The sequence below is a fragment of the Hipposideros armiger genome, unplaced genomic scaffold (assembly GCF_001890085.2).
Source record: "Hipposideros armiger isolate ML-2016 unplaced genomic scaffold, ASM189008v1 scaffold_580, whole genome shotgun sequence".
Classification (NCBI taxonomy): Eukaryota; Metazoa; Chordata; class Mammalia; order Chiroptera; family Hipposideridae; genus Hipposideros; species Hipposideros armiger.
Window position 1 is genome coordinate 220,314 of NW_017731930.1, and position 72,089 is coordinate 292,402.

The following is a 72,089-nucleotide window of genomic DNA, read 5'->3' on the forward strand; positions in this document are numbered from 1 at the left end:
AAGGAGCATCGTACCCAAAATACCTGGTGAGCTTGGAGGAGGGCCTGGAGCCCCCTGGGAGACAAGAGGAGAGGCCACCCTCACGGCAGGTCTACCCCTGGCCCCACCTGGGTGAAACTTCAGAGACTGCACTGTTGTTGTTCCTGGAACCCTTGTCCCCACCCCTGCTCTTTTCTTCCATGTTTGTGGGGTGTGCACGCCGTTTTTACTGAAGTATGAGGTTCTTCCAAATCTTGCTCCAGAAAGATGTCTCAGACACTCCGTTTTGCATGTCCCTGCACAGAGCTTGGGCTGTGCATCCTCCAGGTTGAGAAGCGTGTAGCGATGTAGTGCTTGGACTTAATCAGAACAACTAATAGGAAAATGACTGAAGACAATGATTACAGCAACTCCCAATAGCAACGAACGTGGCTCCAAAGGGAACAGGCTGTGAGCCATACTGCAAGGCAGAAAGGGAGAAATTGTGTGTTACCTTCCTACACTCACATTGCCTAATGTTTTCAGAAGGACCGAGGGGGACTTTGGGTCCTGTGGCCTGTGTTCATTAGGACTAAGAGGGCCGCTATAGGAGAGCAAAGTCCCATGAACCAGCCTGTGTGGTGTGTCAGAGAAGTGACTGTGGTGTGGGCCCCAAAGCAGCTTACGGGCCACTGAGCTGTGCAGCTGAGTTTCCTGACTATAAGTCAGGAGTCGGGCCTTCCTGTTTCCCCATCAGGATAGGACCCCAATGCGCAGGTTTGACAGTGAAATGGAGAAGAGGCACGGGGGCAGGAGGAAGCTGGAGTGTTAGGTGCATACAGGACAGAGGTGGGGGGCGAGGATGGGAAAGGGGGATTGGACCAGCACCCCTTGTTTCCAGGACCACCCCCACTGGTGCATTTTGCTCTGCATCTGCAAACTTAAGCATCCCCCAGCTCAGGGCCTGGACAGCAGTCAGCTCTGATGACAACACTCTACTCAGGAGCCTCTCCTTCTGTGAGCTCTGGCCTTGCCTGGCTGGCCCAGTGGCTGCCTCTGATCTCCCTCATTAGTCCCAGCTCAGTGCCACAGAAGGGGCTTTGGTTTTGTTCTGAAGAGCAGGGGATCCCGAGCGGGCAGGCACATGATCAACTGCCATTGGACAAGACGTCTCAGGCTGCTTGGGCACAGTGGGCTCGGGGTGGGAGAGAGAGAGCCTAAGAGTCAGGAACGGAGTCCCATCGGCGACTTGCCAGCCAATCTGCTGAAAATCATTCACTGGCCCATGATTTTGAGCTGCTTCCTGAATTAAAAATTACCTAATGCAATTTTCTGGTGGACAATCTCTCATAAAGCATGAACTCAGCATAGAAAGCGGTGGGTGGTAGGAGGGAACATTAAAAGGTGTGTGACAGAGACATCCAGGTGGCTCCCAATGACCTCGCCCTCTTCTCTCTCAGGCAACCTGTCACCCGACTTAGAGCTGGGAACGTGGCCACCCAGCACGACAGAATTCCCAGCCTCTTCTGCAGCTAGGCTGGGAGCGTGACCAGGCTCTCCCTCCAGGATGGGAAGGGAAGCAACCTGTACAGCTTCTAGGATGCTTCCTAAGAGAGAGAAGCAGGCCTTAAGAGAGAGAAGCAGGTGCTTCCTTCTGCTTCTCCCTCTGCCCTGCTGCTGGGGACTCGAGCTCTGAGGCTAGAGCTCCATTCTGGCCTGTGTGAATGAGGGCAACTCCCTTATGACGACAGGGCATCAAGGAGAGGAGCTTCCTGGAGCAGCACTGGACTTTCTGTCTCCAGAGTGAGTGAGAGAGAGATGCAAACTTCTGTCTGCCACTCTCACGTGGGAACCTTTGTTAGAGAAACTGAGCCCTTGCTAACTAGGGCAGTAGTCTTGGAGGGGATTTTTCTGTGTAGTTCCCTTGGGTCAGTTAGCTCCAAGAACCACAGCTGTCTGAAATTGTCAGCTCCCCTTTCCATGGGGTGACAGACAATCTCAGCTTCAGCCCATTTTCCTGTCTGGTGCTTCTTGGGAATCTAACCTGTGAAGATGGATGCTCCCAACTAAATGCGTCTGGAGTGAACCCTTCCAGGGATGTCCTCTTGTTGTATCCACCCACACTAATGCACCCACTCTCTCCCAAAGACTCAGCTGCTTTTGAAACATATTGTGCTGACTCTTTTTCTGCTAACTTCTGCAGATATTAAAGAAGGAACAGGCTGTCTCACACCTGCTATAACTTGATTATTGCTAGAAATATGAATTTGGAATGGACAAGTACCCCGCTAAGTGGACAAGTTTAAAAGCCTAATTTCAAAAACCAACCAAAGTTCACTCACGGTGTGAAGGCAGGAAGTGGACTCGGTCAAGCCTTGGCCAAAGCTCAGTCCGGGGAGATAGGTATTTGGGACTCCCCAAGTGTCGTGTCTTGTCCATATCATTTCCTATGTGCATTCCATTCTCATGGAGCCTGCAATTTTATGGGGAAAAGGAATTCTAATATATATTAAATCATTAAAGTTGTTGAGGACATCGTACAAAGAAAGGTATACAGTTCCTTGTTCTTCATATGTTTACTCTAAGCATTTGCAAAGTGTCTTGTAGGGCTGGTTTCAAATAGAATGTATTCATAAAAAACCTGAGGTTCAGTAATGCCGACAGATCAGGAAATGGCTGCCAATGAACAGGTAGTTTGTTATTCACAGTTCCCAGAGGAGAGAAAATGCCACACCCTTCAGGGCCACACAGAGAAGCACCAGGACTGCTCAGGAGGCAGAGGGAGCAGAGGGATCTGTGAGAGATTTACCCTCCTGAAAAGAAAGAGATGGGCAGGGAAGGAGGTGCCCCCTTGCTTTCAGCTTAGCACTAACTATGCAGATGTGATGGCTGGAGTGGAGGCAGCCATCCTGCAACCATGAGAGCGACACCAACATTCCATGAATGGTGAAATGCAGAGGTGGTGGCATCTGTCACTGATGACATTTTTGTGCCACCAGACCACCTCTGGACCTCCCATATCTCACATCTTTCAACATTAGATACGAGATGCCTTTGTAGTTTAAGCAACTCTTGGCAGGGTTTCTTGTTACTTCAGACAAACACATATCTGAATGATACAGCCTTCAAGTCTCAATGAAAAATCCTGTCTTTAACTAGTTCCCCAGCAGACTTGAGTCTCTGCCGCTGTCCCCACACCCTTCACCCATGAAAGCAGCTCATGAGCTATGGTGCTCTGGCTTGCTGGCTGGCTGCTGGCTTGTTAGTCTTTGGTCTGTGAACACCCCTGGGCAAGCTTCTGCCTTTTCTGCTCTGTGCACTCTGAGCCTACACACAATGGGCCTTCAGGACACCTGAGGGACATCACTACTCACACCCCAATATGGCCAGAAGCCTTCAGCCATCAAAAAGCCTGTTGATTCACTGCGGCTCAAGCACTGCTCCTGGACCCCAGGGGCTTTCGCAGCCTCTTCCGTGTGAAGTGTGGGGTCCCAGCTGTCAAATATCACCTCACATGCGCCTTCAAGTACTGAGCTGGTGATTTATTGTCAGCTCGTCTCTCCTGTGGCAGCCACAGGAGTCCACGGTGCCGAGAAAGAAGTACATGAGCTGAATTTCAAGCAAGCCGTGCAAAGGGCAGTGACGGATACATCCCGTTCCATACTGACTGAGGCTTCTGCATTTTCTGCAAAAGACTGCTGGTGTTCAGTGGGCTTTCCCATTATGAAAACAGGTAGGTTCCAAGGCCTAAAGGAAGGAGCTGTCCCCAGGTACGGTGGGGACAAAAGCTCTGGTAGGAGCCCCAGGTGTTGGCCTGTGAATGGGGGACTGCCCGTGTGGTGACATGAGCATGACCCTGTAATTGCCAAGCAAAGCAAGAGAAAGGGATGCCAGGTGTCGGGGAGCTGGGAGGCCGTGGTGGTGCTGGTGAAGGAAGATCTCCTTCCTCCTTTTAGTTTGAATTGTTTGGAAGGCCACGTGGCACTTACCAATCCTTAGGCTCTTCCCCTGGGCATGGGGCTGGCAGCACGTTGGTAAGACATATCACGTGGCTTCTCAGAGTACGAGCAGCAGAATCTGGGGTGCAGTCTGGCTCCACACATCCTCACCATTGCCCAGTTATGTCCCTTCTCTGAGCCTTAGTCTTGTCCTCTAAAATGGGGACATCGGTTGTTACATTAACAGGGTTAATCCCACGAGGATTAATTTGGGTAACGCAAGTGGTCCAGCCTGTAGCTGGACCTCATACACACTGCTTGAATCCATTTGGATTCCTCTTTAGACCGGAGTCTTACAGTGTTATCTGAAAGTTCTTCCTTGAATCTAGCCTAAATCCAAATGCAGGGTGCTCCATTCAGCCAGCTGGGATGAGCAATCAGATTTTTTTTGATAGCCAGTGACAGGAATCCCAAAGTGGCTTAAACAAGCAAACAATCAAAGCAGGAGGAAATAATTTACGTAACCAGAAAGTCAAAAGGCTGAGAGCTTCAGACAGGGCTTTACCTGGGTGCTCGATGATGTCAGCAGGAACCATCTCTCTCCTTCCCTACTGGCTTTGCTTCCTTTCCTCTGTGCTGGTGTCATTCTCAGGTGGGCTTTCTCTTTATGGAAGCAACATGGCTTCCAACAGTCACCGGATGATGTCCTATCCCCTCAGGACCCCAATGGAAATTGAGCTTCACTGCTTCTACGATTCCAACATGAACGGCTGACCCCAAGGACCTGATTGGTCACGTGCCCAGCCCTGAGCCAATCACTGTGGCTGTGGAGGATGGATGATGCTGATTGGCCAGATGACGGTCATGGGACTACCTTCTCCAAGGATACCTGCGAGCTGTTCCCTCTGTTTCTAAGGTGGGAGAGGGTGGGATGCCTGAGACAGCAGTGTTGAGTGTCCAGCCCTGTGTTCCTCTGAGCTTAATTTCTAGGATATACCTGCTCATATCCTCTTTTCACACCCCACTGTCTTCTGTTTACAAAACAATTCATGGCAGCACCTCTTCTCTCTTCAAGGCCCCTTTCACCCAGACCAAAAAGAAGAGAGACTTCTTGTTGAAAGGCGGGATTTGGGGTCCACTCCCAGCTTCAAGGCCTGCTCTTGGCATCCCATCATATCATTCATTCAGTCCACCAAGATCACTGAGCACCGACAGTGTGCTACTGTGAGTTTCGGGACTGCAAATTAGTCTGAGAGTGGCCATCACCTGGGAGAAAGTGAGTTTTGTGTGAGCAAGCACCTGGAGGCAGATTCCAGTCCTACTCTTTCACTCACTGCGTGGCCCTGAGAGAATTCCTTCCTCTCTCTGGGCTTCTGCTCTCTCACCTGCAAAACGAGACACTGGGGAAAATGAAATCCTGGAACCCCTCAGCTCTGGCATACTGTGGTTGGGCCTTGAACGTGTCTCTCCAGCGAGCTGTGAGTCAGCCCAGGACAGAGCAGGACCTGGGGCTTTCTGTATGTGTGAGGACCCTAGACCCTAGGTTCCTGGGAGGTGTCCTGATGCTGCTACTGCTGCTACAGGAATTCTCTTTTGGGGTGTTTGTGAATCCTACACACTCCCACCACTGAAAGTCAAGTTTGGGACTCTGAAAGGGAAGTTTAGGCAGGCCACATGGAGGGGAGGAGAGGATGATGTAGAGCTTCCACAGAGCCCATCCATCCTTCACCTTCTTCTCCTTCCCACCCCCCTTTCTCTGTTGCAGCTGAAATTGGTCCTGACTCCCTGGAAGAACAGACACCCCTGATGTTGGGAGGGGAGAGAGGGATCCCTCTGAGGCATGCCCAGTGGGGAGCCTTTCTTTTTCTTCTGGTTCAGTCCTGTTTCTCTTCACTCTTTGAACATTTCAGGACATGAATTGATCGCCCTGGTCACTCTGTCACTCCTTTGTCAGTTCACTCAGCCGCTTATCACCTTATTAACCTATTTGTTCTCTCTTTCGCTTAGTCGTGACTATTTTTCTAAAGCAAGAGGGGAGACAAAGCCAAGAGGCATGGAGGAAACCCAAGAAAAATCAGAGACTAGAGAAGCTGGACTCTCAAAAGACTGGAGCCAGCAACTGGTAAGACCTGAGAAACTGAGTCTGCTGCATCCCTTCCACCATGAGGGGCTACAGAGTCACTCATCTATGCTCCTCTTTGCACATCCCTACACCGTCCTCTTTTAAACTCATTGTTTTCTTCCATTCCCACTGCCATGATCATAGACTAAAGCACTCTTTTTTTTACCCCTGGAAAACTGAAATGGCTTCCTAATTTTTCTCCCTACATCTACTCTTTCCCATTTCCTGTCTGTTCTCCTCCCTACAGCCAGAGTGATTTAGAGTTTTAATTTTTGAAGTGCCAGAAAATAATTATAGGAAGTAAAGATTCCAGGATATTGCTGCCAAGGAAACCCATGTGTTTCCCCAAATCACCACATGCTCGGTGAAGTGCTGGTTTAGGCGCAGATGAAAGACTCTAGGACACCCTCTTGGGCATCTCCCTCTCTGAGCTCACATGCCCTCAGAAGCTCTTATAAAGGTCATCCTGGGCACACTGCCCCTGCCTGCTGTGCCTGATGAAGCTCCCCTGATCACGGTCCCCGCCTATAATAAGTCCCCTCCAAGACTACTGCCCTAGTTAGCAAGGGCTCAGTTTCTCTAACAAAGGTTCCCACGTGAGAGTGGCAGACAGAAGTTTGCATCTCTCTCTCACTCACTCTGGAGACAGAAAGTCCAGTGCTGCTCCAGGAAGCTCCTCTCCTTGATGCCCTGTCGTCATAAGGGAGTTGCCCTCATTCACACAGGCCAGAATGGAGCTCTAGCCTCAGAGCTCGAGTCCCCAGCAGCAGGGCAGAGGGAGAAGCAGAAGGAAGCACCTGCTTCTCTCTCTTAAGGCCTGCTTCTCTCTCTTAGGAAGCATCCTAGAAGCTGTACAGGTTGCTTCCCTTCCCATCCTGGAGGGAGAGCCTGGTCACGCTCCCAGCCTAGCTGCAGAAGAGGCTGGGAATTCTGTCGTGCTGGGTGGCCACGTTCCCAGCTCTAAGTCGGGTGACAGGTTGCCTGAGAGAGAAGAGGGCGAGGTCATTGGGAGCCACCTGGATGTCTCTGTCACACACCTTTTAATGTTCCCTCCTACCACCCACCGCTTTCTATGCTGAGTTCATGCTTTATGAGAGATTGTCCACCAGAAAATTGCATTAGGTAATTTTTAATTCAGGAAGCAGCTCAAAATCATGGGCCAGTGAATGATTTTCAGCAGATTGGCTGGCAAGTCGCCGATGGGACTCCGTTCCTGACTCTTAGGCTCTCTCTCTCCCACCCCGAGCCCACTGTGCCCAAGCAGCCTGAGACGTCTTGTCCAATGGCAGTTGATCATGTGCCTGCCCGCTCGGGATCCCCTGCTCTTCAGAACAAAACCAAAGCCCCTTCTGTGGCACTGAGCTGGGACTAATGAGGGAGATCAGAGGCAGCCACTGGGCCAGCCAGGCAAGGCCAGAGCTCACAGAAGGAGAGGCTCCTGAGTAGAGTGTTGTCATCAGAGCTGACTGCTGTCCAGGCCCTGAGCTGGGGGATGCTTAAGTTTGCAGATGCAGAGCAAAATGCACCAGTGGGGGTGGTCCTGGAAACAAGGGGTGCTGGTCCAATCCCCCTTTCCCATCCTCGCCCCCCACCTCTGTCCTGTATGCACCTAACACTCCAGCTTCCTCCTGCCCCCGTGCCTCTTCTCCATTTCACTGTCAAACCTGCGCATTGGGGTCCTATCCTGATGGGGAAACAGGAAGGCCCGACTCCTGACTTATAGTCAGGAAACTCAGCTGCACAGCTCAGTGGCCCGTAAGCTGCTTTGGGGCCCACACCACAGTCACTTCTCTGACACACCACACAGGCTGGTTCATGGGACTTTGCTCTCCTATAGCGGCCCTCTTAGTCCTAATGAACACAGGCCACAGGACCCAAAGTCCCCCTCGGTCCTTCTGAAAACATTAGGCAATGTGAGTGTAGGAAGGTAACACACAATTTCTCCCTTTCTGCCTTGCAGTATGGCTCACAGCCTGTTCCCTTTGGAGCCACGTTCGTTGCTATTGGGAGTTGCTGTAATCATTGTCTTCAGTCATTTTCCTATTAGTTGTTCTGATTAAGTCCAAGCACTACATCGCTACACGCTTCTCAACCTGGAGGATGCACAGCCCAAGCTCTGTGCAGGGACATGCAAAACGGAGTGTCTGAGACATCTTTCTGGAGCAAGATTTGGAAGAACCTCATACTTCAGTAAAAACGGCGTGCACACCCCACAAACATGGAAGAAAAGAGCAGGGGTGGGGACAAGGGTTCCAGGAACAACAACAGTGCAGTCTCTGAAGTTTCACCCAGGTGGGGCCAGGGGTAGACCTGCCGTGAGGGTGGCCTCTCCTCTTGTCTCCCAGGGGGCTCCAGGCCCTCCTCCAAGCTCACCAGGTATTTTGGGTACGATGCTCCTTAAGGCCAGAGACATGCTGGGTACCATCCTGATTTGAATCCTGTGTAGAGAACGCTGGGGCAGTTTGCACTCCTCCGTCATCCGCCGGAACCAGTCCTTCACACACAGCGTGCATGTCTTGCCCTGCTCCCAGCCACAGTGGTTCAACTTTTAAAAACATGTATTTTGTGCATTACACACACACACACACACACACACACACACAGCTTAAGCATTGATACACACTGTAAGGATTTCCCTTCAACAGCTATTGAAGCAATAGGTATGAAAAGGTTTGTGCTTGGCCTAGAGTAGAGTCAGCAAGGGAGAAGACATGAGTGTGACATTCAAAGGAAGGAGGCAGGACTTGGTGACCTATTGAGTATGGAGGATCTGGTAGGTGAAGGAATCATATAATGCTTTCAGAAACCAACCTGAGGTGACAGGGACATTAAAGATAGGGGTGCTCTATTGCTGTGTAAAAAAAAATACCCCAAAACATAGTGGCTTAAAACAGCAATAACCATTATAGCCATTTATTTTCTCTCATGTTTTTTGTGGATCATGAATTCAGACAAGGCACAGGAGGGACGGCTAATCTCTGATCCATGATGTCTGAGTGCTCAGCCAGAAGGGTTGAAGGCTCGGGACTGGAATCATCTGAGGACTTTTTATCCATATTTCTGGCTGGACCTGGCCTCAAAGTCACATAACCTCACTTGTGCCATACTCCATTGTTGGAGGCAGTCAGGAGTCCCTACCCAGATTCAAGGGGAGAGAACACCGACCCCAGCTGTGGTTGGAGAAGTATGAGTCATATTGAAAGAAGAGCTTGTGGAGTGGGCTATAGGTTGTGGCCATTTTGAAAAATACAATCTCCCATAGCTGCCAACAAAATGTAATAAGTTAAACAAAACATAAGTAAGGCAGTGCTTTACTTTAGGAAAAACATGGGTTTGGCTTAGAGTAAGTTGAGTTGAAGTGTTCATTTTGTATGCTGTCACTCATTTTATCTTCTATGTGACAATGTAAAGGAAAATAATGTTACAAAGTCACAAAGATTTGCTGTCTCCAAAGTGAAGTTATAGGTTCCCAAAATGTGAAAATGATCATCACTAGCACATCATTCTCTGGGAAAAGCACAGGAAAGCAGTGCAATATAATGATATCAGTTCAGGCCCCAGCTCTCCCACTTTCTGTGCAATCATGGACAAAAAGTTAACTTCTTTGTACTTTAGTTATTGTGGGAGTTCAGAGATAGTCATCCGGGTTCAGGAGAAACTTCTGCGTCTCTCTTGTACCTGGAAGAACCTGAATTAGCTCTCTCTATGGGAGATTATCAGAGATAACCTCTTTTGACCTGCCTGTAGGGCAGGACAAACTCTATTTACTAAACATATGCTCTTATCCTGCAACGACCCTTTAAAGACCCCAAAGCACCTTACCTCATCCCTAGCTCAGAATGTTATACATACACTTTCCTTTCTCTCTGAACCTATTCTGTATGTGGGGGCTCTGACTCTCATGTATGCGGGGTTCCCATACATATATATATGTATTAAATTTGGTTATTTTCTTCTGCTAATCTGTCTCATGTCTATTTGATTATTAGGCCACCCAGGAGAACCTTGAGGGTAGAGAAAGTTTCTTTCTCCCCAACATTAACTCATTAGTTAAGGGGTGGATAATAATAGCGTGTAATTCATAATTTTTTTGTGAAGATTAATCCTTATTAATTGTTTAGTAAAGTTAGCTATTAATGTGTATTCTATTCCTCTTCTACGGAAATACAATTGGAAAACTATCTCAAAAGTTAAAAGCTAATTGGGTTGCTAAAAAATATTTTCATGAATTTCCTTTGTGCTTTACACACTCAGTGAAACGGAAAGTCCCACGTTACAGTAAGTAAATCACTGGCTTGGGAAGGTCAAAAGTGGTGTGCCCAGGAACAAACAGCTTGTCAAGTGTTTGTTGGCTGGCTTCTGTGCCAGCGCCTCAAACCACGTGCGTTACTTATCAGCCTGTCACAGACCCGGGCTACTCGGTATCAGGATGTTAAGCTCCGCCCGCCCTTCGGCTGCCGGCCAATAGCTGCGGGTCCGGGCGGGCCGAGGCTGCTATTGGAGGAGGATGGATCCGGGTGCCGAGCCTGGTCACCTAGTGATGGGTGGAGCTCAGTCGGGAACTTGCAGCGCTGCAGGCCGAGTCTCCGCCCTTGACGTCTCTGCTCCGCGCCCTCTAGGCGACCATGGCTGTGCTGGCGGTCCTTTTGCGCAGCGGTGCCCGCGGGCGCAGCCCCCTGCTTCGGAGGCAGATGCAGGTGAGAGGGGCTGGGACCCGGGATTCGGCGTGCGGGTTCCCCGCCTGGGAAGGTTCCCGCCTGCGACCCCGCAGCGGAGCCCTAAGTGTCGGCCTCAAAAGAGGCCCTCGGCTGGTCCCACGCCCAGAAAGCCGCCTGCCCCACGCCACCAGTGCCCGACAACGCTTAGGGCCTCGGTAGTGTTACAAAGAGCGTCTTCATTTCCGGGATTTCTTCTGTAATCATAATAATTGCTTACCGGTGTGTGTTATGGGGCACATATTTTAGCAGGTGGAAAGGCCTAGGATTGGTTTTGGCCTTGCCTGATGGTAACAAAGTCCCATAATACTATTTCTGAGTTTTTGTTTAAAACATGCCTACGATCGTTATTGTCAAGAGATTTTGCTTTCATGCAGTAGGTCATCATTGGGCTTACAAGGCGTGAGGCACTATGTGGTACTAAGATATACTTACTCTGGGCAAATACTATTATACTACTCATAATACGCATAATCAATTACACAGTTGTCCCTTGGTAGCCACGGGGGATTGGTTCCAGGACCCTGATGCTGAAGCCCCTCATATGAAATGGAATAGTGTTTGCATTAAGCATTTTAGGCTTTACTACATAGTCCACATCTGCAACAATGTAACTTTTTTTTTCAAATATTTTCTGTCAGTGGTTGGTTGACTCCACAGATGCGGAACCCTTGGTTATGGAGGGACGACTGTACTTGCTTGATAAATGAATAAAGCTGAAGTGTCCAGAGGTGTGTTTCTCCTCTGGCTGTTGTGTGTAGGGAACACAGGAACAAGAGCCTTGAAAGAAAGAGTTTATTTCCCACATATCAAAGTAGGGGAGTTTGCTGCAGAGTTAGGGTCTGGCAAAATCTAAGGAGTAGGTAGAGAACTTCAGGGTGTGGTTGAAGAGCATGAGTTTTCATTTGGTTGGGGTAATACACTTGGAAATCCAGTCATGTTGTAAGAGTTTGGATTTGACCCAAGTCAGTGGAGATTGTAGATATATTTGTTTTTGTCATAGTCAGAGGCCAGGGAGGTTTGAAGTGGAGAGAAAACTGTTGTCTGTCAGGATGTGAAGTAACTTGAACTAGTATACTGGCAATAGGTGAAGGTGCAGCATTATGCAAGAGATTGTGGAAAACAAACAAAAAACTTCACAAATATAGAGTGAGGATGCAGAGCCAAGGGAAGACGAAGAGTCCAAATTTCATCCAGAGTGACTGACATAATGGAAAAGTCAGGAGGAGTAAGTTTCCGGGAAAGATGAGTTCCTAGTCATTATTATTTATTGGTTTCATGGAATAACTTGGGAACTCACAAAAATGTAACTAAGTTAACCTGGGTTTCAACCAGTGTCGACCAGGTGAATTAGGTACTCTATGTAAAAAAAAAAAAAAAAAAAGGCAAGTGCAGAAACTTCTTAATTTATAGCTTTATTAAGAGTTTACAGTCAAACACAAATGTTGCTGATAAGAAAAATGAAGTTGTAGGTTATATAGCATGTGACTTCTGGTGTTTATTTTATTGAACTCTAGGAATTAGTTGTACAGGCATACCTTGGAGATATTGCAGGTTCAGTTTCAGACCACTGTAATAAAGCGAGTTACAATCTTTTTGTTGGTAGAGGGTCCTGCCTTCAGTTTGTAAACAACACATCTGTGAAGCGCAATATAAAGTGAGGCACAATAAAATGAGGTTTGACTGTATTGGTTACTTGAATTAAGCGGTTATTTACTTAACCAGGGCTATCTTTTACTATAACAGGATTTTCAGTACACAGTGCCATTTTGTGGAATGGAATGTGACCTCTCACCCATTGCACTGGCCCTTTCCCCTTTGTCTTCAAATACACTAAGGTCTCCTTTATGGTCAACAAACCTTTATGGACTTTACTGGAATTTGTTGTCTTTCCAAGTCTAATCACTTTTTTCTTATGGTCAAGGTAGCAGGCTTACTCATCACCTCCATTTACTTCCATTTCCCTTTAAGCTTCAGTTGTGCCACTCAGCTGAAGAATACCAGTGATTTTCTTTCTTTTTTCTTCTTGACTTTTAAACTGTATTTGACACTATTGACCCTCCCCTCCTAGTAACTCCCATTTGCTGTTTTGAACCAAAATGATTCTTTTAATACTCAGAATTTTTAAAAATCTGCCCTGTGCCTGGTCCTGGGCGTATTTGCTCCCAGATTCATTTCTCTGCTCTTCTCTTTGTCCTCTGTCTGTTCTGCTGGGAGGCTGACCCTTGCATATGCCAACCTCATGGTCTCCAGCAGCTGGGTGCAGACACTTGTGGAAGATTGGGAGATGGGAAAGGAGAAACCACCATAATTTCTCTCCCCACCTCTTCCTCCCCCTCTTCCTCCCCCCCCCCCCCATATGTTGTTTCTGACAATGTCTGTGACACCTTTGGGTCTTGCTTCTGCCAGGTAACCCTACTACTTTGTCCTAACAACCGAAGTGTGCTAGTGCCTTCCTGTTGCTAAGTTCTGTACTGCCTGTCTCCTGTCGTTCTCAGCTGTTCTGTCATCTGTGTATTTAATTCTCTGCATTAAATTCTCTGTTTCAATTGTGTGTGTCTCTGTTCAAATTTTCCCCTTTTTTAAGAACATCAGTCATATTGGATTAGGGCCCACCCTAGTGATCTCATTTTAACTTGATTACCTCTCTTTTTGGGAAGATACAAATTCACTCCAATACCTGAAGCTTCAACAGTAAATATTTCATACAGCAGAGGGGTTATGTGAGATTTTAACAGAAGAATTATAGAAATGAAATACATACAATGAACATATACATAAAATGGAAAGCACTGATTGAAATTAGCATGACTATTTAATACTTGGAGAGCTTTATGAAGGTGTGAAGAAATACAGATGTGGGATATTACAGTATTATGTAAGGGGATTTTGCTTTCCTTATACAGAAAATAATGTATTATAATACAGGGTATTTTGAGTACTAACTGCTAAGCCCTCTAGACTAAGAAGTTGAAAACTTTAAGTTATTTAATCAGTTTTCAAAAAAATATTTGCTTGATATTGTCTCAATTTCTAATTCATTTGACTGACCTTTACAGTTATTTTGGCATATAGATGTTTCATGTGAATTTTTTTGTTTCCTATGGTTCCACCTAGATCGACAACAGAATTATGGAAAATCAGCATTACTGACATACTTAGTACACAGTGTGAGAGGTGCTTTGAAGGAAGTAAATATGTTGAAATGAGAGAGGCCAACTTGAAATAGAGTAGCCTAGGGAGAACCACTCTGGGGATGTTTTTTGAGCTGAGACCTGAGGAATAAAAACAAACCAGCCATGGAGAGCAGGAGAGACTTACTGGTAGAGGCACATTGCAAAGATCTTGAGTTGGGAACGGGTTCAGATCAAAGAGGAGGCTGATGTGACTGGCATAGAACAAGAGTGATGTGAGTTTGGAAAGTAAAGCAGGAACCAGATCATGCAAGGCCTTGTGGGATAAGACGAAGAGTTTGGCTATTATTCTAAGAGCAATGGAAAGCCGTCAAAGGGTTTTAATCAGGAGTGATGTGATCTGATTTACATTTTAAAAACTGGATGGACTGTGGAAGGGAAGTAGGGGAAACAGGAAATGAGATAGAAGGCTATTAATAGTAGCAAGAGATGGCTGGGACCAGGAGGCAGTAGTGGAGATGAAGCAAAGTGGAAGAATTTAGGTAGATTTTAGACACAGTATTGATAGTATCTGTGACAGAGTATCTGCGTTTTAAGAAAAGATGAAGGATGAGTCCTAAGGTTTTGACTTGAGCACCCTGGTAAATTGTGATGCTATGTCCTGAGGCGGGAAATCCTGGGAAGAAACGAGTTTCCTGGGGGTGGAAATTGAGAGCCATGATTTGGACATTAAATTGAAGCTATTCAGTCAGCACTTGGATCGACAAATGTGGAGGTCGATCCACAAAAAAAGGCTGGAGATAGAAATTTGGAGCTCATCAGGACATATATGCTGTTTAAAGCAATGGGACTAGAAATAATTAAGGAGACAGTGAAGTTGGAAAGTTAACAGGATCTTGGAACAAAGGCCCTGGGACATTCCAGCACTTAGAGGTTGGGAGGGGAGGATGAGACAACAAAGGAGACAGAAAAATAGGTAGTAAGGTAGGAGGGAAACCTCAAGATTGCGTTAAAATGGAAGCCAAGGAAAGCGGTTTGTGTAGTGGTTTACACATGTTACCTCATTTCATTCTCACAGCAACCCATGAAGGGTATTTGAGAAAACTAAGGTACAGGGAGTCTAAGTAACTTGCTCAAGAATACTCAGCTAGTAAGCTCAGGCTCTTAACTACCGTGCGTAGACCAGAAAGAAGAAAAGTGAGGGCCGGCCGAGTGGCGCGTTGGTTAAGAGCTGGCTTGGGATGCCAGAGGGCCCCGGTTCGGATCCCACATTTGAGGGCCAGTGACACTGCCCTCCACAGCTAAGATGCTGAACAACAGCTCAACCTGGAGCTGGGCTGCCATGAGTCGCCGGCGACGGCGTAGGCTGCAGTCCCTGTGGCAGTGGGTTGCCATGGACTACCGTGTGTAGCCAGCAGCCAGCGTGAGCGGCCAGCAGCCGCCGTGAGCGGCCGTCCAGAAGCTGGCGACTGATCTGCCTCACCCAGGAAGAGCGCAATGATGGTGCCAACTTGGGCCAGTGAAGCAACGTCCTCCACAACTAGACTGAAGAACAAAATGACAGCAACTTGTCTGTTCCCCTTCCCCCAATTCCCCAGTACTGTTCCCATTCCCCCAATTCCCCAATAAAAAATCAAAAAAAAAAAAAAAAAAGAAGAAAAGTGAGTCCAATGTTGCCGAGACGGTGAGATTATAGTGAAGTGTTTATTGCATTTTGCTACACAGACATTTTTGACCTTGCTTAGAGCCAATAATAGTATAGATAAGAGTCAGAATGGAGAGAGTTGAACAGTAAACAGGAGGTGAGGTCAAGGAAACAAATTTTAAGTGACTTCTTGGAGAACTGTTGTACAAGGAAACTAAATGAGGTGAAATCTCAGTGGGAATGTGTTTTTAATTTGCTTTTTAGGTGGGAGGAACCAGAGCCTGTGTGTATGCTTATGGAATGATCCAGAAGTAAAGGGGATGAACGATGTATGGGAGAGGGAAGGGCTAACTAAGATGTGGCATCTTTGAAAAGGGAAGTGCAGATGGGATCCAGGGCACAGTGGAGAGACCAGGGAACTTTCAGAAACTTTAAAGAAGTGGCTTAAAAGGCCCTTCGATGGCCAGGAACAGCATCATGTTCCAAACTAGCTAAGTGGAAAGGGGCATTTTTGAAAATATACAGCAAGCGAGCTCTTGGACATCCAGGATAGAAAATAAAGTGTAGCCGGCCTTGCTGAAATCCTAACCAGAAAATCATTAACTAAAGAATCTTTTTTTGTCTCTTGTAGTGTACCATGGTCAATATTTCCCTCCTTTTCTCTGAGTTTCCATGTTCCCGTCCTTTGTTTGTTTACTCATGGCTTTTCTCTTTGCTGTAATCTTTGCTTTCCCATGAGACTGGCTGGCCATGCTGCTGATGAAGCTCTGGCCCCTGTGACCTTTCAGTTCAAGTGCCCATCAGTATCCAGTTGAACCAGTGTGTCAGGGTGCCAGTGTACATCAGAGTCCATTCCAGTTTTGGTCCTGTACACTCTGGCCATTGGGAGGAGGCTGGGTCACCTTGTAGGTGCTCAGGGCTGTCCCCTCCACACCCTTTTGAGAAAGGAATATAGCTGGCAAGCAATGACTGGCACATTTACTACAAGGAGGGACTTTTAACTCAAAGTTGGCTCACAGATAATGTTAAAATCCTCTATGATAAGTCGGTTATATAAGCAGCAGCCCAAATGATATGACATGTTAGGATGCACTTGTTCTTTTTGTACAGCTGATACCGAGGGGTAGATCCATTAACCAGATGTACTTGGGCTTTGCCTACTGAGCAGACATGTGTGCTGGCTTGGACCAGGACGTATTGTCACTTGTGTGGACATGTGAAGCTCAGGAGAGTAAAAATACCAAAGTTGCTAATCTAATGACGCAGCTTTCAGAGGTACAAATACAGAGATGGCAAACAAGTTTTACTTCAAGTTCTGTATAGACAGGTAACCTGATAGTAACAACATGTTCATGATTTATTTACATTGGATGTATTCAAAAGATGAATTTAAACAATGTTTGTAGAACTGCCTGAAGCATTTAAATGGAATCCCATATTTGATGACCATTGCATGGCACCAAGTAATCTTTCTCCTCTGAACCGTGGGGATGGCTTGCTTACCATGCCTCTCTTACAGTTCTTACTAAATTCTTGCATAGAAATAAGTACAGATAACTTTAACATTTTTCCCTTCTAAGATTATAATGCTGCTTGAGTATAGGGACCATATTTTACAGATTTCAAATTCCCTATAATGCCTTCTGTAAGGTAAGTGATTTCAACATGTTTACTGAGCAAGTGAAGGAACAAATAGTATTGTGTGTTAGTTATCTCTCCCTCATAAAGACTGTAAAGGCATCTTCAGAATAGGGGCTTCACTGAATATAGTGATGACATTTTTAAATCAAATCTGGACTAAATGAGGGGTTTTTTTAAAAGATTTTTATTGGGGAATTGGGGAAGGAGAACAGACAAGTTGCTGTCCTTTTGTTCTTCAGGCTAGTTGTGGAGGACGTTGCTTCACTGGCCCAAGTTGGCACCGTCATTGCGCTCTTCCCGGGCGAGGCAGATCAGTCGCCGGCTTCTGGACGGTCGTTCACGCTGGCTGCCGGCTACACACGGTAGCCCATGGCAACCCACTGCAGCAGGGGCTGCAGCCTATGCCGTTGCCGGCGACTCAGGGCAGCCCAGCTCCAGGTTGAGCTGTTGTTCATCATCTTAGCTGTAGAGGGCAGTGTCACTGGCCCTCATATGTGGGATCCAAACCGGGGCCCTCTGGCGTCCCAAGCCAGCTCTTAACCAACGCGCCACTTGGCCGGCCCAGGTTGTTTCTTACAGCAAAGTTGTTAGTATGAACTTTCTACATAAAAGTAACTTTTTCCATCCTATTAACATTGGAAAAATGATTACTTGAAGTTATATTCTGTTCTTCCATTGCCTAGGAAAACATTCTCTCTTTAAGCTGCCATTTTCATGTACCTATTCTCATCTAAACACTTTATAAAAATCAATTTTGGGGGGATACCTTGTGGTTATCTCTGCTTATAACTACTATTTGTCAAATATACCTTCTTCTCTGTATTATAAATTGTATGCTTTAGTTGATCATTTGCATCGAGTCAGAACAAAACCTGTTTAATCTGTGAAAACCTAAGTTCTTGGGTCGGTTTAAAGTTTTTTGCAGGCTTTATTACTTTGTGAGATATGTTTGGACATTGTAAATATGAACAAGATTAGGTTCTAAATATAAGTTGTCATGTTTGAATAGTATGCTTTTGGTTAGAGTGCGTGCTCTTAACAAGGTTGCTAGTTTGATTCCCGCAAGAGATGGTGGGCTGCGCCCCTCGCAACTAGATTGAGAACGGCGGCTGGACTTGGATCTGAGCTGCACCCTCCACAACTAAGAGTGAAGGACAACAACTTGACTTGGAGCTGATGGGTCCTTGAAAAACACAATGTTCCCTTCCCCAATTCTCCAACACTGTTCCCTTCCCCAATTCCCCAATAAAATCTTAAAAATAAAAATTTGTTGACCCAAGGAGCAGGATTCAAAGCCATTGGTGCAGGGTGACTGTGAGATAAAAATTGTTCAGCTTCATGGAGCCTGTGGCCTTCTGGTTGAACCCTTTATTCAGTTATTGTTCACCCGGGAGCTAGGCCTGGAAAGAATGCTGTGATTTGATGTCCATAGTCAATAAACATGAATCACAAACTTTAGGGTAATTATCTAAAGCAGGGGGTAAGAGATTTCTGTGATTCAGGTTAAAAACCATCTATTGTTTATGATTAAGAAACTGATTTGAAAAATGATTATAACCAGGGGCTACAGAGCTAAAACACTAGGAAAGTTGGAGTTTCTATAGCGAGAAGCCCTTTTGTTTGGCTCTTATCATCAGGTTGTTGGCTCCAGGGCCCTTTTGAGCCTAGAGAGGTGAGCCCAAGAAGCTATCCCTAATAGTTTGGCTGCTGTGGGGTTGTTAGAATGACTTGATAGGGATCTTCCCATTTGGGATGGAGGGGGTGGGTTTGGTCTGGGAGCGCAGTCAAGCAGACTTGACCCCATCTCCCGGTTCTAGAAGGGTTGCTGGAATTTCCATTCCAGCGTGAGGTTTTTGGAGGAAGGTATCAGCATGGTGGCGGAGGAGGTGCCGGTGAGAGAAAGGGTAGGGAGATAATCACCAAGGAGAGGTGAAGAAGGGGGTGTGTTGCCAAGGAGGAAAGGGCAACCATACGTAAGTTCAAGCGGACTGAGGAAATTAGGAGCGTGGAGCGCGCACGGAGGTGGAAAGGGCGATAGGGAGGAGGGAACTCCAGTCCTGATGGGCTTCTAAGGATGGCGTGGTTAACTGAGATTTGTGGGTCGTAGGAGTTTTGAAGTAGGTAGAAGGTAAGCCCTTTGACCTTTCCAGAAGATTGGGGACAATACAGGTGTGAAGTCGCCATTGACTATCAAGAGAGGTGGCAACTTGTTGGGTGATTTGGGAAGTAAAACTAGGACCGTTGTCTTGCTGGATGGTTGAAAGGAGGCCAAAACGGGGGATAATGTGGTGGAGAAGGGCATAGGCGACCGTGGAGGGTTTTTCAGACGTGGTGGGGAAGGCTTCTAGCCATCCAGAGAAAGCATCCAGGAAGGAGAGGAGATAGTGGTGTCGGTGGATGTGTGGCATATGAGTCAAATCAATTTGTCAGTCTTGGCCAGGGATGTGGCCATGGGCCTGATGGGCTGCGAAGGATGGGGGAGACTGAATGGCCCCTGGGGGTTGGAGAGGCAGCAAATGGAGCAAGCCTGAGTGACGTGGGCTAGAAGGGAAGAAAGATGTGGGTGAGTGATAAAGGGACATAAGAGAGTATGTAGAGGTCTATGTCCAATGTGAAGAGAATTGTGGAAAGCCGTAAGGATGTTTAAAGCCTGCTCACTGGGCTGGATTAGTTTGCCAACAGAGGTAAGCCTGGGGCCCTCCCAGATGGCTCCCTGACTGGTAAAGGAAGTAATTTCATTTGGAGGGTAGGTGGGCTGAAGGTCAGGGATGGCAAGGAGTTGGGTGACAGGCTCTCAAGAGCCAAGGAGGGCAGCCTGACCTGCTTCTCTATCAGCTTTGTTGTTACCAATGGCAATAAGGCCAGAGCCCCTCTGGGAGCCCCTGCAGTGTCTAACAGAAACACGAGCAGAGAGTCAGAGAGCCTCAATAAGCTTGAGGATTAAGGGGCCATGGGCTACAGGGGAACCTTAGGAGGTAAGGAAGCTGCATTCAGCCCAGATTGCAGCATGGGAATGGATAATATGAAAGGCATATTTGGAGTCGGTATAAATGTTGATGGAGCACCCTTTGGCTAGGGTTAGAGCATGGGTAAGGGCAATAAGTTCAGCTTTCTGAACAGAAGTGTTGGAAGAGAGACGGGAAGATTCTATGAGTTCATAGGCAGAGGTAATGACATAGCCTGAACAGCATTCTCTGTTATGAGTGTAACTGGACCCATTAACAAACCAGGTGTACTCGAGATCAGGGAGGGGGTTGTCAGAAAGGTCAGGGTGAAGAAGTCAGGAAGATTCGAGTTTCTCAATGCAGGAATAAGAGACAGAGGTGGAAGTAGGAAGAAGCGTGGAGGGACTGAGCAGGGGACTGGAGAACAATAATGTGGGGAGAGGTCAGAAGAAGTTGATAATGGGTGAGGCGAGAAGAGCTAAGAAAGGAAGGGGCCTTATTATTAATAAGGTTCAGGACCAATTGGGGTGAGAAAACAGTGATAGGTTGAGCGTAAGTAAATTTAGAAGCCTCTAAAGTGAGAAGGTCAGAGGCGGCGAGTACACGGAGGCAGGGGCCAAGCCCCGGGCAGTGGGGTCTAGTTGTTTGGACAGGTAAGCAACAGCTTTGAGATTGAGCCCAATTTCTGACCCAAGAGGCCTAGAGTGAGCCCCCAAGATTCATGGGTGTATAGGAAGAAAGGCTTAGTCAGGTCAGGTAAGGCAAGGGCGGGGGTGGAAAGGAGAACCGTCTGGAGTTGAGAGAAAGCAGAGGTGGTCTGTGAAGTAGACAGGAGAGGTTCCTAGAGGGGGTCGGCGGCCGCCTGGTAAAGGGGTTTGGCAATGAGGCCAAAGTTGGAGATCCAGATGCGAAAGCATCTGACCAAGCCAAGGAAAGAGAGATCCTGCTTAGCGGAAGGGAAGGGGATAGAGCAAATGAGCATTTTGCATTGTGTAGTGATTTCCTGGCAACCTGGGGAAAGGCAAAGCCCTAGGTAGGTGACAGTTGGGCCTTATGGCGGGAGACATGATAACATAGGGAAGCTAGATAATTAAGGAGCAGGCGAGTATGGGAAGTAGAGCTATTATGTGTACGGCTACAAAGGAGATCATCAATGTACTGGAGAATTGTAGAGCCAGGAAGGGAGAGGGAGGTTAGGTCTCGAGCTAAAGCTTGGCCAGAAAGATGGGGACTATCCCTAAAGCCCTGAGGGAGAACTGTCCAGGTTAATTGTTGAGAAAAGTTGGTATTAGGATCAGTCCAGGTAAAGGCGAACAGATGCTGGGAATCGGGGTGTAAAGGAATAGAAAAAAAAGCATCCGTTAGGTCAAGAACAGTAAAATAGTGAGTGTCAGGTGGTATGAGGAATGGAAGGGTATAAGGATTGGGAACTACAGGGTGGAGCAGAATAACCGCCTCGTTGATGATTTGAAAGTCTTGAATGAAGCGGTAAGTCCCATCAGGCTTCTTGACCAAGAGAGTGGGAGTCTTGTAAGGGGAAGAAGTGGGGTGGAGAATCTTCGCTTGGAGGAACTTAGAAATATAAGTTTGAGTCCAAGGAGGCCTTGTCGAGGAATAGGATATTGAGCTTTAGTGGGAAAGTGAGTGGGATCTCTGAGTGAGATAACAAGAGGTGGGTGGTGAGTGGCAATAATGGGTTGGGAGGTATCCCATATTGAAGGATCAATGTCAGGTGGGTTAGAAAGGGAAGGAAGGATGGGTTCTGGGATGAGTCTGCTAGTAAACTGAGAAAAGTGGTATCCGAAGAAGGGGTATATAGAGTACTGGTGGAATGAAATTTGGAGAGGATGTCCCTCCCTAAAATAGGAGTGGGACAGTGGGGCAGGGTTAGGAAGGAACGGGTAAAAGAGTGTGCCTCTAGGGGACATAAAAGGGATGGGGTAGCCATGGGGTTAGGGCAAGAGCGGCTCCAGTGTCCCAGCAGGCCACATTTAAAGCAGGCACCAGTTGATTTGGCTGTGTAGAGGATTGGGGTCCTGGTCCTTTCTTTTGGGGCCGGCCCAGCTTAGTGGCCTGGGAAACTGCTGCGGCAGCCATCTGCAAGGCCTGAGTATGGGCCTGTCTATTCTCCTCGTCTCGATTGTTGAAGACCTTAAAGGCCAGCTCTAAAAGATCTGCTTGTGGGTGTGAGGACCTCTTTCTAGTTTCTGAAGCTTCCTGTGAATATCAGGGGCCGACTAGGAGATGAAATGCATAGCTAAGATGGCCCTGTGATCCAGGGACTCAGGGTTAATGTTAGGTTTGCAGGGCCTCTGAAAGCCGGGAGAGAAAACCAGATGGGCTTTCATGGTGGTCCTGGTAGATTTCCCTAACTTTTTCATAATTAACAGCTTTCTGAAAGGCTGCCTTCATGTCCTGAAGGAGACGATCATATGGTCTCTCCTTAGGTGGTCAGGATGGGGTTGGGGGAGAATCTGGTAATTCCAGTTAGGATCCTGGGTCGGGATGGCCATCTCCCTGGGTGTAGGGTGAGGGGTGGGTGGGCTGTTATTATTTTGGCGATGTATAGAATGTGCTGTTTCCCTAGCCTTCTGAATGATACGATCCTTTTCATCAGAGTTAGTACATGTGGAGAAAATGATATAGATGTCCCGCCAAGTAAGGTCATAGCTAAGGGTGAGGTATTCACACTCTTTAGTCAAGTGGGTGGAATCAGAGGAAAAGGAACCTAGCTTAGATTCCAACTGACTCAGGTCCGTTACCGAGAAAGGGACATGGACCCTAACAGGGCCGTCAGCGCCTGCCACTTCCCTGGGTGGCATCTGGGTGGCTGGGGGCACATCAGGCTGCCCAGATTGGGTATGAGGAGGGGAAGAAAGGTTCAGAGGAGGCGGATCAGCAGAGGAGTTAGAGGGAGTGTCAGACTTTGAGGAGGAGGAGTAACAGGAAGTATCTGGCGGAGATGCAGAGGTAGCGGGTTGATATGGTGGGGGGTTTTGAACTAGCGGAGGTCAGGGAGGAGAAGAAAACTCAGGGGGGTCGAAAGGATCCGGATCAGGATTAGGGGGTGAGGACTCTGGAGCAGGGATGACAGAAGAGGCTGAAGCTAAACCCAAGAGGCGTGGTCTGCCCTTAGGTGGTGGGAAGTGGGATAAATCCTATCGCAGCCCAAAGGGAACCTTGCTGCATTTACCTGCCAGTGGAGGAGGTTGTCTAAATCCTGGAGAGTATCAAGGTCAAGAGCTCTGGTGCATGGCCAGGATTTGCCATTATTAAGCTTACATTGTGGCCAGGCCACAGTTGAAAGAAAATAGGGCATTTAGCCTTTAAATCGGGGTAAATTCCCCTCTTAATGCGGATTACTAAAGGGGAGTTCCTGGGGTTAAGAGGAGCCCATAGTAATGAAGGAGGGGAGGAGGGGGCAGAAAGGAAGTCTAGACCCTCTTTACCCGGAGGACAAGGGAAAGGGGCAGGGCGTCCCACTATCAGTTTCCTAATGTCTGGCAGAGGGGAATGGTGCATACTGGGCCTGGCGTCCCCTCTGACGGATGACCCAGGGGCCTGGCCCCAGGACACAGGCCTAGCGCTAGGTCTTATATTGGACAGCAAATCTGACCGAGTCGGAGGGTGGAAGAGGGTAAGGACCTAAGTCATCTGTCAAAGGGTAGATGAAGGCGGCTCCCTGTGTGGGAAACCCCAACAATTTGGTGGGCCTTATAGGGAGCCGCCTTCATCTATCCTTCGACAGACAGACTACTTAGGTACGTCTTACCCTCTTCCACCCTCCAACTTGGTCAGATTTGCAGTCCAATTAAATAGAAATGTGTTTCTATTCAGCACATTCTGGGTGGTTTCTCCAGACCTAAGGCAGTTTCTGCTCCTTGTCTAACAATTCCTGAGAACAGTGTAGAAAGAATAGAGATGTAGGGGCAAGATATTTACTCTTTTCTTTATTTAAAAATAATTTATCTGGTAACATAGACCATATTTGTATAAGGTGTGTTTGTCCCAAATAAATCAGACATCTGTTAGAAGTGGATGGTGAGAAACAGCAAGTTTTACGTAAATATATGTTTTTAAACAGTGAGGATATTTTCTTGTGATACTCTAAAATTAATTTAGAACTTAAAGATTTAACTTAAAACCTGTATTTTTTTTTTTTTTAAGATTTTACTGGGGAATTGGGGAAGGGGAACAGCCAAACTGTTGTCCTTCAATCTTAGTTGTGGAGAGTGCAGCTAGCTCAGCTCCAAGTCCAGTTGCCATCCAGCCGCCCGTCAGCAGCTTTTGGCTGCTCAGCTCAAGGTGCCTTGTTCAATCTTAGTTGCAGGTGGGTGTAGCCCACTCCCATGCAAGAGTCGAATAGGCAACCTTGTTATTAGGAGCATGTGCTCTTACCAGCTGAGCCATCCTGCCACCTATTGGCAGCTCAGTGGCGGCTCAGTTTGGGCGCAGTTCACTGGCTCATGCTCATGTTGGAATCAAACCCGTGACCCTGTTGCTCAGAGCTCGCGCTCTTAACCAACTGAGCCACTCGGCTGGCCCCAAAACTGTATCTCACAAAGCTTTTACTTAAAAAAGGCTTTGAAATTGTAGATAATAAACTAATCAGACATTAAAGCATACATTTCCAGTGAAGTTAACGTCTTTTGCTATGTATAATGCGCACCCATGTTTTTGGCCCAAACTTTCAGGGGAAAAAAACCAAAAACTTTCATTTTAATTTTTTAGTTCACATTTTTTAATTTTTTAAATTTTTTTATTTTTTAGCTGAGCCATCCTGCCACCTGTTGGCAGCTCAGCTCGGGCCGGACATTGAAACGCTGTTGCTCAGAGCTCTCACGCTTGAGCAAGCTCATAACCAACTGAGCCACTCGGCCGGCCCAAGTTCAAATTTTTATTTGTTTACATTTAGGTACTTGTTTTTTGTATCATAAAGGAATTTTAGCATTTATTTTTTAACATATTATGATACAAGAAATTTTATATAACAAATAATTACAAAACACAAGCACAGATACAAGGTACAGTAATACCTTGGTTTGCGAGCATAATTCGTTCCAGAAACAAACTACTTGTATTGCAAGACATTGTTCATTTACAATGTTAAAATGTATTAGAAATGTTTGCTTGTCTTGCAGAACACTCACAAACCACGATACTTGCAATCCAACGTTTTACTGTACAAGAAATTTTATGTACCGGTAACAAATTTACAATATTTACGCATCATAGAAAGTCAAGAACTCTTCATCATTGCAAGTTCTTTGTAAGTTCAACAAAACCGATTATCGTATTCCAGGATATTTTGCATATGGATATCGTTATTGATTTCTAGAGTTAACACTTTTAATTCATAAGTAAAAGGATTAAAAACATTTATATAGATACAGAATTAGTACTACCCATGTATAATGTGCATCCTTATTTTACCCTCACAAATTTGGGCAAAAAAGTGCACATTATACATGGCAAAATACAGTCATCAGATAAGTATATTACAAAGTAGTAATGTTTTTTTTTCTGATTGTAAGTGATATATGCTAACTGTAGAAAATTTGGAAATAAAGTATGAAGAAGCAGAGAAATCACCATAACTTCATCACTGAGATATATAAAATGACATTTAGTATTTTTTAAATAACATTATAAATATTTATATTACAGGAAATCAGATATGTAGAGCGAAGTTATGTATCCAAACCCACATTGAATGTAAGTATAAATTTAAATTGTGCTTTAAAGAATTGAAAGGAAATGTAGGCAATAAAAAATGCATACTTCTGATTTGTGTATATGTGAGGGTCAGCTTGTGATGATACAATTCTTAAGACTAGATAATAATTGAAATATTAAGATAAACTCCCAAATTACCATAAAAAAATTTCAGTCCAGTATCTTGTGTAATTTCTGCTTTTTCCTCTTTGTCTACTACAAGAGAACCTTCTCTTGGAAACTGGGCAGGATTTCTCCTCATCAGATGATGTGGCACATTGCAGAGGCCACTTGGAAAATACTAGAAGACAAGGACTGAGCCAGGCTGGGTATTAGACAGGAAGGGCCATCACCTGACCCCCCAGTGCATTCTGAGGGAGTCCTCTCTGTTTCATAAGGATCCTTAAAATGACTTAGTAATAGCCTTCAACCAAAATCTAGGAAACAATGCTCTTATTTATGCGTTTAAAATGAGAATGTGGAAGAGAATTGTTATAATAATGTTTTACGTTTAAGAGAGCTTTTATCTACATACAGGTATTGATTTATAACCCCAGAGTTCCCTTCAGTAAGGAAGCCCTTTGGTTAGGGTTGTTTATTATACAGTTAACGAGTCATTTCTTAAATTTTGACTGAGTAAAATTAAAACTTAAGCTTCTGGTTTTCAAACCTTTGGAGAACTGGGCAGGATCCATGCCTATTTTAGAGTTGTTTGTCATAGGTTTCTGTTAGGTCTTAAATTGTAATGTACTGGCATTGAACTGATTAGTTTTACTGCTGTTCAAATACTGAGATTAATCTTTGATAAACAGTCATTCATAAAAAGTCTGCTTTTTAGATAATGTCTTTGAATTGTTTATTTACTAAAAAGATGATTTGGGTAAAATATTTACATTTAATTTTTATCATTGTCTGTCTTACCAGGAAGTGGTCATAGTAAGTGCTACCAGAACACCCATTGGATCCTTTCTAGGCAACCTGTCCTCCCTGCCAGCCACTAAGCTTGGTTCCATTGCAATTCAGGGAGCCATTGAAAAGGCAGGTCAGTAGTTGCTTTGCTTTTTGGTTGAGAGGTCAGTGACTCAATGGAACAAATACCTATTTTGCACTGACTATATACTTAACTCTTAGAAATGACTTGATACCTGCCTTTCTGAATTCCCTTGTAAAGAAATCCTTGTATAATACTACAGAATTAGGAATGAAACTCAAAACTGACAAGAAAAAGAAACCATTCCTGCTATATAATGTCGTGTACTTTATTAGGTAATCACTAATTATTCAATTGACTAAAATAAGGAAATGCCTGCTTGTTTTTTTAAAAAAAGGGATTCCAAAAGAAGAAGTGAAAGAAGCATACATGGGTAATGTTCTACAAGGAGGCGAAGGACAAGCCCCTACTAGGCAAGCGGTCCTGGGTGCAGGTACTAGGAATGCATTTTTGCTTATTTTATACTTAAAATATTTGACATTGCAAAATGGAGGTCATTTCAGCTTAAATAAAATGTTAAATGCATAAGATAACATTTATAGACATATTGGAAGAAGCAATGTTGCGCATTATAGTTTAACATGCTTTATTTTATTAATCTTAATTCTTCAGTTGTGGTTGAAGAGTATCTTTGTTGTTCAAAAGTATGATTTTACTTATATTGGTTTTAGGCTTACCTGTTTCTACTCCATGCACCACTGTAAACAAAGTTTGTGCCTCAGGAATGAAAGCCATCATGATGGCCTCTCAGAATCTTATGTGTGGACATCAGGTAAGAAGCACCTTCTTTTGCAATTTTATAATTAAAATAAGACGCAGTGCTAAAAGACGCCAAAAAATATCTAAGCACATTCATGCTTTAGAAGTGAGATTCCTTCTGATAAGTATAGTTGCTATGTTGTTTCAGACACTCAGGAGTGTCTGGATGTGCTAATTCCTTTTGAAGTAGAGGTTGAAATGGTAGCTAAGTGTCTTGTGTTAAAAAGTTGTTTTCAGCCAAGGTGTTTTAGTCTTTGGATGACTCTTTACCTTTACTTAGTCTTTCCCTGACATTCTCGGTAATTTAAAACATCTTAAGTTTTGTATTTGCCAGAATAAGGGTTTTCATCATAAATCAGAGTAAGGTGCTGACCCTGGGAATCAAATCATTGGTTGAGCCCAGAACTGATAACTAATTTTGTAGTTCCTAATGGCTCAGGTTTAGTTGTTAAACTGTGCAGGCTTTTTATTGACCTTGCTGATTTAGATCTTGTCTTTACCTGAGATCAAGCAAGAGATAGCAATATGTGTGGTAGTGTTAGGAGAATAGACCTAGACTCATAGAATTAAGAGCTCATCAGATCCAAGCCCTTCATTTTTCAGTTGAGGGAAGTGAGTTTGAGATGACCACAGAGTTACAGGGCTGGAATTAGAAAACAGGCATCTCTATCCTTATCTAGTGCATTCCAGCCTATCAGAGCATAACATGCCAGGGTAAAAAAATCAGTTGTTTGCAAATTATTTCTTACATATACAATAACCATAATTATGTGTACCCTTCATATTACTCCCCCTTTGCTTTGTTTCCAGTGATAAAGCAAGCCAAAGAAGAAGAAAAAAGAATAGTGATTTCTGAGCTAATGAATCAGACTTTATTATAAGATATATGCATGTGCTAACAACTGATATGGTATATAAAAGTATAAAATGAAAAATAATTCTTTTTTTGTTCCCATCTGAGTCTGACTTAATTTACCACTTTCTTGTATTTTCTGACACTTAAGAGCAGAGAACTTAGGGCAAGTTGCTTAATTAAACTGTGTCTCACTGAATGTCTTGGAGATCTTTCTATATCAGCACACAAGATAGTATTCCATTGACCTGAACAACTATGATGTATTTTATGGGTTCTTATTGAATGGACATCTAGGCTGTCTCCAGTTTTTCCCTATTTTAAATAATGTTGCAGTGAGTTGCTATATGTATATCATTGTGTACTTCTAATACTTGAATCATCTCCACTGAGACAGCACATTATAGTGGTTAAGAACACAAAGTCTAGAGTGAGATGAATTTTAAATCCTACTTCTATCCCACATTAGCTGAGCACTTGCTATGTGACATTCACTGGATATTGGTGAAGAAAACATTAAAATATCTTGTCATGTGCAAGTCTGTCTGCTGGAAAAATTCCTAAGAGAATTTCTGAGTCAGATTTTAAAATTTTGATATTTTCACATTCTTTCCATAAAAGTTGTACCAGTTACACATTTTCAAAAGGTTGTGAGAGCTTGTTTGCCTGCATACAAGGTAACACCAAACCTTATCAAGCCAGTGGATAAAAATGGTCATGAGATTGTTTAGGTGTTTGAATGACAAGGTAATTTTTTTTTTTTCAAAATTGGGGAATTGGGGGAGGGGAAGTGTTGGGGAATTGGGGAGGGGGACCAGCCAAGTTGTTGTTCTTCAATCACCGGCAGCTCGTGGCCTCTAAACTCAAGGTGCTGTGTTACAATCTTAGTTGCGGGTGGGCGTAGCCACTATCCCATGTGGGAGTCGAACCCGGCAGCCTTGTTAAGAGTGCGCGCTGTATCCACTGAGCCATCGGGTGGCAGCTCAGCTCAAGGTGCCGAGTTTAGTCTTAGTTGCGGGCGGGCATAGCCCACCATTGAACGGCCAGCCTTGTTGTTAGGAGCACGTGCCCTCACCAGCTGAGCCATCCTGCCACCTGTTGGCAGTTCAGCTCAGGCGCAGCGTCACTGGCCCATGTGGGAATTGAACCAGCTGCCCTGTTGCTCACAGCTCGTGCTTTTAAGCTAACTCTTAACCAACTGAGCCACTCGGCCAGCCACAAGGCAATTTTGGTCTCAGTTGATTTATTGTGGTTCTCTAGCAAATGCTATTTGCACTGCATTAAAATGCTTTCAGTATTGTTTGATTCATTTCTGCATGTATACAATTGTCTTGACTTATAGGAATACTAGGAATTGCCTTATTTTGAATATTAATAATTATCTATGATTTTGGAAAATGTCAATTTTATTTTATATTGAAGAATGATCGATACCTCATTTTGTTACTTATTGTCATCATCCCCAGAAAATATTCAATATTTCAGGATAACTGAATAAAACGAGAATTGAAAATCTCTGTATTACAAAATGGGCAAAATAATTAGTTTTGGTGTAGAATTTCTGATTAAAGGCTGTAAGAAAATAGTGGCTTTAATTATAATGTTTATATTAAACTATGTATTTATTTTTATTTAAATTAGTTTCAGGTGGACAACACAGTGCAATAGTTATACTTTTTACCCCTCAAAGTGACAACCCCCTCCCCCAATCCGCCACCCTACTCCTCCCCCCCGCCCGATAGCATAGATATCTATTACAATTCCATTAACTCCACTCCCACACTATACTCCACATCCTGTGACTATATATATATATATTCAATTATAGTTGACATACAATATTATACAACATCAGATTCAGGTGTACAGTGCAGTGATCAAGCCTCTACTCCATCCATGAAGTGGTCTCCCTAACAAGACGTGACCATCTGACACCGACAAAATATTTACAACATTATTGATTATATTCCCCAAACTGTCTTTCATATCCCTGTGGCAATAGTGTAGTTACCAATTTATGCTGTCTAATCCCTTCCCCTTATCCCTCACCCTCACCCTCCTCCCATCTAGCAACCATCAGTTTTTCCTCTATATCTCTGAGACTATTGGTTTACTTTGCTAATTTATTCAGCTTTTTAGATTCCACATATAAGTGAGATCATATGGTATTAGTCTTTCTCTGACTGACTTATTTCACTTAGCATAATGTTCTCTAGGTCCATCCATATCATTGCAAATGGTTCGATTTCCTTCTTCTATATAGTGCAGTAATACTCCACATTGTGTAAATGTATCACAGTTTCTTAATCCAATCGTCTACCGATGGGCATTTCGGTTGTTTCCAAGTCTTGGCTATTGTAAATAGCGCTGCGATAAACAGAGGGGTGCATATATTTTTTTGAATTAGCATCTTGGGTTTCTCTGGATAGATACCCAAGAGTGGAATTGCTGGGTCATATGGTAGTTCCATTTCCAGTTTTTTAGATACCTCCATACTGATTTTCATAATGGCTGCACCAATCTGGAGTCCCACCAACAGTGCACCAGGGTTTCCTTTTGTCCACAACCTCGCCAGCACTGGTTTGTTGACTTATTGATGATAGCCTTTCTGACCAGGGTGAGGTGGTATAAACTATGTTTTTAATTAGCCCTTTAAGTGAATTTATTGATTTATAATAATAGGTTAATATTTATCAAACTTCTCTATACATGCCAGGTACCAAAGACATGAAAATAGATATGACAAGATTTCTGGCCTCAGAGGAGCTTAGTTTATTTTAGTGAGAAGATTCAACATATAAATATAGCTACAATACCGTGTAATGAAAGCATTATACAGCAATTGGAAGCACAAAAGGAGGAAACGAAACTGTTCTAAGAAGGGGTAGAAATAGGTGGTCAGGTAAAGCATGAAGCACTGTGTATTGGTTAGTTGTAAAGGAAATGTAGGTATTTTTACATGTTGGTAGATGGGTCAAAAAGTGCAGAGGTGTGTGTGAATGAGTGTGGTATCTTTGGAGACCTTTAAACTGTTCTGTGTGACCTGAGGTGTAGGTCCAGGCATGAGACTGGAAAGGGAGAGAGAAGTCAGATCGTTAAAGGCCTTGATAATACACTGTGCTGGAGTCGAGTGTGGATGACACCTGGATGGAAGGAAAGGCTGCATGTCAGATGATCAAGTACAAAATAATTTTAGCTGTCTGTTGAGGATCTCAATCAAGGAAGTAGTAGGAGTATTTCCACAAACTGAGATTACTACAAATGTTTTAGAACACATTAAATTTTTAGCAGTGTGAGTAAAATGAAGGGCTGCAAGATAGGAATTTTAGAAGATGGTCTTATATGAAAGATTCCCGGCATTCTTGTTGTCTAACTCTAATTTTAAATATCATTACATATTTTAGACCATTTCCTTTCATCAGGGTTAAGAGGGTACTTCCTGTATTCACTGGGTTGTTTAACCAAGTCCATGTAGAATACTTGTTTTTCTTTTTTCTGGTCAGCTGCTAAGTTTTTTGTTTTGTTTTTTAATTTACTAATCCACCATGTTTTTAATTTACTAACCCACCATCTTTTCTTTATTTACTTACTAATCCACCTCTAGGTGAACTGCCCTAGAATAGTTATTTCTTATAGCTGTGTCAAGGGTATAATGGGTTTGCAACTATTATCTATAGTATTGACATTGGGTTTTTGTGTTGCTGAGCAGGATGTGATGGTGGCAGGTGGGATGGAGAGCATGTCCAACGTTCCCTACGTAATGAGCAGAGGAGTGACACCATATGGTGGGTTAAAGCTTGAAGACCTGATTGTGAAAGATGGACTAACCGACGTCTACAATAAGATTCATATGGTAATTACTGCTTTTTAATGGGGAAATGCCATCTAACATACAATACTGCTTGATTTTTAAAATATGTATTTTACATATTAAACTGAAGGATGGGCTCTATAAGTGTTGATTTTATCCATTCAGCTTAGGAAAATATTTTTCTGTGCTCATTGCAACATCTTGTCTCTATTGTTGAATAAATTGCCCCATGCTTGAATAGGGCATTTTCTGACTTCTAATAATGGATTCTATAACATTATTTGCCTTTAAAATAGCAACTTCTGGGCTACTTCAAGTATTTAAAGATGAGACACGAGTAAAAAGTATAGAAAAGTGTATTTTAAGAAACTAAATTTTAGTGCTAGTGTTTTATGTTATGCAAAGGTAGTTTTTTTTTTTAAAAATTCCAACTTTTATCAGGGGAACTGTGCTGAGAATACTGCAAAGAAGCTGAACATTGCACGGGATGAACAGGATGCTTATGCTATTAACTCCTACACCAGAAGTAGAGCAGCATGGGAAGCTGGAAAATTTGGAAATGAAGTTATTCCTGTCACAATTACAATAAAAGGTAGAGGGATAATGTTCCAAAATAGATTTTAATATTTAGTACACTTTACATGTTGCTAAATTTTTATGTTTAAGTTTTAAATCAGTATACTTTTATCTTTGTTCATTTTAACTGAGGACACTGACACTTCTGCTTATGATTAATTAAGGGAAATGTTGCTAGCTGAGAGATAATATAGTTCAACCCAATTTAATATAAGATTTCAACTGAATTGCAGGTTCCACTAAACATATTATTTTGAGAAATGTATTTATTAGAACTCTAATATAAGTGACAGACAACACATTAGCTTAAATGAAAAAAGGGATTTATTAGAAGGCTACTGGGGGTGCCTCCCAGAACTGAGGGATGTACGGCAATAACCAGGCAGCTTTGGGAACTTCAGGGATTGGAGCTGGATACTCAGTACTATTAAGACATGCTTTTGTGCTTTATTTGCTCAGGCTTCTTCAGTTGCTGACTCCATCTCTACAGAGTCACATCTGTAGGGTTCTCAGTCAAAGAGGAAAGAGGCTTAACCAACTCCAGCAGAATACATCCATAGTAAGGACTCATTAACTTGGTTTAGGTTACATATCCATCTAGAAATGATTACTGTGTTCAGAATGATGGAACACTAGAGCTTATCCAGCTTAGGTTGGATATCTACCCCTGGAGTCACGAGCGTGGGATCTGTGATCACAGAAGGTGGAGAGAGGAGAGAGTGGGATGCAGCTGAAATAGAAGGTTACTTTAAGACACTAACAGAGATGATAGATTCTAGAGTAGAATTTACTTGGGATGGCTTAAGGTATGCAGCAGACATGCAAAGGGAGGCAGAGACTACCAGGCATAGTTTCTTGTATAACAGTTTCTACTGAATGACTAATTGTTGTCTTGACTGGTGATTACTTAACTTAAAAGGTTTTTGTTCTAGGTAAACCGGATGTAGTGGTGAAAGAAGATGAAGAATATAAACGTGTTGATTTTAGTAAAGTTCCAAAACTGAAGACAGTTTTCCAAAAAGAAAATGGTTAGTATTAAGAAATGAAGCATAAGAAAAATATGGGAGTCAGAATACTATTGGGTTGTCAGAAAAGTCATGACGCATGTTTGCGACCGATGGCACTAGTTCATTTTTGCAAGTACGAGAGTCATTCGCATCTATGTTATTGCTATATCATTTGACAGCTGAAAGTTCTAGCTTCATTCTAAAAAAAAATTGAGTGATTTGGTTGAGTTTTGAGATTTTACAAGTTGAAGATGGAAGACCAAACTGTGCATTTTTGCCGTATTTTACTGTTTAACTTCCATAAAGGGAAGAATGCGTGTCAAGCTTGTGAAAAGTTGCATAAAGTTTACGGTGACAATGCTCTACAAGAATGTCAGTGCCAATGATGGTTCACGAAATTCTGTGCTGGTGATTTTGATCTCAACGATGCTCCTCGGTCAGGGAGGCCCACTGAGGTTGATCACGACAAAATAAAGGCACTGATCAAGTCAAACCCACGTTACACAACACGAGAGATTGCGAAAATATTGAACATCCATCATTCAAGCACTTACGACCACCTGAAGAAGCTGTATATGTTAGCAAGCTCGATATTTGCGTTCCGCATGAACTCGACGTTCATTTGACGGTGCGGATAAACATCTGCAATATGCTCATTAAACGTGAGGAAAACGATCCTTTTTTGAAGCGACTGATAACTGATGATGAGAAGTGGATTGTTTACAACAATGTGGTGCGCAAACGGTCTTGGTCCCGATGTGATGATTCGCCTCAAGCGACATCGAAAGCAGACATTCATCAAAGGAAGGTTATGCTCTCAGTGGGATTTTAAAGGCGTCGTGCTTTTCGAGCTCCTAGCAAGGAACCAAACAATCAATTTGAATGTGTACTGTTGGCAATTGGACAGTTTGAACCAATCTATCATCCAGAAACGTCCAGAGCTTGTTTATTGTAAAGGAGTTGTGTTCCATCACGACAACGCGAAACCACACACAAGTTGATCACCCATCAAAAATTACTGGAGCTTGGATGGGATGTGTTGCCACACCCACCATACTCGCCTGACCTTGTACCATCAGACTTCCACTTGTTTCGCTCGTTTCAAAACTCCTTGTGTGGTATAACGTTCAATTCAGATGAGGCTGTAAATCAGCACCTTGTTCTTCGCAAATCAAGACAGGTTCTTCTATGAACAAGGAATTATGAAGCTCACTGAAAGATCGCAAAAGGTTATAGAACAAAATGGGCAATATATCATTGATCTTTGTGCTTTATATAAATAAATGACCTTTGAAAAACATAGACAAAATACGTCATGACTTTTCCAACAACCCAATATATCTAGTCTTGGAATTGCCTAGAGATTTAAAAAAAGTAATTCTAGAAAACATCTAAATGTTATTTAACATTTTCAATATATTAGGCTCAAGTGAAATTAACAAAACATGACATTTATCCAAAGTATATTTAAAATTGCTTAACATTTAATACCTTCAGAAGAGATTGTAGAATGACTATAGAATTGTTTTTTGCATGCAGTTCATCCTGAGAGTTTATTGTAATATAAAAGTCAAGTTTACATATTATGTTAGATATCTATAAGCTTGAGGACTAATATGACAACTGTGTTATTCACTGTGGTATCTCCAGTGCCTGGCATGTAGTAGGTCTTCATAAATAATTATTGAATGTTAGTATAAATGGGATCCCAGTGTTCTTAGTGGTTTTGAAATCCTTTGAGGAAAAAAAATCAGTTCTGCTTTTAAAATTGGCTGTGTACCGTTCTGATAATAACTGAAATTTTCCCGATTGAATTTCTCAAAACCAACTATAGGAATAGATCAGTTTTTTAAAAAACATGTAAAAATCAATGTTGCAAAAGCATATTTTAAAAATTTTAGCAGTCGAGTATAGGTTTTTCATTGATATTTTAAAAAATAGCTTAATTGACATAATTTACACACCATAAAATTCTGTTAAAAAATGTATACTTAAGTGAATTTTAGTATTCACTGACTTTTAACTTCAAGTGATTGTAGAGAAGAAATATCTGATTTAACACTGACTTGAAAATTATTATATAATGAGTGTCTACTCTATGGTGCATAAGCAAAGAGACTGGGAGAAAATATGAATGGGTCCTTATCTTTGAAAACTTGTCAAACAGCGTTTACAGCATCACACATGTGTTTCTGAGCTAGCTTTGAATAAAATGTTACAAAAGATTAACACGAAAAGGCATTCTTACATTAATTGTGTTATAGTTAGCTATGTGTTTCCTAAGGGCAGAAGTTACCTCCATCTACATTTGTAATTTTCCATGTACTTAGCAACCTAGGCAGTACTCTGTAGGAATTTGTTAAACTGGACCAAAGGAATTCAATGTGCAAGAATGTTTTGACTTCATGCTCACTGATGCTTTTAGGTACAGTCACAGCTGCCAACGCCAGCACACTGAATGACGGAGCAGCCGCTGTGGTTCTGATGACTGCAGATGCTGCCAAGAGACTCAATGTTAAACCACTGGCCCGAATAGCAGGTAGAAAATGTTCTGAACTTGTTTATTCCTAAACCTCTATTCCTGGAACTGAGTTTTCTTGTTGGTAATACATTATATTGAAGGTGGCTATTTCTAGCTATAAGTTGTGCTTTGTGACAGAATTTACTACATATTTTAATTGAGATAGAGGCTCCTTTAGTATTTTTATATGATTTGCTTTATATAAGAGTAAGCTTTAAAAATCTTTCCCTATCTTATATGATGAGTGGGTGAATATAGGGTGCATGTTTTACCCAGGCACTGTGGGGAAAGGTAGCCAGGCACAATCCCATATACATAAAAAGAACATGGGGTCAGGAGTCTAGAATATGAAGTCTAGATATTCTGGCGTACCCTCAGTCTCCTTAAGCCTGTTTTTAGCTGTAAAATCTGCCTTGCCTTCTTTATAAGGAGTTAAACATATTTTGTTACTTTATAAAACCTTCTAACTTCATTTTATTCTTAATTCAGATCATGGTGTCTTAACCTCGCACTGCTGACATTTTACAACAAATGGTTCTTTGTTGTGGGGGCTGTTCTGTGCATTGTAGGAATGTTCGGCAGCACCCTTGGCCTCTACCACTAGATGCCACAATAAGTGGCATTCTACCTGTTGCGACAACCAAAAATATCTCTAGATAACACTGATGTTCCTAGGGACAAATTCTCCCTACTTGTGAAAATCAATGGCTTAATTTATAATTTTATAAAGTATAGAATCTTAGAAAAGGAACAAATATATTTACATATATTACAGGGATTAGGAAACTTGCATTTTTTGCATATTATATATAATAGCTGTTAGATATAGCTTTGGGTGTCTATAAAAAAATTTTAATGACTTTTAAAATTTTATTTTATATAAAGCATTTGCTGATGCTGCTGTAGACCCTATTGATTTTCCAATTGCCCCTGCATATGCTGTACCTAAGGTGAGAACATACTCCATTATACCAACTTATGGTTTGCTTATACCAAGGTTGCAGGTTTTAAACATTATTCATCTCCGAAAGCATTGAGATAGCTTGAATTACTTTTAAGTTGCATACCAGTATGGTACCACAATGTAGGAGGTTGGTATGGCAGAGAAAAAGAGGAAGTGCTGAGAGTCCTGGTTCTACAATAGAATTCAAAGCAAATACTACTATTAGAAGGAGAGGTCTCCATCCAGAAAGAGAACTGCTGGGAATCAAGTATTAGAGTAGAAATAGAGATAGAAAGAACCTACACACCCCAAATTGTCAGTCCAAACTTCTGTGGGAGATTGTTAAGAGATCAAAGGAAAAGAGAGCGCTGAGGATGTTTAGGGATCTCAGAAGATTCCAACAAATATTCCCTTTCAGAAAGAGAGGGAAGGCCTCATCCAAGAGAGTTAGTGAACTTCACAGAGCACCACCGAGATTAAAAAAAAGGCAGAAATCAATGGCTCCAGGGTGAGGACTGAAGGGACAGCTGCCATTTTCCCTGTGTTAAGCCCTCCCCCACATGGTCAAAACTGAATCTGCATTGGTCTGGTGAACTCCACTTGTTTCACCCTGGTGACTCCTTGGGACATTACTGCTCCCAACTTGCACACCATGGGAGGCAATTTCCGAGACCTGCAGCCAGTTTCACCCCACCCACTGTAGGAGGCTCCTTCAGCAACAAACAGCTGGCATCAACTTGCAGGCCACCAGGGGTACGTTCACGACCAGCAGCCAGCGGTCTGTGCTATAGTGTTTCTTGAACACTGGCAGGCCCCAGGTGGTCAGCAGCTGGCCCCTGTGTGCTCTGAGCCTTTTGCTGAATAGCTCTAGGCTCAGCACTGGCATCAAACCAGAATCTATATTAACCACCTGCCCTGCCCTGGTGACTCCCTAACACTGTGCTTCACCCAAACTTGCATGCCACAAAAGGGACACTCCTGTAGCATCTGGCTCAAGTGACCATGGACACTGGGTCCAACAGGACACCTACTACATAAGGCCAACCTACCAAGACAGGCAGATGTAACATGCATAGAAACAAACACAGAGTCAGCCAAATGAGGAGACAAAGAAATCTCTCACATGAAAGAATAGGACAAAACAAAAAAAGAACAAAATTGAAACAAGCAATCTATCAGATGCAGAGTTTAAAACACTGATTATAAAGATGGTCAATCAACTTTGGAGAAGAATATATGAACTCCGGGAGAACTTCCATAAAGAGATAAAAACCATAAAAAAGAACCAGTCAGAAATGAAGAATACAAAAACTGAAATGACGAATATATTAAGAGGGAATCAACAGCAGACTGGATGAAGCATAGCATCGAATCAGCAATCTGGCACTTAATTGTAACAGTAAGAAAAAAAGAAAAAAAAATGAGGCTAGTTTAAGACCTCTGGGACAGCATCAAGCATAACATTCACATCCTAGGTAGTTATCAATGGGTGAATGGATAAAGAGGAGGTGGAACACATATACAGTGGGATACTGCTTGCCTGTGGAAGGGAACGGGTCCATCTGTGGTGGCATGGATGGGCCTGGAGGGTATTGTGCTGAGTGGAGAATGTCAGACAGAGAAAGACAGATGCAATGTGATTTCACTTACATATGGAATCTGAAGAAGAAAATAAATGAACAAACAAAACAGAAACAAACTCATAGATACAGAGAACATTTTGAGGGTTGCCAGATGTGAGGGGGGGTTGCGGGGACGTGTGGAAAGGGAAGGGATTAAGGACAAATTGGTAGTTACAAAATAGTCATGGGGATGTAAAGTACAGTATAGAGAATAGTCAGTAATATAGAATATAGTCAGTATTGTAATGCATATGCATGGTGTCTGATGGATACTAGACTTATTGAGTGATCATAAGTTATATAAATATCTAACCACTGTGTTGTTCACCTGTACTAATACAATAGTATGTCACCTGTAATTTGGAGGGGGGAAAAATATATATATTTATTATATATATTTAATATATATATATATATATATATATATATATATATATATATATATGGAAATACAGACCGAAATTGCATAATTTCAAGAAAACAATGAAAAGTTTTTAATGTTAATTATTTGAACATAATCTATATTTTTAAATATTTTAGATTCTTAAAGATGTAGGATTGAAAAAAGAAGATATTACAATGTGGGAAGTAAATGAAGCCTTTAGTCTGGTTGTACTAGCAAACATTAAAATGCTGGAGATTGATCCCCAAAAAGTGAATATCAATGGAGGAGCTGTTTCTCTGGGACATCCAATTGGGTACGTAAAATCATAAAGAAAAATAACTAGGTTATTGGCTACTTTATATTTCTGTCTGAACTTAAACTGCTTCATGTTAATTCCTATTAATCTAGGTTTAACAGTTTTCCTTTCCACCCATCCTTCATAAGGCAAACACCATTTGTGATAGGATCCAACACTGAATACATCTGTCATATTTGTTGCTTAAAAACTTAATATTGTTTTTATGCTGAAGATTTAAGATTAAAGTTTATGCTTGGGCTTTTAAAAACGCTGTTAACCAGATTTAAAGCTTCTGGTCAAGATGGCAGTATAGGTAAAATTTGTACTTGCGTCCTCGCATGACCACATCAAAATTACAACTACAGAGTAACCATCACTGAGAATCACCTGCTAGCTTAACAGAAGTCCTATATCTAAGGATAAACAGAAGACGTCGAGATTGATAGGAGGGGCGAAGATGTGGAACAGGCTGGTCCAACACCCACGTGTAACCATTAAAAATCAAGAGGGTTATCTCAGCTGCAGGGGTCTCCCCTGTGGAGTGAGGGGTCCCCGTCCCACACCATGCTACCAGCCCAGGGTTCCAGTGCCAGGAAGAGGAGTTCCCATAACTTCCAGCTGTGAAATCCAGTGGAAATTGTGGCTGAGTGAGATGGAAGGCAGCTGCAGTCCCAGGCGGTCCTCTGAAAGGGCCCATGAACTGACTTACTTGTTGATGGATTCACTCGCTCTGAGTTGCAGTGCTGTGACAGCAGCTACAAAGGCACCAGGGACTTACAGGGAAGAAGTGAATTGTCTGGCTTCAGAGTGAGGGCTGGAGGGGCAACTTTCTCCCAGACTAAGGAGCTAGCAGAAGCCCTTCTTTTTGTTGAGTCCGTCTTCCCTGTGTGCAGAGGTAGGTAGCCACTATAACTGAGTCCCCATCCACCTAGCTAACACCATTTGTCTGCCCCACTCTGTGATTCCCTGAGACCCCACCCCACCCAATTTATGGGCCAGTCCAAGCCGCTTCCATTGGCTGTTCCATACAGATGGCCGGTCTTGGCTCATTCTGTGGCCCTTCCTAAAATCTCTCAAATGATCACAAAATCCAAATAAGCAGCATGTGGATTGTTTTCCATACCTGTGGTGAGCAGCTCTAAGCCCAGCACTAGTGCTAATTGGCTTTGGTTTGTGGCTTGGCCTCTAGACGCCCTCCAAGGCCAGCATGGGTGGCAGCTATCCACTGATTGCTTTGTGGATCATGCCAGTGGCCTTGGGCAGGCTGCAGCTGAACTTGGTCTGCAGCATGGCCCCTCACAGGAGGCCCCAAGGCTGACACACCCAATGGCCAGCTTTGGACTGTGCCAGAGCATCATTCGGCTGCTTCCAAGAATGACACAACCAAAGGGCAGAGTGGGCAGGCACCAGAGCCCTGCTAAAGTATATCCTGCTGGGATTTACTGCTGTGTAGGATCAGTCCCTGTACCATAGCTCCTCCATTGTAGTTATGGCCAGTCCTTACAACCAGTCAGCCCGAGGGTCAATCCCTCTCACTGAAGCGCAAACAGCTGTGACTCAACTACAACAGGAGGGCACACACAAGCCAAACAAGGGTTACACCTGGAGCACCCAGCGCAGTTGACCAGGGAGACTGCACCACTGGGCCCCACAGGACACCCACTACATAAGGCCACTCTACTAAGACTGGGAAACATAGCAGCCCTACCTAATACATAGAAATAAACACAGGGAAACAGCCAAAGTATGGAGACAAAGAAACATGTCCCAAATAAAAGAGGAGAACAAAGCTCCAGAAAAAGAACTGAACAAAAATGGAGTCAAGAAATCTAACAGATGCAGACTTCAAAACACTGGTTATAAGGATGCTCAGTGGTCTCAGTGAGAACTTCAAAAGATAGGAAACATAAAAATGGAAACAGAAAACATAAAAAAGAACCAGTCATAGATGAAGAATAACTGAAATGAACAATATATGACAGGGAATCAATAGATTACATGAAGCTAAGGATCAAATCAGCAATTTAGAAGATAAAAGTTGCAGAAAAACACCCAATCAGAACAGCAAAAAGAAAAAAAAGTCCAAAAAAATGAGGATGGTTTAAGGGGTCTCTGAGTCAACATCAAGCGTACCAACATTCACATCATAGGGGTACCAGAGAGAAGAGAGCACGGAATTGAAAACCTATTTGAAGCTATAACAACAGAAAACTTTCCTAACCTGCCAAAGGAAATAGACATTCAAGTCCAGGGAGCACAAAGTCCCAAACAGGATGAACCCAAAAGTCCACAGCAAGACACATCGTAACTAAAATGCCAAAGTTTAAAGAGAAAGAATCTTAAAAGCAGCAAGAGAAAAGCAGTCAGTTACCTACAAGGGAGTTCCCATAAAACTATTAGCTGATTTCCGAACAGAAACTTTGCAGATCAGGAGGGACTGGCATGAAATATTCAAAGTGATGAAAAGGACCTACAACCATGATTCCTCGATCTAGAAAAGCTATTTAAAATCAAAGGACAGATATAAGAGCTCCCCAGACATGAATAAGCTAAAGGAGTTCATCACCACCAAACCAGTATTACAGGAAATGTGAGGGACTTCTTCAAGATGGGCTGGGGGGGGGGGGGGGGGGAGGAGGAGGAGGAAAAAAACAGCTGGGGCAGCAATACCAGACAAAATAGACTTTTTAACAAGAGACACAGAAGGACCTTTCTGGATATTTATCCAGAGAAACCCAAAACATTACTTTGAAGGGACGTGCATTTGTATGTTCATTATAGCATTATTTACAATAGCCAACATATGGAGGCAACATTAGTGTCCATCAATAGATGAATGAGAGGAACATTACTCAACCATAAAAAAAGAATGAAATCTTGTCATCTGCAACAACATGGATGGACCCAGAAGGTATTGTGCTGAGTGGAGGAAGACAGAAACAGACAAATGCTGTGATTTCACTTATATGTGGAATCTAAAGAACAAAATAAACAAGAAAAACAGACTTATAGAGAACATTTTGATGGCTTTCCGATGGGAAGGGGGGGTTTGTGGGATGGGTGGAAAAGTGGACGGGATTAAGTAGAAATTAGTAGTCACAAAATAGTCATGGGGATATAAAGTATAACATAAGGAATATGGTAAATGATATTGTAGTAACTATGTATGCTGTCATGGGTCCTGGATTTATTGGGGTGATCACTTCATGAGTTATATAAATGTCTAATCACTGTGTTGTACACCTGCAACTAAGATAATATTGTATGTCAATTGTACTGAAAAATAAAAAAATATTTAAAAAAATAGCTCATTAAAAATAGCTGTAACCATTCTAGAAACAAGTTTCTTAAGAAAAGTAGTTAAATTCAGCTATAATGGCTAATAAACTTTTTAAGAAGTTTACTTGGAATAGAAACCTTTATGTATTGATAAATTTCATAATTTATTAAAGAACCAAAATGTTTTCTTAATCGTAGGATGTCTGGAGCCAGGATTGTCGTTCATTTGGTTCATGCCTTGAAGCAAGGAGAATATGGTCTTGCCAGTATTTGCAATGGAGGAGGAGGTGCTTCTGCCATGCTGATCCAGAAGCTGTAACACAACTTTTGTTGTTCAAGGCAACAACCCTACGTGGTCAGAAACCTGCTGTAATCTGTGTGACTACCTTGGGTCACCTTGTACTTAAAATACTTTTTTATTATTTTCTATTTTAACTGTTTAAAAATAAGATGAAAAGTTGCAATCCCTCAACTTTTTGAAATTAGAAATAAATTTTTTCTTCTGATTTAAATTTAAATCTTTAGATGTTTAACATTTTTATATTATAATTATATTTTAAATATGAATGTGCAAACTTAGTGATGTATAAGTAGCAAGGAGCTTCCATTTTAGAGAATAATTTATATTTCTGAAGATTGTTAAAGATGTGATGAATGTCATCTATAGCTAATTTAGATTTAGTAGACTGTGAGAGTGGCTGCACTGGGCAAAGTGGCAATGCTCCATTATCATTAGTGAAGAAGCCACCGTGTGTGCAGTGTGGTTAGATAAGGAGAACCCATGTGCTCAGGTCTAGAGTGGATATAATTGCTCATAAGATCAGCATTCAGGATTTGGGGAGGGATGGGTTCACAATTAGAAAATCCTGGGATTTTAATTTTTTTTTTAAAGATTTTATTGGGGAATTGGGGGAGGGGAACAGCGCTGGGGAATTGGGGAAGGGAAACAGACAAGTTGCTGTCCTTTTGTTCTTCAGTCTACTTGTGGAGGACGTTACTTCATTGGCCCATGTTGGTATTATCATTGTGCTCTTCCTGGGTGAGGCAGATTGGTCTCCGGCCTCTGGACAGCTGATCACAGCAGCTCTTGGTAGCTCACACCAGCTGCAGGCCGCTAACACTGGCTGCCGGCTACTCACGGTAGCTTATGGCAGCCCACTGCAGCCTGTGCAGTCGCCGGCGACTCATGGCAGCCCAGCTCCAGGTTGAGCTGTTGTTCACCATCTTAGCTGTAGAGGCCAGTCACTGACCCTCATGTGGGATCTGAACCGGGGCCCTGCTGCTCAGAGCTGGCGTCCCAAGCCAACTCTTAACCAACACACCACTTGGCCAGCCCTGAATTCTGAATTACTCTAGCAGCACAAAAATGGAAAAGAAGGTACAAACTGCTCAACTGAATGGATATATTATATAAAGGGAAGAGACTGCCACTTTCCATATGCCAGAATGCCTTTTCTTAAGCAGGATAAAATGCAGCAGAAATATTTACAATTGTATTTCATCTGGAAAAAAAAACACATACTGTAGGCAAGGGCTGTGCACACCAACCTCAGCTGCACCTCTGGGAAGGGAAAACTCTAAAGTTGAGAATGACAGTAGTCGGGAAGGGGACAGAAAAGGTCCTTGTATACATATATCTTGGCAAATAATTCACTGTGGATCTTTATCTTTCAAGGAAAAAAGACAATATATGGGAAAAAAATAAATACTGTTTTGCTGGCAGAGTACTTTCAGAAATATCTGTTATAGCAATTACAGCTAACTTTTGTGGCTCATTATATGCTAAGTACTGTACCAGAGGCTTTATTTGTTTTAACATCTGTATTAACTCCTTTAATCCTCACAAAAACTCAAGAGGGTTGGTACCATTATTATCCGTAAAAATATCTGAAAAGCTCTCTGACAATTCTGGGAAAAACTGAAGATAGGAAATAAAAAAAAGATATAGAATCAACAAGTAAATGTTACTTCTTAAAAAGAAAGAAAAGTAATATTCTGAAGCAATAATTACGATATAATAAAAAAAACTCAGAATTTTTTAGTAGTAAGTGGGCAGAGTTTTGAAGGCCTTATTTCATTAGCAAAATTAAGAGAGAATCATGCTAAGACAATCAGGACCCCCTGTGAATATAAAAACCCAAGGATGCTCAATTGCCATATATAAAATGGTGTAGATCAATGCATACAGTTGGCCCTTCACATCTGCAGACTCCAACTGTGGATTGAAAACAGTATAGGTATTTATTGAAAAACATCTGCTGTAAGTGGACCTGTGCAGTTCAAACCCATGTTGTTTAAGGGACAACTGTATATGTGAAATAAAGACAAATGCCTGTATAAATAAAAATGAGTTCTACATTTTAAAAGATAATAGCTGAAAAGCCCAATTATAAAGTAAAAGAGGCTGAATCCTAAATTATTAGAAATTAAGGCAGAAAATATGAAAATAGGACAAGAACTAATTTCTATAAAGAAAAGGTTATTCAATGTGAAGTTACAGAGAACCCAAGGACAAGTAGGGGAGCATAGAATAAGTAGTTTTTTATGGAGGATGACAAAAGAATTTAGCAGACAACTAGGAGCTCACTGATCCTTCCTGGAGACCAGGGATGCCAGCAGACACCACCTCCACCTTCTGACTTCAGCCTACTACAAATTGCCAGTATTTCCTTAGCAGGAGCTCGTACACGTATCTGGCACCATAGCTTCTGCAGATGCCAACCAACGGTCAGGCCCTTGGATCACTTAGTTTTGATGCCCAACAGGGCTTGCGTGCATAGGTCCAACAAAAAGTATAGCAAAGAAGCAATTATTAATTGGTGCAGGACCGCTGCCCATGGCTATACACTTGCCCAGTGCAGAAGGAGCACGCAGAAAACCCCATCTTCCTGGAAGGGTCCAAACTATATACTTTCCCAGCTGCTGTCTGATGGTACAGGTTCCAATCAGCCTGCATCTAGGTGCTGACTGCTATCCTTCCCTTTAAAACACTGACAGGTTTTGGCATACCTTCCACTATTGGGAGACATTAAGAACAAAGAAGGCAGCATGGACAACCACAAACGTTTAAGAGACAATAAGAAGCTCTGAGTAGGCTGATATGGTTCATGTCCTACAGAAGACAACTCTGTCAAGACTGGGAGAGGTAGCTGTTTTATCTAATGCACAGAAACCAACACAGAGAAGAAAGGAAAATGAATAGAGGAATATGTTCCAAACAAAAGATAAAACTACAAAAACGTACCGTAATTAAAAAAGAGATAAGTGATTTACCTGATAAAAATTCAAACTGATGGTCATAAAGATGCTCAATGAGGTTAGGAGAACAATACATAAACAAAGTGAGAATTTCAAAAATGAGGCAGAAAATCTAAGTATCAAACAGAATTCAAAGAAGTGAAGAAGTCAATAAGTGCACTGAAAAATTCAACAGAGGTTTCAACACCAGAGTACATCAAGTGAAAGAAAGGATCAGTGAACTCAAAGACAGGGCAGTAAAATTCATCTAATCAGAGGAGGAAAAAGAAAAAGAATAAAAAATGAGTGAAGAAATGGCTTAAAGAAAAATGGCTTAAAGGCCTTATTTGTTATCTTCAAGTGGGCAAATAAATACATTTTAGTGGTCTCAGAGGGAGAGGAAAGGAGCAAAGTTTATTCAAAGAAATAATGGCTGAAAACTTCCATCACCTAGGAAAAGACAAAAATCCACACAAAGCCCAGAGTTCCAAAAAAGATGAATGCAAAGAGCCCCACATTGAAACACATGATAATTATCAAAGTAAAAAAGAAAAGGACAGAATCTTAAAGGCAGCAAGAAAAACAATTTGTAATGTACATGGGAATCCCCATAAGACAATCAGCAGATATTATTCAGCAAAAACTTTACAGGCCATAAGGGAGGGGCATAATATATTCAAAGTGCTGAAAGAAAAAACTGCCAACTAAAAATACTTTACCCAGCACAGCTGTCCTTCAGAATCGAAGGAAAGAGTTTCCAGACAAGCAAGAGCTGAAGTTCATCAGTACTAGACCAGGCTTATAAGAAATGTTAAAAGAACCTTCTTCAACCTGAAACGAAAGGACACTAATTAGTAACAAGAAAACATCTGAAAGTGTAAGTCACACTGGTAAAGATAAATAGATAAATTCAGAATACTCTAATGTTGTAATAGTGGTTAGTAAATCACTTAAAACTCAAGTATGAATGTTAAAAGGCAAAAGTATTAAAAATAAGTATAACTTCAAAAATTTTGATACAGAAGGCGAAAAAAATAATCATGCTACCTAATTCTAACTAATTATATAAAAATATATTTTTTCATATTTTGATGTTTAAATTTGAAATCAGAAGTAAATTCATCTCCTTAATTAACTGCTTACATGGTTTTAAAACAAAAAACTCAGATAACTCTTTAATTTAAAAAGTTAAACATGAAAAAAGAACTCTGAAGAAAATAGGAAACAGAATTAGAAATTAGTAAAGCAGAAAAGTACACAGTTGTCAAATATAAGAGGTGATTGTCAGAAAAAAATTAGTCACATCTAATTTAAAGAGAACACAAATATTAGAGAGGAAAAATACTTTTAATTCAGAAAAAGCTCAAAGCCTGACTAGACCAATCAGCCTATAAGAAATTTTGGGGAAAAAACTGATTTTCTTCTGCAAAAGCCTCCATGTTTAGATGATTTATTAATGATATAGTTTCAAGGAACATTCCCATTCTGAATAATAGGATTAAATATTATTAATCCTATTATTAAATATTAAATAGGATTAAAATACACCATCAGCTAGAATATCAGCTATTTGTTAAAGTGCTTATTATGTTCCAGACATGCACTTAAATGCTTTACATGTATTGTCTTATTTAAATACTGCATTAATCTTAAAACAGCTATTTATTATCCCAATAGTCAGGTAAACTAGAGAGATGGAAACTTCCAAATTCATTTAAAAATTTGGCATAAGCTTAAAACCAATCTCATTAGAGGCAAACATTTAAATAAAATGTTGACAAATCAAATTTAGTTATATTTTAAAAATCACTAAGAGTGCAAAGTATACAATATTAAACTAAATACAAAAACATAGGTTTAATAAAAATATTTTAATTGATGTTAGAACAGCATCTAATTAAGTAAACAGATACTCCTAATGTAAATTCTTTTTTAATTTTTAAAATATTTTACTGGGGAATTGGGGAAGGCGAGCAGTGTTGGGGAGTTGGGGAAGGGGAACAGCCAAGTTGTTGTCCTTCAATCTTAGTTGGGGAGGGCGCAGCTAGCTCAGCTCCAAGTCCAGTCGCCATCCGGCCACCTGTCGGCAGCTTGTGGCCAACTCAGCTCAAGATGCCATGTTCAATCTTACCTGCGGGTGGCGTAGCTCACCACCCCATGCGGGAGTCAAACCGGAAACCTTGTTGCTAAGAGTGCATGCTCTAACCACTGAGCCATCCTGCCGTCCGTGGGCAGCTCAGCTCAAGGTGCCCTGTTCAATCTTAGTTGCGGGTGGCCGTGGCCCACCATCCCATGCGGTAGTCAAACGGGCAACTTTGTTAGGAGCACGTGCTCTCGCCAGCTGGGCCATCCTGCCACCTGTTGGCAGCTCAGCTCGGGCACAGCTCACTGGCCCATGTGGGAATTGAACCGGCAACTCTGTTGCTCAGAGCTTGTGCTCTTAACCAACTGAAATACTCGGCTGGCCCTCCTAATGTAAATTCTTAAAACACTATAAACAAAAGCCATCGTTATACTTAACACTCCATTAAAATGGTAAATAAGATAAGGAAGCCTACTTTGATCATTATTAGTTGTATTAGAAGTGCTAATCAGTGTATAAGAAATAAAACTGGAAAAGAATTAGAGGTGATATACCATTAGTAAGTAAAATATAACCATAGGAAAGCCATTAGCTCTAATAGAGTTCCCTCAGTAGGGCCCAAATATAAAATAGAACATAAAATAAATAGATTTCCTAAAATAAATGAGATGGCATGTTACTGGCACATCTTTAAAAAACAGATTCACAGAACAGAATGGAGTTCAGAAGCAAACCCAGATATACTCGTATACAGCTTATGACAATGGTAACAGTGCAATGTATTTGGGAAAGGGTAGTCTTTCCTCAATAAATGGTGCTGGGTTAATTTGATATCCCTATGGAAAATCAATTCCAGATGAATGATTAATGAAAATACAAAAGATTAAACAAAACTAAGAAAAACATGGTAAAACATTTAGACATCTACTGTTTATCTGGAAAAGGACTTCTAACTAGAATACAGAAAAAACGCCTACATATCAGTAATTGAAGGCAGACAACCCAATAAAAAAAATGGGCAAAAAAAATCAACACTCTACAAAAGAAGATAATCCAAATGGCCAATATGCATATGAAATGGTGTTAACTTTATCAGGAACAACCAAATTAAAACCACAATGGTACCAACATACTCCACCAAAATGGCTAAAATGAAAATACCAAGTATGTAGGACAACTGGAACTCTCCTTACGCTATTGATATGATAATTTGGTACAGCTATTCTGGAAAACTGAAAAATCTGAATAAGGATATATACAACCCTAGAACCCAACAACTGAAAAGTATAATACATTCACCAAAAAACAAGTACAAGAATATTCAGAGATTCTATTTATAATAGCCCCAAAATGGAAATAATCTAAATGTTCATCAACTATAAAATGGATTAACTGATATAATACAATGGTATAATAAAATGTGGATAAACAATGAAAAAATACTCAACACTGAGAACTGAATTATATACAACATGAGTGGATCTTGCAATGTTGAGCAAAAGCAGTTATAGAAGACTATATACTGCATGAATCCATTATACCTGGTTAAAAAAACAAAGCTGAAACTATGGTGCTAGAAGTCAGGATAATAACTGCCCTTGGGGCTAACAGTTACTATAAGAAGTATGAGGAGATTCTAGGATACTGGAAATGTCCTATTCTTGACCTGGGTAATTAAGTGGATTTGTGTACTTTTAGACAATTCATTGAACTGTATTAACTTAATAGTTTGTGCACCTTTCATAAAAATTTTACATTAATTTAAAAAGCAACAACCAGTTAAAACAATGGGATGAAGAGTTCCCTAAAAATAGCAACAAACAACAAAAATCCCAGGTTAGCAAGAAATTTATGACAGCGATAACTACAAAACTATTGTACATACCATATCACCGTATCACTAGTACCATTTCCGTCTTTCAGTATCAGGTAACTTATGGGTTAATGTACTTCAAGTCAATATTCCAATGGGATTTTAACTTGAAATAATACGAGTGTTTCTAAAGTTAGCTTAAATCTTGGTCTTCCTAATAGTCCTAACACCTAGCCTTTGGCTGAGTGCTAATAGATGCTTTTCTGGTGTACAATTTCAACATACTTAAGGATTCTAACAATATCCAGGGCTAAAATAATCAAATATTTTCACTGTAATTAAGTCTTGTAAGACTTCTTAGATTTGGCATACACTTGACTACATTAACCACTAAATAACTAACGAATGCATCCTTACATGTAGTAAAAGTGGCCACAAATTATTTGTGGTATACTTTAACCCTGAAATGCTGTCACTGGTCATTTGAGTTAAAATAGGTTACCAGGTACAATACTACAATTAAGTCCAGCATGCTTGGACTTTTAAGGTAAACTGGGGATTATGGTTTTGGTCTTGAACATAAATGAAAGCTCTAAGTACATGTTGTCTTTGGATTCTATCGAGTGGCTGCTGGCTAGTGAACTAAAAATCTTGAAGAAAATGAACTTGTATTACTTGTATATGAATTCTTAGTACTTAGCACATGTAAAGATATTAACTGAATGAAAAGAAAACCTGTAATTTTCAGCATTATGTAAACTTCTGAAAAAGCAAGAATTGATTTGCAAAGGAATTTAACCAAAGTATCCAAATGAGAATGACTACCAATATGAAGGAATTCAAACTTTAAGTTAATGAAAATATTTATTCAAACCTAACTGTATTACAGTATCAAGTTGATTTAAATAAACATTAACTGTATATTTAGTTCCTTAGGAATAGACCACTGCCACATGATAAAAATGTCTTAACACAAATTTCTACAGTAAGGTTCAGCAATTAAGATGTGATTACATACTGTGTTAGAGTTAGGATGGATTTTGTTTTTTAAAGGCCCAGTACCAAAAAAAAAAGGTTGAGGAAAATGACTTTCATAGTACATACACCTGCAGAAAAACACCTTAATATACTGATATTTAACCATACAAAAAGCACTTAAGAGAACATATGTAGGCACAATTGGTCAGGTACTAATTATAATTTCTGTTCTCATTTAAAGGTTTAAACCAGTTCATTAACTTTACTGATGTGTGTGAGTCCAATACAGAGAAGGCACCTTTTTCCTTTTTGAGTAACTCTATAACATGTTAAGGGGCACAGAAGACAATGTGCTATTTCTCAGTTACAGATATAGTTATTTAACAGCCCATTTTAGGAGAAACTACATTCAAATATAAAACTATAATTTCTCTTCTTACATCTTATGATGGACATGGCTTTCTGAAAGGACATGAGAAGTTCATCCTCCACATAAGTTTTAACACAGAATCCATGATTTAAATTAAGTGTGCATTGGTCACTACTGTGTAAGGAGTTCTATGAATTAGTGCAATTCTTTAAATCCCCAATACTTAGGGGGAAAGTATATACATCCCAAGAAATCTCAACTACTACATAACCAAAGTTTTTATGGCTCAATAATCTAAATACTTAAAGTTCTGTAAAAGATCTTGCAAGTTATAAACAAAAGATTAGAACACTCAAATGGTTTACAAAACTCTCTTTTTAAAACAAAGAGACCAGATCAATCAGAATAAGTATAAAATTTCAGGAATATAATCTTTACTTCAATTATAAGAAAGGGTGGTAAAGTATCATTGTAGAAAAAACTGTTATTTTCTGATTGCTTTACTATCATTTGAGGAGGTTATCTCTTTTGTACAACTTAGTGGCTAAGTCTTTAAATGTCATGTTGTACAGTTACTGAAGGCAATTTATAAGGAAAGACATTATTTTCCCCCCAATAGTGAGAAACTATTCCAGATAAATAAGCCTCAGGATTAGGGATCATAAGTAAAAAAACACAGTGTAAGAACATTAGGTTGATTTAACCTCTATTTCAACAGTATTTACACAATATTTACAATATGCAATTGTCAAAGCTATACAATTTTGCAGATTGACTTTACTTACATTTCTGCAAATGTTTTTTTCCAAAATAAAAATATATCAAGTAAATCTACAAACTAGGAAGCTGCTTCAGAAACAGCATGGTTTAGATATAAAGTGAAATTTCAGTATGATGAAAGTGCAGGTCACGCTTTCAGATTTTGTCAATATCTCATTTACGAAACTCATAGTTGTAAGGGATATGAGTTTTAAACAGCTACTGTTTTTATATGTTCAGAATGTTTACTCATCATAATGCAAGGATAACAAAAATTTGTCCACATCCATTCCAGCTGGAAATGAACTGGGTAGCTTCTTTTTCTGTCAAAAAATAAAAATGAAAGAAAAAATAAACCTAAGTTAACATATTGAATTCAAATAAGGCCAAAAAGCTTTCTTAAGTCACTTAGAACCTTCATCAGTTCTTCCATACACTACTAAAATTGTTGCCAAATTCTTTTCAGTTCATTAGAATTCTGTTAATAGAGAGAAGTAGACAAATTTTATAAACCCAAGACTAATAAAATGGTTCTTCCAATATTAGTTTAGGGCAAAAGACATTATACAAATCCAGTGTGTATGAATGTTGAATGAGACAAGGTAGAATATGCTTTCTATAAGGTGGTCATTAATACCAAACCATATATGTTAGAAAGTTTTACTACAATAAGAATAACAGGTACTTTTCAAGTTCCAAACACTTGATATACACAGGACACTTTTCAAATACTACACTTATTCCTCACAGCCATCAGGTAAGATGTGTGGTAAACTTCTGTTAAATGGTGCAGCTGAGACTTGGAAAGGCTATGGGCTTAACCACAGTCAAAGAACCAATAAGCAGGAGATGCAGATTCAAATCCAAGCTGCAAGGCAGTAAAGCCAAAATTCTTTCCCTGATAACATATTTTAGACACCTTTCTTTCTATTCAATGCACTTACTAAATGTCTAAACAGATTTAGGAAAAATGAGTTTCATTTATCAATGTTATCCCTGCACTGCATTCCTACAGATTACCATGGTTAAAGAAAAAACGGGTAAATTTAGTTTTTATACTGCTCCAACATAGTAACATCTCTAAGAGCCTATGAAAGACACAACAGGACGTGTGAAAAAAACCAAGATGCAGGAATTGCAAAGTAGTTTCTTATTTGGTAATTCCACACATAATAGAGGCTTCCCAATCTTTTATGCTTTATGTCACTCCCCCCACAAAAAAACGTGAATCCAACCATGACAGAAACAAAAACCTCCTTTTCCCAAGCAAGGTGTTTATAAATGCTTCAGCAATTGTTTTGAAAATGCTGTTACCTAGACAACTTTTGAGTAGTACCACACTACACTAAGAGACACTGCTACACAATGTTTTTTGTCAATCAAAACATGAAGCTATCTTAATCAGAATGTTCAGTCAGGTAGCTATGGCAAAACATGCTGAGCTCTCTGAGCACTGAAAGAAGGACATAGGTTTAATTTTAAAATTAAGACTTTCAAACTTGCCTTAATTTTCTTCTTTTTCATTGGTATTGATGAATTTACAAGATTTTTATTAGAAGTACGGGAGTTTCGCTCACGCTCATCTAATTCCTCAATTTTCCGCTTTTTTGTGGTGTTCCTTGAAGATGCTCTAAACTGTTGTGTATTGTCTTTTAGAGGAGTTGTTGAAGTAGTCCTTGAGATGGCTGCTCTGGAAAGAATCATTAATGTATGGGCAGCCATATTTACACTATTTTCACTCCCCGTTTCACTGGCAGGGCTGCAGGCAGGCAAGTCTGGGGTGACAGGAGGGACCATTACTTTAGCTGTGCTACTGTCTTCAATGAAACGCCTACTAGAAGGGACCTTGATACCCTCTGTGGGTTCTTCTTTATGTTTTTCCCCTGCCCCTGAGCCAGGTGTCCGGGGTACAGACAAATGAGTACTATCCGTGAGCCTATTTACTGGGCTATGTCGCTGAACATCCTGTAACATTTCTGTGGTATGCTTGCTTACTGGGTTAATCAAAGAACTGGCAGTTTTGGTTTGTTCTTGCTTTAGATCCTTCACGGCGACACCTACTGAAATGACATTTTTATTGTTTAAGGATGTGCCTTGTTTTTTTGTTAGTTCTTGCAACGAAGCTATAGTTTTCTCATTCCATAAACTCCCATTTTGCTGCCCATTAGACAGTTTTGAAGTTTCCAGATTTTTTTGCCTTTCCACATCACTGCGTAATTCATTCTCCTTATTAGCTGTTGCTTTATGAAAAGATTCAAGTCCAATTTCTGTTGGTGAAACTTTCTTTTCTGACTGAGTTTCTTTTATAGTGGTATGTCGGCTAATGGCAGTTTCTGATTTAGATAAAATCTTAGGCACAGGATGTTTCTCTCTCTCTCTTTTGAGAGCATTATTAGAAGGAGGTTTTAAGGTGGAGGACATCATGGGTGAATCAAGATTTGGAAAGGAAGTATCATTCTTTTCTTTGTTTTGGGACTCCATTATATGGTTTGTCCCCTGTGTATTTGTCACAGGAGAAGCAGTGCTATCAAAACAGAGCACGCGCCTGTGGCTTTCAAATGGTTTGCTACTTGGAACTACATTCTCTATTGAGAAGGGAACTGCAATTTCTTCCAGTTTCTTTCCAAGATCTGTTGCCATATTCTTGTCAGAAAATTCAATTCTTAAAAAAAAAAAAAAAAAAAAAATTTTTAGCAACGTAAAGAAATCCTTTATGTTTTGAATCTAAGCATTCAAATAATCTATGATAAAAACTACTTTTCTGCTCACCTTTGTGCATGACATCCAACTAAATGACTTGACGAATCCACCAAATTATTTACCTGCTTTCCTGGAATTATAAATGAATTAATTAGAAAAGAAAACCATTTCTGAGAAAAAGAGTATAATCCTCTGAAAGAAAATGGTACATATGATAATATCATACATCATGAGAAAAAATTTTAAATGATAGCTAATGTACAAATGAAATACTTTCACATACTGGGTTTAAAAGCAGCTGTGTAATACATACAAAATGGTCACTCATCCATTTTACAGAGCAAATATGGATATGGAGCAAATGCCCCGCTTCAACTTCAGGCAAATGTTATGAATCCAGTCTTTGGATTTACGAATTACAATGCTCAATATAGCACTTAAGGGTACTACTTAGATCCAGAAAGCTACTTAAAGAAAGCAATAGCTTATGCTTATTTTAAAAATTTTGCCTACATAACTGTCATGTTTGCAAGGCTATGTTACTTAGAGCACATTGGAATCACAAAAGACCCAAAATAACCAAAGCAATCCTGAGAAAAAAGAACAAGGCCAGGGGTATCACACCCTGACTTCAAACTGTACTACAAAGTGATAATCAAAACAGCACGGTATTGGTAGAAAAACAGACACACAGACCTATGGAACAGAACTGAGAACCCAGAAACAAACCTACATATATATGGGCAAATAATTTTTGACAAAGGAGGCAAAAATTGTGAGAGAGCAGTAAGATATGAAGCTAGAAAGAATATCAAAGATGAGATTATGAAGGACCTATGTATTATGCAAAAGGTTTCATAGAGCATCCTTAAGGGTTTTAAATAGGGAAGATGCATGAATAGATTTGTTCAAGTCACTCCGGCAGTAGTGTAGATAAAGGACTAGGGAAGAAAGAAAACTGGAAACGGGTATTCTATTTACATGGCTACACATATTCCAGGTAAGAGATGAAGAGGGTCTTAGAGACAGCAAAGGGCATTCATATAGATATGAAGGTAAAGGAGGACTCAATGGTGACATTAACCAAGGGGGAAAAAGTAGGTGGAGGAGGTCTTTGTGGAAGAAGAGGTGAGACTTACATATGTAGGATATGAAGGTCTCGTGTTATGTAAAGTTAGAAAGGGAGGGGCACAGCTTAGTGGTGGTTCCAGAAGCCATCGACAATATCAACTGTTAGAGGGAAGTAAACAAAGAATGGAAAATGTCCAATGCACGTGGCAATATTAGGCCACTGGTGACCTCAGTTTAAACAGTTTTAGTGGAAACATGAAAAAAGACAATAATGTGGATAAAGTACTGAGAGATAAGAGGGGTTGGGGATAAAGAGTTGGCAGGTGGGGCAAACCTAAGAAACTTTACAGCCAGAGAGAGAAGGAGCCAAAAAAAGAAAAGTTGAAGGTATATAGTAGAATCTAGAGTAGACGTATATTGCATTAACCTTATTAAAACTGAGATAATTATTCCTAAGAAAGAAAGGAAAGAATGACTTTTGGAAGTAAGTAGGACAGGTACATATTAAATGTGATATGCAAGAATGGAGTTTACTACTGACAAGAATACAAGACCTGTGAAAGTCTGGCATAGTTTGAAGGGCAATGGGAGAGAAAGAAGTTGACATTTAAAGTGACTGCTAAGGGGCGGTGAGGGTGGGAAATTTTTAAGTGGTATTGAAGGGCATGGCACCACTTCTAAAGCAATGTTAAAAAGCCCAGGTGGAAAGGCAGAAAGGGATGATTGGTTAGATCCAGGGCTGGAGGGTAGCAAGTGGGTATGGTGGAAGAATGTGGATATGAAATGTTTAGGAGTACTGGGAAGTGACTGACATGGTGGACTGCAGTGTCTAGCCTGGATAGTGAAGGACTTGAAAACCAGAAAAGAAACGGAAAGTTCAGGTGAAAGGAGATGATTCAAGTAATAGGAGCTCTCACTGGCTGGAGATTCAATGGGTATCTGGAAATGAGAGAGGTCACTGGCCTTTAAAAATCATATAGTTCTAATAAGAACTAGTGAAAAATTAAATGGGAAGCTATGGGAGAGGTTGACTAGAGTAAAGATTAAAGACTTAGAAGTGGACTGGCTCAAAGAATTCTGAGGGTTAGGGTGTTTGGGAGGTTAGCAACAGGATCATTTTGTTACCCATGAAGACGGCAAAGTTTGAGGTAGAAAAAGTCTGAGAACTAGGTACCACATTCATCAAAGCCCAGAATTAAAATCTGGTGTTACTTTGTAGTGTCTTTTGTTGACAAAATCTTTAACTTTATAGTCAGCACGATTACATTTTTCCATTTATAAATTATGCTTTTATTTATTTTATTATTATTTTTAAAGATTTTTTTATTGGGGAATTGGGGGAGGGGAACAGCATTGGGGAATCAGGGGAGGGGAATAGACAAGTTGCTATCCTTTTGTTCTTCAGTCTAGTTGTGGAGGACCTCGCTTCACTGGCCCATGTTGCTATTATCATTGCGCTTTTCCCAGGTGAGGCAGATTGGTCGCCAGCCACTGGACAGCGGCTCACGCCAGCTGCCGGCCAGCCCATGCCAGCTGCCGGCCAGCCCCACTGCAGCCTACACTGTCACCGGTGACTCACGGCATCTCAGCACCAGGTTGAGCTGTTGTTCATCATCTTAGCTATAGAGGGCGCAGCGTCACTGGCCCTAATGTGGGATCCAAACCGGGGCCCTGCTGCTCAGCTGCTCAGAGCTGGCATCCCAAGACAACTCTTAACCAACACGCCACTCAGTCGGCCCTATGTTTTTATTTTTTAAAAGCAATTCTTTTATCCCAGTATCATTGAGATATTCTTACGTTTTCTTTTATTGTTTAATTGTTTTGCCTTTCACTTTTAGGTCTTTAATCATCTTGGAGTTCACTTTTGTGTCTAGTATAAGGGAGGGGTCTACTTTTTTCCTGTAGTACATATACCAGTCAATAAATTTCATCCATCCTGTCTGCTGACTTTTGATGTTACCTTCATTTCACCACATGCATGTTCCTATAAATACGTGGTCTCTTTCTAAACTCGATTTTGTTCCATTTATCTTTTAAATTACTGAAAAAAACTTTTAAGTAAAAAATGGATGATCACTTGTTTGGAATGATATAACTATTCAAAAAGACAATACTATGTTGTTGTTGTAAACAAATGAATACATAGACATCAAGTTGACACTAATGAACTTAAAAATGTACCTGTACAAGGCTTACTTCTTAGTCCCTGGGTCTTCTGAGATTTTGGAGGGATGGGAAATTGAGGGATACTTCTATTGCATATGGGTGCTGCCAAAGGCATATGAAGGACCTATAAGACACAATGCCATTAATTATACTATGTCTGGAAAGTATCACTGCACCATTTTTAGTTCAGAAATCTTACCTGCTGAGGAGGAGCAGAAAATGTATTTCCATTCTGTCCAACCATAGATACAGGAATCATTCCTACCATTCCTTGGAGTACAGGCTGGACCGGAGAAGCAATTATGATGGCAGATCCTAAAAAAAAATAAAATAAAATAAAGTAAAATCTCAGAATAAGATTTTCTCTCATAAACACAAGACATCAAAACAATTACTAATTTGAAATGAATTATCTAAAATTATAATCCTGTTTCCTTTACCATCTACTCTCCTTTTAAAAAAATTAATTGAGGACAAACAGTAATGCTAACAAGTTGAAAAAAGTCAATTTGAAAATTAAAGTAGTCTTAGGGCATTTAGTCAAGGTAAACACCATAAGGCTCTATAGCCAGGGTATCATATTACAGTTCTATTTTGATTCCTCTACAAAGAATAGTGAAACTGATTAAAATTAGGGTCCCAACTGAATGTTAACAGCATAAGACTTGCTCACAATCCCCACCTATTCTCTCAGTGGTGTTGGTCAAAAAGGGTCCAGATAAGTGAGCAACCAGTCAAAATTATGGGTGGGGGCAGAAATCACAATGCTTATGTGGTCTTTAGGAGTCAACAATAGTCTGTGGCTATCATCATTTAGCTCTGCTCTGTAAATGAATCCTTTCCTCAGACATTCACTAACTGCTCCTGTCAGGTTGATTTCACTTTCATGAACACTTTCTTCCATCTCTCAAATACCTACCTACACTTGTGCTGCTTAAGACTCCTTTCCTTTTACTCCAAATACTACCTTATTTCTCTAAGCTTCAGCTCAAGTTTCACATTCTATGCCAATTCTGACACCTCCTTTACCTTCTTTTAAACAGCACTAGAAACAGATCCATCAGGTTTAATACTTAATTGCTGATGCTTAATCAGATTTTACTGTATGCTTATAATGTAAAAAAGGGGCAAGAAGGTTGGGAACCAATATATAAGGAAACGTAGATGAATGTGCCACAAGCTCTATCTTCAAGGAACACATAATCAAAAATGACCAAAATGACAGGCATGTCAATCACTATGTAATAAATGCCACAAGTACTCCCATAAACAAAGAATTCTAAAGACAGAGATCAATTCCTGGAAGGCGGAAGACAGTGAGAAATTACAAAGGGCTTTATGGAGGGAGAAATTCAAGTTGTGTCTTGAAAGTATATCCAAAAAGATAATTCCTTGAAAATTAGGACTATAATAGCTATTTGGTAAATTAGCCTTTCTTTTCTCTTTTGTACCTTAGCACATGGATTGGCAAGTAATTGTGAAAAAATATAAAAAAATTAACCACTGAATTTTACTGCTTACCAGATTTAAAAACAGGTTTGACTGAATTAATTAGCTAGAGGTATAATCACAAATTTCATAATCTTTTCTCATATTAACATCTATCTATGACTTCTTATTACCTGCTAGTTGATAACTGTATACACAAGAGAAATTAGAGCCCATTCCGGGGAAAGAAACTTCAATATATTCTTCAAGTTACCTTGTGAAAAGTTGGGTGACACAGCCTGGTTGACAGCAAATACACTGTTTGACCTTGGTGGTGTCTGTAATTGAGGTGGTGGAGGTTGGGCAGTCAGAGGTGCAGAATTCCCAGGCAACACCACAACATTAGACTGACTTACAGTTGTTCCTAAGGCTGTTGGATCAGTCACACAGGTAGCTATCAGAATGTTATTTGAATTGCCAAAAGTTGTACTTGTAGCTGGCATCAACTGTATGTACCCTCCATCCTTGGAAACACATGGTGTGACACTGGCTGAAAAAGCAATGCTGTCTTCATTCTGAGTGTTGTTTACTGCAGAGTCTTCAGGTTTGAGCACCAAAAGGCTCTGTTCCACTGAGGCTGAATCCCCGCTTCCTTCAGCAGATGCGACAGCACCTACAGTTTCTTCTGAAGACAGGCATTTAACTAATTCTGCATTTTTGGCAGGTGATTTAGCAGAAGACAAAATTATAGTTGGCAAGTTTTCTCCACTGATACTAGAAACAGCACTGTTAAGTTCAGTATCTGCAGAAACAAATGAATCCTCACTGATGATAATTTTGAGAGAGACAATATTTGATCCGTCTATCTCTGTTGAGTTGTTGCCAGCAGGTTTATCACTAGTATTTTGGGACTCAGGGTGAGGATCTACCATTGAAGAACACACAGATTCTGAAGGAAGAGAATGTCTGTCTTCTATAAGATTACCTTCTGGTGGCATCAATGCAACGTCCCCACAGTTATTTTCACTTAAAGAGAGAAAAAGACCATCTCCATCTTCTTTTACAGAAGATGAAGGCTCTTGTGAATTCAAAGCAGCTTTGTCAGACTTGGAGGGCTGAGTTTCATGGTCTGAATGATTCAACTCAACAATTAAACACTCATTAGATGGTTGTTTAATTGAAGAGATTGAATTTCCAAGATGAATTTCTACTTCTTGTTCAGATACATTTAAACCTGAAGTTTCAACAGACACAGGTAATATTTTACTTTGAAGTGAAGAATTACCTTGGCAATCTGAAAGTTGTTGTGATGCAAGTGGTAATACATTATTAATTTCAATTTTACTTTGGTGAATTTCGCTAGAATCTGGTGACTTGGAACCATGGAAATTCGTTTTAAGTCTTCCTGTATCATTAGAACTTTCACAAAATTGACTTATTTTAGATGGCTTTCCAGTTAATGGTATATTTTGGGATAAAAGTTGAGAACTTTTCCCAGAAAGAATTAAGTTTTCATTGTTAGTTTCACCATCAAGGGAAACAAATGAAGTTACTCGTGTGTCAGACTGATCGGGCTGTAATCGAGGCTCATTGGGCACATGTGGAGACAAAGAATTCTTTTCAACTTCCACAGCCATTTCAGTTTCAGTGGACATCTGACTGGTGTATAACTCGGCACAATGCTGATTACATTCAGCATCAGAATTTACTCTTTGGTTAAAGTCATTTAAATTAGGCACAGACTCAAAGGTAACGTCAAGGTTACAGTTCTGTTCAGTAGGTACAACTGTTTTGAAGGGCTTTTTCTGGACGCTAGAGCCTATCTGAGAAAAATGTTCCTGGGCTTCCTGTCTGAGCTCATCATGGTTGTTGCCATTCTTCAAAGCATTTGACGTGTCTTCATTTTGATAAGATGTACATGGGGGGTGACCAGATTGATCATCTGCAAAACATTAGGATGGTAGAAAGATATGGTGAGTACATGCTGCTTCTGAAGTATCAACTTTACTGTAAAACCTGTTTAGATAATTAAGTAATCACAGGCATACCAGCAAGCGGAAGCCTGATAAACTGTATCACCCACTTGCTGAGTGTCAAACACATAGAGGTACTTTTCTTATTACTGATACCTTTTAAAACAGTGCCACATGGTTTTACAAGCTTCTTGGAAAAAGATGACACAATGAAGAAAACAGTATACAGGTTTAAGAGCGTCTAATATTTACCAATATGTAAAAAATCTGGCTCTAACATTTAGTTTTTTTTTCCAAAACATCTGGCTGTTCAACACTTGCCATCTCTGTTGACCTTACTTTATCTGATACATTTTTAAAGGTGAAATGGGATCAAGTACATTTTGCATGATCAACCTTTGATATATACTGTTTAATATTCAACACACACTTATTGAAGATCAAGCATATGACTGGTACTGGAATGCAGAGATGAATGACCTTGGAGAAATCTGGCTAGTAAGGGAAGCAGATACAGAACAGAAAGTCATAAAACATGGTAAAAACTATAAAAGCAGAGGAGCAAAATGTGCCACTTTCTGCCTGGGGAAGTGAGAAAGTGTTATAAAAGTTTTATATAAAGAGATCTTTGAAAAACAAAAGAAGTGGAATAGTTGGAATAAAAAGAAAGGATACTTCAGAAAATAATACTGATAAACTTGTCAAACAGCATTCAGTTTAGGACAGAAAAATAATAACAATAATATAAAAAATAGAGGGAAAAATCCAGAAAACGTTTATCACATAATTCTGTTCATGTGACACTGGTAAAATAATATTGGGTTTAGAGCACATTTGAATCCTTATTGTGGGAAGATTAGTGGAAATTATTGGGTTGTCGGAAAAGTCATGACATATTTTTTCTGTTTTTCGTCGCAAAAATGCGTCATGACTTTTCCGACAACCCAATACATCCAGGCCAAATAAATGCAGGGGTAGACAGTTTCAATGAAGTGGAAGGACCTTCTTAGAAAACAGGATTTCAATTTTCATTTTCTGCAGGGTAAAGCCTAATTGAAGCAGTCTTCCACACATAATATATAGTAAGAAAGACACACCCACTATAATTCAACCTAAGAAATGGAGGATTGGGCTTAGGTGTATGCAGAGGACTCAAAGTAGGAATGTAGTCTGAGATACCCCAAAACCAGCTTTTAGAAAACATCATGTGAAACTTGGAAGCCATCAGGGTTTTGGGGGGCTGGAGGGTATAATATCATTTAAGAACAGATGAGCAGAAAAGATTATTTTGGCACAGCTTGTTATAGACAGAAATTGACAGAGGTGGTACTAAAGATGCATAAAATTTAGCAAGAAGTGTGAGATTTCAGGATAATGTGAGAGAAGCCAGGATAATGGTTATCTATGAGGAGTAGGGATGGAGATAATATTGATTGGGAAGGGTTATGAAGAGAGGTTTTGTTAGTGCTGGCAGTGTTCTATTTTTTGACTTGAGAGTTGGTTATATGGTATTCACTGAATTTTAATTCAATGAGCTATATACATTTTTTATTGTGCACTTCTGTACATGTGTTATATTTCACAAAAGTAAAATTTGAAGAAAATTGGTAAATATTTAAAAGACCCAAGATTGACATATTCACTAAGTGGTTATTGTCAGGCAATTATGTACCATATATTGGTACTCCATGGGAAGCAGAAATATAAAGAACTGACTTCATAGACACATAGGAATATTAACATCAACCTTACATATTAGGGATTTGAATTTGTGGCTCAAAAATTATGTTAAATGTTATAGGCGTTTGTCAAATTGGTCAACACTATTAATACCGAATTTTGCAGGTTGAGAATCTATTGTTTCACAAAAGAGTAAGTACTAAAAACTCACCTTTTAATCAAAGTACTAAAGGCCGGGGAGTATTTTTCTTTTTATTTTTTTCTAATCAAGAGACTGACATTAGGATTTGGATTGATGATATTAACAAAGTCAAATTCTTACCAGATTCTTCTGTTTTAAAAGAACCTTTAACTGCTAGATTAGTTTCATCTGCTAAGACTACATTGGGATTGGTTTCCATATGCTGACTGGAAATGCCTTGTGATATATTTTTATTATTCTTTGTTTTACCTGTTAAGAGGGAACAGGGAAACAATTGGTTAAATGACCAAAATAAAAATAAGCATCAATTAATGCAGCTTGACAGTGGTCAAGCAAATGTTCAACTTTGGTTTTAATTATGGTCTTCTGGATGTTTTTAATATGTTGCCTTGTATATCACTGACAAGTAAAAAGATTTTTCTGCCACACTGGTGGTTCTTAAACTTTAGCTTAGTATCAGAAACCACCTGGTGGGGGTGGGTCCAAGAATTTGCATTTTTAACATGTTCTCAGGTAACGCTGATACTGCTGGTTGGGAGACTACACTTTGGGAATTACTGCACTAGGCCATATTGAGGGAAATGGCCAATTTTCGTATTCCTTTTGTTTATCCAACTGTGTTTAGTATAATGTACGTACGTACAAAAATGCCCACAAAAACAAATCACAAAACTGTTCTCCATTTTTACAGCTAACATTTCTTTAAGAAAAAAAAAATAACAAAACCCCTTTCATATTCACGTTTAATGAAAATTAGGAACTTTTTTCAGATGCTCTGGGGAATGCTGCTTCACTTTGGTTAAGTTTCCAAAGAAACTGGAGAAGCTTTTTTCTTCTAACTGCCTTGAAAGAAATGGTATTCTTACCATAGTCAAAGAGATCAAAGAGTGCCTGAAATGCTGGATCAGATTCTGTCTGTTCCAATATATCCTGTATAGCTTCTTCAGACATGTGAATTTCACTCTGGGGAAAAACAAAAAAAGAAGTGATCCTCATTGAATTAGAATGGTTTGATACCAACAAAATAATATATTCCCAAACATTAAAATAAAATGAACATAGGCACTATATATGTATATAAATACAAAATAAAATCATGCTATGGTTTTTTACTTAACATGTAGCACTGTACAAATTTCAAGTGTACAGCATAAGGACTCCACCTATATATATATATATATACATATATACATATATATATATATATACTGTAAAATGATTAACATCCATCACCTCATATATTTAGATTAAAAAAAATAAAAGAGAAAAAATGTTTTTTTTTGTTTTTTCCCCCCCTTGTGAGACTGCTTAGGATTCTACTCTCAAACAAATATACCATACAGCAGCGTTAAATACAGTCATCATGTTGTACTTACACCCCCAGCACTTTCTTATCTTATAAGGGAAGTGTGTATCTTTTGACCACTTCATCCAACTCCCCATTTGCCACCCCCCACCTCTGGTAACCATAAATCTGATTTCTTTTTCTATGAATTTGGTTTTATAATGTTCTTTAACCTGTTTTTCTTTTTTCACATTAGCTTATTTTATTGTACATTGCTTTCTAGGTTCTCTAATATAAATCTTACCCCTTTTACCTGTCTACTTTGATCTTTTTACACTAAATGCTGTTTTCAAATGCTGGACAATCCTTGCTGTTTACAAGTAACATGCCAAAAGCTACCTGAAAACTGTGCTAATGGTGGGAGCTTGTCAACTACAATCTACGCTGTAAGAATAATCTTACAAAACCATCTGTATTTTTAGTGTTTTTCTTTTAAGATTTCTTTCTGGGAGAGTTTATGACTGACAAGTGTTTCTGGGAGATAGTGTGAAATGGGGAAAAGATATGATTGTTTAATCACTTCCTAAATTTTGCACCTTATCATCCTGTTTGTCAAAGCCCTATCTTTATATTCAGAAGTACTGGTGACGGGCCTTTTGGGGCTTCTGGGTTGTAAAGTGGCTTTTATCTCAGATTTGCCTTTACTGCCAAGTTAGTTAGGTACCACTTGTTCATTTTGACTTCCAAAAAATTTTTTCTCTATCCTGTCCTCTTTTTTGTTCTTGTGGGTTCATGCTTTTAAATATTCCCTATATTGTCTTTTAATATTACAAAGCAAAATGTTTAATTATGTTTTATATGGAAAGAACCCCTTTGTAACAGACATACAAACATTTTTGTTTGCATAACTATGCCATACTTTAACCAATTCCCACTTTTGGACATTTGAATATTTTTAAATTTTCAATTATGATAAATACTACTTCAATGAAAATTTTTATTCAGGTACCTGTTCATTTCTTGGGATAAATTCTTCTCAATGGAAAAAAGATATACATATTTAAAATTTGAGAACTACTTCTAAGCAGCCTTCCAGCCTGTTCTGTGTTATATAAAAATGTGCTCTTACAAATAATAGGCATTAGCAATTTTTAAGCATTATCAGCCTAATTATGTAAAAGTAATCTGTTGTCTTAATTTATATTTATTTTTGAATTGAATATATTTCCAGGTTTACTCGACATCTGAACTTTTTTTGGAGACCATTATGATTTAAATGGAATGATGCCGAACACACTTTAGAATAACTTATTCAAAGCTGGTGTGTGCGATGGGGTAAAGGGTATATACCCTATCCACAGCAGTCAGCAAGAGTGCTGAGATTTCTCACCCATACAAACTATTGGGGTAAAACACCACGTTTCATGTAAATTCATTGCAAACAGAGTAGACTAATAATTCTCACATTGGAGCTGAAGTAGTATGTTAGAAAGTGTGCAAAGTAGCTGGATAAAATGATGTATTTTAATTTCATCAGTTTTACATAAAGATTTAAGAGATTTTGTTAAAAAATAAAACAAACATAGAATAAAAAGCAAAACTGATAGAATGTTTTCAGCTAGAACACTGCATTTCAAAGAAATTTCAGTATTCTTGCTAGGGGTATTTACTTTATTTATTTTTTAAAAGATTTTATTGGGGAATTGGAGGGGAACAGCGTTTGGGAATCGGGGAAGGAGAACAGACAGGTAGACAAATTGCTGTTTTGTTCTTCAGTCCAGTTGTGGAGGACATCGCTTCACTGGCCCATGTTGGTATGATCATTGTGCTCTTCCCAGGTGAGGCAATCGGTCGCCAGTCATTGGTTGGCTGCTCACGGTGGCTCCTGGCAGATCACACCAGCTGCCGGCCGCTCACGTTGGCTGCCAGCCACATAACGGTGGTAGCTCACGGCAGCCCACTGCAGCAGGGGCTGCAGCCTACACCGTCGCCAGCGACACAGCAGCCCAGCTCCAGGTTGAGCTGTTGTTCATCATCTTAGCTGTAGAGGGCGCAGCGTCACTGGCCCTTAATGTGGGATCTGAAGCGCGGCCCTGCTGCTCAGGGTTGGTGCTCCCAAGCGAGCTCTTAACCAACTGAGCCACTCGGCGGGCCCTAGGGGTATTTATTTACTCTCCATTTATAGTTGGAAATTTAAAATTCTCAATTTCGGGTATCTATATGTCATTCTGCAAATTCCTCAATTTTGGTGAAGCAGAATATATTTGAATCCCATGGGAAAGGACATTAATGTGGAACAAGAGGTAAAGTGGAACTTACGTCATACAGTGATAAAAAGTTGGGTTTTTAAATAAAAATGACCATAAAATGAAAAAAAAAATTGTTTGAAGTTAAAGAACCAATTAACTTGGATTATCAGGATGCAGAGAGAACATCAATAATTCTTGATGAAGTGTGATTTAGGAGAAATCAGGAGCTTGAACAAATATTTCTATATCCATGAACTTGGAAATTTACAGTAATATAAGTGTCAAGTAAAGAATCCAATGTTAATCTAACTATGAAATGGTGCACCATACCCTTTTATAAGTTATTGCTGAAGAAACACATTTTTCTAGTATATCTCTCATTTTATTCTAAACTTTCCAAAGAATCCTAAAATACACATTCCAAAGGTACTTACAAATTAAATTTGTAAATATTTTATAAAAGCAAGGTATAATTTAGACAATAAAATACACAGATCTTAAGCCCACAGTTGAATGAGATTTGACGATGGTAAGGACTGTGTACCATCACCCCAATCAAAATTAAAATGTAGAACATTCCCATCACCCGAAGAATTCACACATCCACACACCATTCCCCTTTCTAAAGAAAAACCTCCCTTTGGCAAATCACTCTCTTTACCCTCACTCAGGCAACAATTTCTGATTTCTATCAGTAAATTAGTATTGCCCATTCTAGAACTTTAATAGAACCACCCAATATGCATTCTTTTATGTCTACCTTCTTTGATCAACATACCTTTTGATACACCTGAAACTAATGTATCAGATGCACCCTTTTTTGAAAAATTTGGGGTCTAAAAACTGGGTGCGCTGCCAAGAGCCGCCGAGGGCGGCTGTCCAGAGGCCGGCGACCAATCTGCCTCACCCAGGTAGAGCGCAATGATAATAGCAACATGGGCCAGTGAAGCGACGTCCTCCACAACTAGACTGAAGAACAAAAGTACAGCAACTTGTCTGTTCCCCTTCCCCTGACTCCGCAGCGCTGTTCCCCTCCCCCAATTCCCCAATAAAATCTTTAAAAGAAAAAAAAAAACCTGGGTGCGTCTTATACAGTGGTTGTATGAGCGCAAAAACAAGTGCGAAAAAAGCAGGAAATGCAAGTGAAAAAAACTACAACCACTGTATAAGATGCACCGTTTTTAGACCCCAAATTTTCCAGAAAAGGGTGAATCTTATACATGGGGAAATACGGTAAATAGAAGATAAAGGGATCATTGTCACCCACAAAAAAAACAAAACAAAAAACCACACCTTTTGAGATTCATCCATGTTTTATTGTGTATTAATAGCAAATTCTTTTTTATTGTTCAGTAGTACTCCATTTTTTGACCATGTCAGAATTTATTTTTTTCTGTTGATGGATATTTGGTTTGTTTTCAGTGTTTGTCTATTATGAATAAAACTGCTATGAATATTCTTGTGTAAGTCTTTTTGTGAATATATTTGTTTTCTTTAGGGTAAAAAAAACAAGTAGTAATTGCCAGGTCACAAGGTAGGTGTATATATAACTTTGTAAGAAATTATCTGTTTTCCAAACTGGCTGTATTTTACATCCTCCACCAGCAATTTTTCAGTGTTTTAGTTGTTTCACATACTCGCCAACATCTGGTGGTGTCAGGTTTTTTATTTTAGTCATTCTAATAAGTGTGCAGTGGCAGCTCATTGTATTCTTAACTTTCATTTTCCAAATGACAAATAATGTTGAGTATCTTTTCATGGGCTTAATTGCCATTCCTGTATCTTCCCTGCCTGCTCCAGTCTTTCACTCATATTTAAAAATAGGACAGTTTATCTTTTATTATTAATTTGTGGGAGCTCTTTATATACTCTGGATATAAATTCTTTGCCAGATGTGTATTATAAATATTTTCTGCGAGTTGGTGGTTTGCCTTTTAATTTTCTTTACTGATGCTTTTAACAAGCAGATATTTAAAAAATTCCTACTTTACCTATTTGTACAACTGGCCGTTCACCTCTTAGTGAAGCTGATGCATATACTACTCAGTTGGATATTGTGTCTTGCTGTTTTAAAAAGTTATTTAAATCTGAATTTTTAACTTTTCCCACATACTATACAATATTATGAACAACCAAGAGCAGAGGATTGTGTCTTCACTTTCATATAATCTCTCACAGTATCTAGCAGAGTGCCTTGATTATGGTAACCACCTGATTTCTGATGTGTTTGTGGAGAAAATACAAGCAAGGAAATTGAGACTATAAAAATTTAGAACAGGCAACATGTATTTGTTCAACATTAAGATAGAAGAGGTTTTTAAAGTAGTATTGGTAGATAATTTAAGATAAATATACCAACAATTTTTAAAAAATATTCTGAAGGGACTGACAAAAAGAAAATAAAATTCAGTGGTATTACACAGAATTTATCATTCGAAAGAAAACCTGCTATAATGAATTCATTTTGTGGGCATGGCAACAAAAATGATCATATCATCTGACAGTCCAAGTAAAAGGGTGTGCTACAGTCACAATCTCAGCTGCTCTTCAAATAGGATATTTGCACATGGACAAATCTTAAAACATATATTGTTAAATTCTTCCTTTACCAGTTTACACTTTCACCATCACTATTGCTGAATAGCAACAGTGACTATATTCCCTATCTTCCTTCTCTTCACAGTAAATTTCATACAATTACTCATTTAGTTAATAACCTTTCTTTTTTTAAAAAAGATCTTTTTTTTTTCTTTTTCATTTTATTTTGTTAAATATTACTTGGATTCATTATATATCTTTAACATATTACTTCATTTTTTTCTTTACACTTTTATATAGTTTGCAGCAGTTTAAATTATTACATATACATTGTACGGAACTGCTGCTTATTGTACAAATATACCCACTAATGAATCTTAAGTATTACATACTTAGAAGTCTACAATGTATCTAGAAGTATTTTACTGATATCTGAAAGAGCTGGTTAGTTATTATATGGGTTAGGAATGTCATATTATTATCATTTAAATAAAATGCAATTTTAACATATGTAAATCAAACCACCATGCTCTATGCCTTAAGCTTATACAGTGATGTATATCAATCATTTTTCAATAAAACTGGAAAAAAGTAAACAGTCATGCGTCGCCAAACAACGGGATATGTTCTGAGAAATGCATCATTAGTTGATTTCATTGTCGTGTGAACATCGTAGTGTGTACTTAAACAAACCTAGATGATACAGCCTACTACACATGTAGGCTATATGGTATAGCCTATTGCTCTTATATACAAACCAATATAGCATGTTGTTGTACTAAATACCGTAGGCAATTTTAACACAATAGTATTTGTTTCTAAACATACAAAAGGTACTGTAAAAATATGGTCTAAGAGAAAAAAATGGTATACTTGTATATAGTATTCAGTAGGAATGTAACTTGCAAGACTGGAAGTTGTTCTGGGTGAGTCAGTGAGTGAGTGGTGAGTGAACGTGAAGGCGTAGGACATTGCTGTACACTGCTGTAGGTTTTATAAATACTGTCCCATAAACCACTCCTCCCCCAACTGCTTCCTTCTGACAGGCTCAGCAACAGAACATAGGTGCTGTCAAAGCTGCTCCATGAACAGGGATGTGGTCTAGGCTGATTGGAAATATGGAGGAGAAACTGGGTAAGGCACAGATCACCAAAACTGACTGTCAGGAGGGAATGAAAGGGTCTGAGGCTCAGTAGGAATAAGAAATCCAGATGGAGAGATAAAGGGGCATAGAGGGTTGTCATGGCGATGTGGTTTTGGCTACTGCATGTTGTACTAGTGGTTAGATAAAGGAACTTTGTGGTATCCATAAACTAAAGTGGGTGATTTTAACATGAAGCAGGTATAGTACTGAGGATTCAATACTTTGACTTTGGAAATTTGTTTTTGGTTCCATTAACCCTATCTGGTACAAGGGTTCTCTCTGGCATTGAACTGATGGAAGAAATAAAACTTATCTACGCTTTACATCATTATAACCTGAAAATATTTCCAAAGTACACAGACTGGCTCCACACTACCATAGAAAGCTTTTACTAAAGTGATAGAGGCACTTAATACTTCTAAGGTAGCTTCTGTGGACCTGTGTCCTTGTACAAGGTCTTAGGTACTCAACAAAGAATTTATAGCAATGTACTCTGAAGACCATCAAGCTAGACCTGGAAGGGCTCTAGCGTCCTCTGAATATGTAGTGCTGGGGACAGGCTCCTCTGTCACTGAATCAAGTCATTGGCTGACTGATTAGGCTATAACTTGTGCGCTCAAAATTGAGGTGCTGTGAGAGGAGATCTATTGCCAGGCTCCACAGATACTACTGTTGTCAGAAAAAAAATTCCTCTTGAACCACATATCCTTCCATTTCTTACAGAAAATTCAGCTCCATTAATAATCTTATGGGATCACCTTCATATAAGCACTCTGTCATTGACCAAAACATCATTATGTGGTGCATGACTGTAATGAATTTTGACTATTTGAAATTTCAATATCAGACACAGTTTCAGGAACAGATTACATTCAGACAATAATGGAAATCTATACCTTAAATTATTTTAAACAATTTTATATATTCTCTGTAATTTGTTGACAATGGTTTTGAATGAACACAAACTGCCATCAGTTTTAACTATAAGTGTATGTACTACACACAGACACGCCTCTCCTCATACCTGAAGTCCCAGGAGTTCATCAATTGAAGTCTCTGGTTCAGTAGCAGCAACCAGTCTCTGATTGCTATCCGTTTGCTTTGGCGCTTGAGCAGTATTGTTGTCACTGTAATATAGAAAGGAAAATTTTTAACGTAGTTCTCAATAAGGCAAAAACAATTAGGCATTTTAAACACAACAGCTTACCTAGTCAAAAATTTATTAATGTTTTCCGCAAGCTTTTCTTGAAGAGATTTGTTGCTCAATATTTTTTCTCGTGCATTTTCAATAACCATTTGCTGGAAAAGAATGTCAATATTAGCAAAAGGATAGATAGAATATTATGTTATTTATTTTAAAAGAACCAATTATTAGAAGCTGGGTAGTTTTAATAAATCTAGGTGGAAATTCAGAAGTTACGGTGGCTCCCTCTATATTAACACCTGAATACATTCTATAACTGCCAAGTGTTTTCACAGATCCTTCACCAACTCTTTCTTCATTGATTACAGAACACAATTCCACACTCTAGCTTTTCATCCAAGCTTTTTAATA

General features: G+C 40.2%; 2 protein-coding genes across 4 annotated transcripts in view; one reads left to right on the plus strand and one right to left on the minus strand.

The window, feature by feature from the left end:
- The first annotated feature begins 10,562 nt into the window (after nt 1-10,562).
- Nucleotides 10,563-43,749, plus strand: ACAT1 (acetyl-CoA acetyltransferase 1). Its single transcript, XM_019624140.1, has 12 exons — nt 10,563-10,715; nt 25,766-25,813; nt 26,738-26,855; nt 27,142-27,237; nt 27,476-27,576; nt 32,126-32,269; nt 32,669-32,819; nt 33,736-33,831; nt 36,236-36,349; nt 37,217-37,281; nt 39,437-39,594; nt 43,057-43,749. Exons 1-12 carry the CDS (start codon nt 10,644-10,646, stop codon nt 43,175-43,177), a joined length of 1,284 nt encoding a protein of 427 aa, XP_019479685.1. The 5' UTR covers nt 10,563-10,643; the 3' UTR covers nt 43,178-43,749.
- A 7,087-nt stretch (nt 43,750-50,836) lies between these two features.
- Nucleotides 50,837-72,089, minus strand: part of NPAT (nuclear protein, coactivator of histone transcription) — a 48,649-nt gene continuing 27,396 nt past the window's right edge. Inside the window, exons 9-18 of one of the 3 annotated variants that reach the window (XM_019624143.1) lie at nt 71,742-71,833; nt 71,559-71,661; nt 64,185-64,281; nt 63,439-63,567; nt 59,738-61,405; nt 58,235-58,350; nt 58,066-58,159; nt 54,868-54,928; nt 53,602-54,760; nt 50,837-52,421 (exon numbers count right to left, since the gene is read on the minus strand). In XM_019624143.1, coding sequence (XP_019479688.1) covers nt 52,344-52,421; nt 53,602-54,760; nt 54,868-54,928; nt 58,066-58,159; nt 58,235-58,350; nt 59,738-61,405; nt 63,439-63,567; nt 64,185-64,281; nt 71,559-71,661; nt 71,742-71,833 — 3,597 coding nt within the window. In that variant the 3' untranslated portion in view covers nt 50,837-52,343. Of the gene's footprint in view, nt 52,422-53,601; nt 54,761-54,867; nt 54,929-58,050; nt 58,160-58,234; nt 58,351-59,737; nt 61,406-63,438; nt 63,568-64,184; nt 64,282-71,558; nt 71,662-71,741; nt 71,834-72,089 lie in introns of all 3 variants that reach the window. The other 2 variants (XM_019624141.1, XM_019624144.1) reach the window with 2 other exon arrangements.

Bases quoted from the DNA above. Each gene is read 5' to 3' on its own strand.
- ACAT1 (XM_019624140.1), top strand. From the start codon at position 10,644: ATGGCTGTGCTGGCGGTCCTTTTGCGCAGCGGTGCCCGCGGGCGCAGC. The intron at 25,814-26,737 runs GTAAGTATAAAT...CTGTCTTACCAG, and splicing joins TATCCAAACCCACATTGAAT to GAAGTGGTCATAGTAAGTGC. The intron at 27,577-32,125 runs GTAAGAAGCACC...GTTGCTGAGCAG, and splicing joins ATCTTATGTGTGGACATCAG to GATGTGATGGTGGCAGGTGG.